Here is a 72,089-nt window from a genome sequence, read left to right on the forward strand (position 1 = left end):
AGGGCACATTGTTGTAATAAGTGTGCATGTGTGTGTGAATATCTTCTAACCCCATGTCTTTCTCCCTTTTATTTACCAGCTTTCGATGGTTAGTTTAGGGCATGCTTCAATTAGCATACTTATGCTTTACATGCGTGCATCATTCATTTTGTCTTGCATGCACCGGGCTCAGCGCATCATTCAAACTGCATTGTATTTCAATACACTTACTTGAATTCGTGTTTCAAAGCATGTTATCAAGTGTTGCATTCATATGCCATTCTAGATAGCCGAGCCTATTTTAGTTGCATTTTTGCATGCGTTGCATTAGGCACCTTAACATAGCTAGGATCATGCATGATTACTAACTAGTTTCGGTTTTGGCTCAGAGTACACTGTGAGTGTTTATGCTTTAGCATCCTTGCATATGCATAAGTGTTGCCATGATAGCATGCTTGCCATGAGGCTATTTGCTTAAGTGTTTAACTGCATGAATGCCTGTGGATGAAGGCTTCATTGCTTGAATTGGAACAATTCATCAAAATGTGCATTTTAAGTCCACTTGAAGTGGCAAATCCGTGCTTTAGCCTACTTGCGAGTAGCACTTTCAAATCACTTTCAAAAAAAACAATCAGGAGATGTTTTGTTCCAATTTAGGAGAATTAGTCTATACTTGTATGTTGTGCGCATCACATAGTAAGCTAGCTAATAAACCGGAATAAGAACGCATGTGTTTTCAAAAACAACATATCATGTTAGTAGAGGTCGATCTTTGATCGGGCGAGCGGGGGTGCTCATTTCAGGACCTTTCCCTCTCGTACCCAAGTTCCCAAGTTGAGGAAACTTTGGTGATGACGAACACGTGGCCTTAGGCACAAGTCAGGGTTTCCTAAATTTCCCAAAAACAAAACATTTAGGTGACAACTTTGAAATCTGGCAAAGCAGTCCATGTTTGGCGCTTTTTGATTAAAATCGATTTTCCAAAACGATTTGCCGGATTTAGACTCTTTGGTGATTTATCAGTCTTACATTGCACTTTGTGAGATTAGATTCAGAAACGTGATAGGAGTCCGAACTGTAGTAGCTAAGAACTACAATTTGCGCCCTCGCGCGCAGAGCGAGTTCGAGCGATCTACAGTATAGGAGCGACGTATGATTAATGTATGTATGACGTCACATGTGTGTGTGTTTATGAAGTTTTAATTTATCTGTCCTATATATGTCTGCACAACTTATTGGACGATATATGTTTTATCTATCTGCTTTCGCTAGCCCCTTAATTCTATGTTATTCTATACAGAGGCCTTTAGTAATCAAAGGATCATTGGCCGATTATGAATTTACGACGCTAAACCTATCAGGGCGGGTTTGGGTTGTGACACTTTCTCTCCAAACTCACTTTTTCTCACTTAGATCTTCAGATCTACTCACCTAGAGGTCCCACCTCTTCTTGGTCATTTGAAATAGATTGTATATTATGTCAAAGGCCTTCCTTTGATCCAAGAGGTTCGTGGTTTCTACAACTTTGAGTTTTTTGAGTTCTCTCTTCGACTCTTCTAGCTTGTGGTAGGGATTCTTCTCACCTCCTTATGAGTTTCAACTTAGTTATATGTTATTTCCAAAACAATATTGTGATTTGGGGATTTGAACAAAAAAATCTAGGGTTTTGGTTTTGAAGTCAAAAGAGGGGTTTTGTTAAATGGAATGATGGAAAAAGTTGTGGAGATGTGATGATGATTGTTATGTGTAAAAAATAGTGGACTTCTTCACTTAGAAGTGATTTTGAAACAAAATGAGATTTTGTTCCAAAACTATAAGTTTCGACTAGTGTTGGAAAACATTGAAAGAAGATGTTGGTTTTTTTGTAAAATTTTGGGAAAGAATATGGATATTAATGGGAATGGTGGAGTTGGATATGTATTATCACTCACATTTTTAAATTTGGAAAGTCTATCTTATGGAATTTATTTATCTGTTTAGAGATATCTGTTTGGGCTATCGGTGGAGGATAGTTATGATTGTTGTAGACATTGCATGAGAACTAACAAAATTGAAACCTTTTTCTAATTCATTTGCTTTGGCATTGTTGCAAATTATCACATTGAAAATGTATATTGTTTTGAGAAAAAATGTGAATACTTGGTGAATCTGGGTAGAAGATGTGGTTACAAATGTTAAGTTGGCTTGTGTGTCCTTGGTGAAAGACCAGAAAACCGTGCGAATAGGTGTCGAGCCTTCCGGTTAATATCAGTAAAAATGACAAAAGAGTAGTGATTGTATAGCATACTAGCAGACATGTACCTAGAGATTCACAGTATTGTTTCTAGTGAAAAGAGAATGGATGTTATGAATTATTTTATAACCTAACATTACATGGTTTTGAAAGCAATGTAAGACATTTTGGCACGATCGTGGCATATTCATTCATCCTATAACTTTGTTGAGATTCATATATTGTGTTGAATTATTTCTACTAGGTTTTGGCTCATCCTATGTGGGAAAAACATTTCAGGTACTAATGATATGCCTTCGGCAAGACAATAGCTTGGAAGGACTTCAAGTAAGAGCTTCATTTTGTTCATTTGTGTATTTATTTTTATACAAGCCTAGGGCTTTATTTGTATTGAGTTTAAACTCACTTTTGTTGTAACCAAGCATTGTCTTGGAAAAGCCATAAGCCTGTAGGGCATTTCTTAATTGCTTAACTTACTTTCATAATCGTTAATAATGTAACACATGCTATAGATTCAAGGTTAGGGCTTATGAATGTATAACTGCATGTGCTATCCTTTGTAAAATGAGATCATATGGAATGGAAGAGATCATATAATCAGAATGATATGCTTAATTATGAGTGTTCATGGATGGTTTTATTGTAATTATTTCGGGGCGTTATAACTCGGTATTAGAGGGTACCAGGTTTGAATACTTTGGGTACGTAGGAAGTGATTTTTACCACAATGGGTTTATCTCACTTGATAGAGATAGTTGTGTGTGTGGTATGCTATGTGATAAGATGTTTATGTGGCTAAATGGGTATAAAATTTAATTTCTAAGATGTTGATTGGGTCTACGAGTTTCTAGAAGTCCTGTTAGAAGAGCACTTGATCATTGCTATTTCTAATTGGAACTCTGGCAGTGTCGTGGGATGATCATTATCTAGAAAGAAAGTTCGTATGTGTTTATGTGCTTCTGTGCTTATGTAGAACGCATTAAATGTTGTCCATCGCATTGGGATGCAAGTGAGTTAGCTTCGGTACATTTGTAAATGTGCTAATCTCTGGTGTTACCTTTATTAAGATGTCAGGATGAAGATGTGATGGTGGTAGGCGTGGCGGGCCTAGACAACATGAGGCACCATTACTGAATGAGATTCCGATGCAGGAGGAAGGGGTTAGTCAGGCCAATGTGGCCAAACCAATGGATCATCAGGCCATGGGCGCTTTGGCATGTGAAATGACCAGAGCCTTGCGGGAATCTATGGACATTCTCAGAGTTAAGAATCAAGTGCAGGCCCAAGTTGCTAAGGTAGGGCCGTCATTCTTGAAGAGGGAGTTCTTCTGGTCGAATCCGGATGGGTTTTTGGGTGATCCGAAGGAGCCATTGAAGGCGGATGAGTGGTTAGAGCAGATGGTGAAGACGTTTGAGATGCTTGGCATCGAAGATGATGGGCTGAGAGTGACCTTGGCATCTTTCCAACTGAAGGGAGATGCAGGTCAATGGTGGAAGTATGCTCATGGACATATTCGAGTGACTTGGGAGGCCTTTGTCAATGCCTTCTAAGACAAGTTCTTGCCTTCCACTGTAAGGGAGAAGTTGAGGGATCAGTTTCTGAAGCTTAAGCAGCTCAGTTTACCTATAGCCGAGTTTGAGGCAACTTTCACTAGCCTCTCTAGATTTGCACTGGAGCTTGTGGTGACGAAAGAACACCATCACATTGAGTTCGAGAAGAGGTTGAGGACTAGGCTTTTTTTCAAAGTAGCTGGGTCAATGATTAGGGACTACGGAAGCCTTGTGGAGGTGGTGGCTCACCTGGAGACCATGGTTCATGTGGAGGAGATGCGGATGAGGGGCTCTAGGAGGAGTTAGGAGGTTCAGGGAGAGACTCGGAACAGTAAGAGGCAGAGGGGTTCCACTCCACAACAGTCCAAGGTAGCTTAGTCTAGATCCACTTTTCCTGTACTGAGCTCTAGGTTAGGAAAGGTGCATAGAGAGGGATTACCTGTTTCAAGTGTGGCCAACTGGGCCACAAGTCTATAGTTTGCCTGAAGAATGGAGAAGGGCAACCGTCTGCACTGTCGACGACTCGTTTTTAGAGCCAGAGTCAAGGAAGAGGGTAGCTGCCTACCTGTTATCAGTGTGGGCAGTTGGGGCACGTGATGAGGTTTTGCCTTCAGTCTGGTGGTAGATTTAGTGCGTTTGGCTAGAGGCAGGCACAGAGCTATCAGCCTGCATAGTCAGCTTAGGCCTCAAGGGCCAATCAGGGAGCCTCTTCAGCTCATTTTGTGCATCAGACTTATGCTCTGAGGGGTGAGCAGGTTGAGCAGAGACCTACAGGGCGTGTGTATGTTGTTACCAAATTTGGTACCAGCGCCTTCGGTAGTGAGAGGTAATTTCTTGTTGTGTAATTCTACTACCAATGTGTTGATTGATATAGGTGCATCCCATTCTTTTATTTCATCTGCATTTGCATCGGCATTGAGATTAGAATTGGCTTGGTTAGCATCTCTACTCAGTGTAGAGTCACCTATTGGGGGTGAGATTGTGTTGGAACAGGGATGTCGGGGTTGTGAGATAGAAGTTTCCAGTCGTCGACTTCCTTTTACATTTGTATTGATTGATATGTCAAGTTTTGATGTTATATTAGGTATGGACTAGTTGTCATCTTATCGGGCTGTTATAGACTGTTACCATCAATGGATTACTGTATATACCTCGAGTTGTGACTATTTTTATTTCTTGGGGGATCGAGTTGATAAAGCCTTGTTGCCCGTATGTGGTCCACGTGGTCGGGGTGAGCTTAGTCTCCTACTTGCTACATTCATGGGTGTTGAGAGTGATACGGTCCTAGTTGAGTTGCCGAGGGTAGTTTGTTTACCCAGACGTTTTTCCTGAGGATCTCTCTAGTTTACACCTCACCGTGAGATTGAGTTCTCTATTGACTTAGTGCCTGGCACATCACCGATTTCTATGGCACTGTATAGGTTTGCACCAGCTGAGTTGAGTGAGTTGAAGATTCAACTCCAGAAATTGTTAGACAAGGGTTTTATCTGCCCTAGTACAGCACCTTGGGGAGCACCGACTCTCTTTGCCAAACAGAAGGATGGCACATTGCGACTTTGTATTGATTACCGGAAATTGAACTGGCTAACCATTATGAACAAGTACTCATTGCCTCGTATAAATGATTTGTTTGACTAGTTGAAGGGGTCTAGTTGCTTCTCCAAGATAGACTTGAGATCGGGTTATCACCAGTTGAGGGTAAGGGAGAAGGACATCCAGAAAATAGCATTTCGTACACGGTATGGCCATTATGAGTTCCTAGTGATGCCTTTTGGGTTAACCAATGCACTGGCCTTGTTTATGGATTTGATAAATAGAATCTTCATCAAGTTGTTAGACCGTTTTGTGGTCATTTTCATTGATGACATCTTGATTTACTCGCCCTCTAAGGAGGAACACTTGTAAGCTGTGCTTGAGTTGCTTAGAGCCCACAAGTTGTATGCTAAGTTCGGCAAGTGTGAATTATGGTTGAAAGAAGTTAAGTTCATAGGCCATGCGGTATCCGGGGAAGGGGTGACTGTAGATTCCTCTAAGATCAAGGCAGTGTATGACTGGGAAAAACCTAAGAATGCCTTTGAAATCTGTAGTTTCTTAGGGTTGGTCGGGTACTACCGCTGTTTTGTGAAAGATTTCTCTAGATTAGCCTCACCTTTGACTAGATTGATGAGGAAGGGAATCAAGTTCATATGGAGTGAGATTTTTGAGAAATCGTTTCAAGAGTTTAAAGTTAGACTTACCACTGTTCCAATGTTGATTATTCCGATGAGGGGATTGGGCTATTCTGTGTATTACGACGCATCTCAAGAAGGTTTGGATTGTGACTTGATGCAAGAAGAGAAGGTTGTAGCTTATGGCTCACATCAGTTGAAAACACATGAGAGAAACTATCCTAGACATGACCTAGAGCTAATAGTGATGATCTTTGCTTTGAAGATTTAGAGACATTACTTGTATGGTGAGAAGTTTGAGGTATTATCCGATCATAAGAGTTTGTAGTACTTATTTTCACAAAAAGATCTAAACTTGAGGCAGAGGAGGTGGATGGAGTTTACGAAGGACTATGATTTTGAGTTGTATTATCATCTGGAGAAAGCCAACATAATGGCTGATGCCTTAACTAGGAAATCCATTAGTAGTGTAGCGAGTATTGTCATCCGGAAATGGGAGATGTTGGGTGCTATTGGCAAGTTTGACTTGGATTTTGACGAGTTCGTTGAGTTGGCAGCTTTGTTTTCGGTGGTTGCACAACCTACATTTGTGAGTCGGGTTATAGAAGCACAGAGGGGTGATATTGAGGTAGAGACCCTCCAGTGGAAGATAACTAGTGGGGAGGTAGAGAAGGGCTTGAATGTGTATTCTGACACAAGTGTTAGATACCTTGACCGTCTTTTCGTGTCGGAGTCTTGTCGAGAGGAGGTACTCCGAGAGTTTTACCACTCGCGCCTTGCGGTACATTTGGGCGGCTGTAGACACCTTATTTTTAACCGCCCGTAAGACTTGAGCGCTTTATTCCGAACACTCGATGATGAAGGTTATATTGTGTAAGTGGTTTGAATTCTCAATAAACGAATCTGCATTCAAGCTCCAAACAATCCCAACCTTTCATACCCAAAATATTTTTACCTCAAGAACCCATTTTTGCACACTGTGTCAACCTAAAACTAAGAGGCAGGGGAGCCACATTAGGGCCCGGCCGTGCCTCATTTGGGGTCGACTGTGGCCATTGGGATCCGCCTGTGCCTATTCTGGGCGAGAATCCGCCAGTTGTCCATTTTTGAAGATATTTATGACCTATTTGCCTCAAATTCTATAAATACGAGCTCAGACCTTTGTTTTGAGGGTTAGAAAATTTTCAAAGAGTTAAAAAGACATTTGAGAGCTCCTTCTTCTCTTACAAGTCACCTTTATGCTTTCATATCATCTTTGAACTATATATACATACCATATACACCATTAGAGCTTGGACTTGGAGCTTTGGTTGAGACTTTGGCACCATAATTCACACTTGAGAGTGCTTTGGGATAAAGTTTGGTTCACAACAAGAGCATCCTCTCTTCAAGAGGTATAAGCTTGCCACATTCTTCCTTGCTTTCATTTCAATCTTTGTCTATCTTTTTCTTGTGTTTTCATACTGTTTGGATCAATTCCAAGTGCAGAAATTTGGGGTTACAGAGCTACCAAAGGTGGAGGGGCTAATTACCCTTTCTTGAACCTTATCCCATAGTTCATACCCTTCGTTTTCCCACTCTTTTCTTTGATTTAAACACTGATTTTCAGAGTTTTAAAAGGCTGAAAAAATGTGACCTAGAAGTCCCAAAAGTGGAGGGGTGGGGCTTACTTACTAGCTTTGTGTCCTCTTATTTTTGTTTTGTTTTTGTTTTTGTTTTGTTTTGTTTTGTTTTGTTTTTTTGTTTTTTGTTTTGTTTTTCTTTTTCTTTTTTTTTTTTTTTGTACTCTTTTAAAGATGATTTTAGGTATTGTTTTTTGAGTTTTAGGGGCTGTTTAAATCATTTACTTAGTTTGTGCTTTGAATATCATGCTTATAGTGTTGTAGTCCTTATGGATTTGGCTGTTTAGGCCTAGACACCAATCCATTTGAGTTGATAGTCTTGTTTACTTAGTTTTCAAGTAAATAATCTTACTTTTGCAATAATCAACTTCGCATAATCATCTCTGTAACCTCCCTCATTTCTTTGCTTTTTTCGATTAAGAGTTGTATCCGACACTAGATTACCGTTCAAAGCATAAGAAAGAGATCTCTCATGTGCTGGATGGTTTAATCTCTTCGAAGATTCATTACCAAGGCATTCAATCTCTCTTATGTTGAGAACAATCTCTCCTTCGATACCTCACTTAATCACCGATGCATTACTTCTAAGGGACTAGTTTTATAACTTAGACCCTTGGAAATCACAAAGAAAGGTTTCATTATAACTTATTACCGAGTTTGGATCTAGGGTCATTATTTCCCTTTTTGGGTTTGACTCCAAATCCATTATCGCTCGTAAATAGGTTTGATTCCACCTTTCTAGTTTCCCCCAAAGAAAAGGACTTGAAAAGTTCATTTCTCAAGTTAAGCTTTGCTTGCTCATCTTTATTGTTTTTGGTCTTAGTGGACGTAAACATCACTTTTGGACAAAATGGAATAAAAGATAAGAAATAGAGAGGTAAGATAAAATTCGGCTTAAAATCAATTAAAACCGGCATAAAGGAAACAAATAAAATTGGTTGGATTTGCAGACGTTATACCGAATCCATCATTTCTATAGTCATCACGTACTAATTCGTGATGTTTGATGATTCTTAAAGCATGTCTACTTCCCTTCTTGAATTAACTTCATGATACAAAGAAGGTGTTGTTTGTCTTTCATTGCATTCATTAAACTTTTGTCCTATCGCGTCCAAAATCATCACGCAATCAACTTGTGACCATTGATGGTTTGGGAACTGAACCCGCACTTCTCTTGAGTATCTCCATGATGGAGAAGGACAGAAAGGTCAAACATTGCTTAGAAGCACTCTATCTGTACTGTTTTCACCTCAGTGCACAACACAATTTTTCTACCAAAAATTAGGGCAAGGCCGGATCTGTTTGGGCCCGGCCACGCTTCATTTAGGCCCGACCGACCTCCAATGTGTGGTACACATGGCATTTTTAAGAAGTACAGAGCAGTGGCTGAGGGTGAACACATGTCAATTTCCCAACAAGGTAGACAGAGCAATTTCTGAGGAACATTGTCATTGGCGCGTGCATGATCATTGGTTATTTTTAAATTGATTGTTGTAATCTCATCATTGTAATAGATTAGGTAGTTATTCATTCGAATTTGTAATAATTAGAGACATTCGAACATTCGTTGGACCCTCTTGTACGATGGCAAACTTGTAATATTGTGTGTGTCTTCCAACCCCCATTCTTTCTCCCTTTTATTTACTTGCTTACGATGATTGCATATAGCATCATATTTTGGTTTCATATCATTGTCGTGCCTTGTATCCATTTTTGCATGCATTGGGTTCGGTTCATCACCCTAATTTTATTGTCACCATTTCTTACTTACTTGAATACGTGCGCTAAACACATGCTTTAAGTTGAGCCATGTGTCATATTAAGAAACTGAACCTAATAGTCACATTTTGTATGCGTTGCATTAGTCACTTGCATATTAGAGCATGCATTTTTCTAATTGTTTTATTTTCTTTGGCTTGCCTCGGAGTACTAGGTGAGCATTTCTTGCTTTAGCATATTGCATGTGTGTTTTTGTTGCCATATCAAGCATGTTACCATGAGGCTAAGTGCTTATTTGATGTATCTCTTGAATGCTTGTGGATGAAGGCTAATTGCTTAAATTGGGATGATTTGATTAATGTACGTATGAGCTCACTTTTTGAAGTGGTACATATTCAAAGCACTTTTCAAAACAAACATGAAATCAAAGCATTTCAAAGTGAGTGAAATAGTCTATACTTGTGTGCTTCACATAGTAAATTAGCATTAATAATCAGAACATGAGCATATACTGTCTATAAAAATCGCATCATAAATAGTAGAGGCCGACCTTTGATCGGGTGAGTGGGGTGCTCAATTCATGACATTCCCCTCTCATACATAAGTTCCCAAGCTGAGACTCTTTGGTTATGACGGACAAGTGGCCTTTGGCACGAGTCACGGGTGTCCTAAATTTTCTAAAAATATTTTGGTGGGGACTTTGTAATCTGGCAATGTAATCCATTTTTGGCATCTCCGACGATAAATGGATTTTCTAAAAGATTTGTTGAATTGGACTCATTTGTATTTATCTATTTCACATTGCACTCGTGAAACCAGATTCAGAACCATGAGACTCCGAACTGTAGGGCTATGGTATCCGATGAGACTAAACCGCTCCAAGGAGCACGAAAAGTAAGCTACAGAGGCACAAAGATGTATCACGACCTTAGTTACCAGTTTTGGTGGAGGGGTATGAAAAAGGATGTAGCCGTGTTTGTATCGAGGTGCCTTACTTGTCAATAAGTGAATCCTGAGCATCAAAGACCAGTGGGTTTGTTGCAACCCTTGTCTATAGCTGAGTGGAAGTGGGAGCATGTCACGATGGATTTTGTTGTGGGTCTTCCAAGGATGCAATGGGGTAATGATGCCATTTAGGTGGTAGTTGATCGATTAAGTAAGTTAGCACACTTTGTACCTATGGGCACGAGTAACTCGATAGATTATCTTGCCGACCTTTACATTAGGGACATAGTTCCACTTCACGGGGTCCCTGTGACTATTGTTTGGATAGAGATCCGCATTTTACGGCTCAGTTGTAGCAAAGCCTACAAAATGCCTTGGGCACTAAGTTGACTTTTAGAAACACTTATCATCCTCAGACTGACGGACAGTCAGAGCGTACCATCTAAATCCTTGAGAATATACTTCGGGGTTGTGTTCTTGACTTTAAGGGGTCATGGGAGAGGCACTTGCCTTTAGTGGAGTTTGCCTATAATAACAGCTTTTAGTCAAGTATTGCCATGGCACCATTTGAGGTCTTGTATGGCCGACCGTGTAGATCTCCTGTGTGTTGGGCAGAGGTGGGTGATGCATCTATGATAGGTTCTGAATTAGTTTGGGAAACGATGGAGAAGGTTACGCTTATTCGTAAGAGGATGGTTATGGCTTAGAATCGTCAGAAGAGCTACACTGACCATAGGAGGAGACCATTATTCTTTGAGGTAAAAGATCACGTCATTTTGAAGATATCACCTAGACGGGGTTTGATGAGGTTTGGAAAGAGCGAAAAGTTGTCCCCTAAGTTTATTGGGCGTTTTAAGATCTTAGAACGTATTGAAGAGGTAGCTTATTATTTGACCTTGCCACTATAGCTTTCCGGGGTTCATGGCGTGTTTCATATATGTATGGTCCAGAAGTATGAGCCAGATCCATTGCACGTATTGGATTGGATCGAGCTAGAGATAGATGATGATGCCTCGTATGAAGAGCGACTGGTTAGAGTCTTAGATACTCACTACAATATAAAAGAGTCTTAGAGACCAAACGTTTTGGTCTCTAAAAGTAAAAATTTTGTTACAAAAGACATTTAGGGACTAATTTCTATCGTCGTGAGGACAGTCGCTAAAAGGTCGTCCTGAAAAGTCAAAAACAATGCATTTAGCAACAAAATTTTGAAAATGTCACTAATAAATAGACTTTTGGGGACAAAATAATTTGGTCTTAAAATGGTTTATGTTTTGAGACAAAAAATTTGGTCCCAAAAGGATAATATCTCATCACTAATGTCCAATTTTTGTTGTTAAAAATATAATAATGACACTTTTTGTAACAAAATTATTTGCTTCCTAAAAAATAATTTTGTCCCTAAATTTTGGTCTCTAAAACCTTAATTTTTTGAAGTGACTCGAGACCAAGTCATGTGTGGCAAGACAATTCCTTTGGTAAAGGTGTTGTGGAGACATCACAGGGTTGAGAAAGTAACTAGGGAACGTGAGGCGAAAGTTCGTGAGAAGTATTTGAACCTATTTGTTGATGTTCGAACATATATAAAAAATCTTGTCACATTAATGTAATATAAACATTGTATACGTTTTGAAAATGTGAATTATATATTTAGTAATGGGCACATGTTTATCTCAGTGATGAGAATGAATAACCGGTGGATGGGTCATGGTGATGAAATTGAATTGTTATTATTTTTGTAATTGTCTTAAATTCAATATTATTATTAATTTAAAATTTCGGGGATGAAATTCCTTAAGAGGGGAGGCCATAGTGATCCGGGCTTAGACCTGACCCATTTAATGCTTTTGAATCCAAGAAACCATGTCCATAGCTATTGTTCATTCTCTTTTCTTGTTTGGTTTTGGCTTCAAGAGTTAACACCATCCTTAGTGGTGTCGACACTATTTCTCTTTCCTTGTTTTGTTCTGCTCCCAAGGTCGACACCTATCTTGGTGGTGTCGACACCTCCTGATTGCTATGTTCTTGGAATTCGCTACTGAAATATAGGGTCGACACCATTGCTTTCAAGGGTCGACCCTTGTCTGCTGCCAAACAAAAGTGTCTCAGTTTTTCTTCTTGAGGGTTGACACCATTGTCGCAAGGGTCGACCCCTATGAGTCAGTTTCAACATTTTGTTTGGCTTAGGCCCTACTTTTAGGGATTTTTGACTTGTTATTTTCATTTGACTTTGGAGCAATTATTCTATTAGTAGCTAGTCACTATAAATTGACCCAAAAAAACTTTTTTATCTCTCATTACTTCTCTTTTTCTCTCTCACTTGTGACTTTCCTCTCTTTCTCTCTAAACTCATTTTTTCTGACTTAGATCTTCAGATCTACTCACCTAGAGATACCACCTCATCTTGGTCCTTTGAAATAGATTGTAGATCGTGTCAAGGGCCTTCTTTTGATCCAAGAGGTTTGTGGTTTCAACAACTTTGAGTTTTCTAAGTTGTTCTCTTCCACTCTTTTGGGTTGTGGTACGGATTCTTCGCACCTTCTTATGAGTTTCAACTTAGTTATATGTTATTTCCAAAACAATATTGTGATTCGGGGATTCGAACAAAAAAATCTAGGGTTTTGGTTTTGAAATCAAAAGAAGGGTTTTGTTAAATGGAATGATGGGAAAGGTTGTGGGGATGTGATGATGATTGTTATGTGTGGAAATAGTGGACTTCTTCACTCGGAAGTGATTTTGAAAGAAAATGAGATTTTGTTCCAAAACTATAAGTTTTGACTAGTGTTGGAAAACATTGAAAGGGGATGTTGGTTTTTTTGTAAAATTTTGGGAAAGAATATGAGTATTAATGGGAATGGTGGAGCTGGATATGTACTATCACTCACATTTTGAAATTTGGAAAGTCTATTTTATGGAATTTATTTACCTGTTTAGATATATCTGTTTGGGCTATCGGTGTAGGATATCTATGATTGTGGTAGACATTGCATGAGAACTAAGAGAATTGAAACTGTTTTCTCATCATTTTGCATTAAGCATTGTTGCATATTATCACATTGAAAATGTATATTGTTTTGAGAAAAAGAAGAATACTTGGTGAATCTGAGTAGAGGGTGTGGTTACAAATGTTAACTTGGCCTGTGTGTCCTTGGTGAAAGACTAGAAAACCGCACGGATAGGTGTTGAGCCTTTCGATTAATACCAGTAAAAATGTCAAAGAGTAGTGCTTGTATAGCATGCTAGCAGACACGTGCCTAGAGATTCACAGTGTTGTATTCACAATATTGTTTATAGTGAAAATAGAAAGGATGTTATGAATTGTTTTATAACCTGACATTACATGGCTTTGAAAGAAATGTAAAACATTTTGGCACGAGTATGGAATAAGCATTCATCCTATAACTTTGTTGAGATTCATATATTGTGTTGAATTATTTCTACTGGGTTTTGGCTCTCCCTATGTGGGAAAAACATTTCAGGTACTAATGATATGCCTTCACCAAGACAATAGCTTAAGAGGATTTGAAGCAAGAGCTTCATTTTGTTCATTTGTGTATTTATTTTTGTACAGGTTTAGGACTTTATTTGTATTGAGTTTAAACACACTTTTGTTGTAACCAAACATTGTCTTGGAAAGCTGTCAGCCTACAGGGCATTTCTTAATTGTTTAACTTATTTTCATAATCTTTAACAATGTAACACATTCTATAGAATAGATTCAAGATTAGGGCTTATGAATATATATTTGCATGTTTTATCTTTTGTAAAATAAGATCATATGGAATGGAAGAGGCTATATATTCAGAATGATATGCTTAATTATGAGTGTTTGTGGATGGTTTTATTGTAATTGTTTCTGGTTGTTACACGTAAAGTATTTTTTATACATATAATTCTATTAACTTTTATTTATGGGTAATTTAGATTAATTAGAATTCTTTTAAATATTAGATTTTAAAAATAACTGTATAAGGATATTTTACATGGCACTTTTTAAGAAAAGAAAAAAGAGAGATGAGCCACATAGGACAGATTTTTTTTAAGGATAAACACTTACTTATATGTGTTTATATATATCATGATAATTTACGTGATATAGTGATACACACGTGAATATTATTTAATTTCTTAATATTCTTTTTATATAACAGTTAGGAATAAGAGTTGTGGGGTTTTATTTATTTATAATTTTAAATTTATGTGATGATACATTATCTGTTTTGTTTTTATATTTTTTTTATAACAGTTGGGAATAAGAGTTGTGAGAGTTATAAGTTTTATTTTTTATTTTTTAAGAGTTGTAGGAGTTGTGAGTTTATATATATATATATATATATATATTTAAATTCACGTGGGAATAACGTTGTCAGAGTTGTGGGTTTTTTGTTTAATTTTATTTAAATTTACGTGATACTAATAGACATGTGATACGAAGATATTATTTGATTTTTTTAATTATCTTTTTAGATAACAATTGGGAGAGGAAGTGAGAAGACGTGAATATTGAAAAGGGAGATGAAAAGAGGTGCCACATTTATTTATTTTTCAAAATTATGAGAATTTAGAAATAAATATTTGGAGGCTTTTGACATAACAACTATAATTGCTTACATAGATACCAGCATATCATTCATGCCATGCACGGGACAAAATAATTTGTTATTTAATAAAAATATGATAATTATATTTAATTTTTTTTATATTATGTAAAATAAAAGTTAAATGGAAGCTACCCAATCGAGATTTTCTTAATTATTTAAAAAAAAAAAAAAAAAGAAGTTAGTATGAGATATTGATCATAAAGATTTTCACTAAAAATTTCATTTTACTTATGTAAATGGAAATATAAGATTCACTTTATGTAAGTGAAACAGTTCACTTTTTCTTTCTTTTCTAAATGTAAGATTATAAAATAAAAGTTAAATGAAAGCTAACTAATGGGGATTTTCTTAATTGTTTAAAAGTTAACAATTGTTTAATAGAAAATTTATTTCGAATCAAGCAATCTTAGCCGTTTAACCTTTAATTAGGTCAATTTTTAATTTATTTCGAATCAAACGAATTTAACCAATATATTTTGATAAAACCCCACTAAAATCGCAGTTAAACTAGCGAATCAATCAAACTGAAAACGGTTCATCGTATCGGCTAAGTCAAAGGACCAATCAACTTATAAAAAAATTAATTAATTAAAACTTTTAAATTTTATTTTAATTTTAAAATTTAAACTGTCTTGAACTGAAACATACACAACACTACAATATTAAATGTGAGTATAAGGTTTATATAGTGAAACAACTCATTTTTCCCACCTTTTCCTAATGTGGGATTGTAAAATAAAAGTTAACAGTTGTTTGGATGAGAAGTTCATTTCTTATCAAGCAATCTCAGTCGTTCAATTTTTAATAAGGTCAATCTTAGTTTATTTCAAATCAAACAAATCTAAGCAATATATTTTGATAAAATAACTAAAATCGTGGTTAAACCAGTGAATCAATCAAACCAAAAACAATTCAGCCTAATCGGCTAAGTGAAAAGACCAACCAATTTAAAACAAAATTAATTAATTAAAACTTTTAAACTTTATTTTAAAATTTAAATCATCTTGAACTGAAACATGTACAATACTATAATATTAAATGAGAGTATAAAATTCACTTTATATAAGTGAAATAACTCACTTTTTATTTCTTTTCTCGATGTAGGATTGTAATTATTTTAAAATTAAATATTATAAGAGTTTCAAAATCTCATACAAAATTATTTTTTAAATCAAAATTATGAGAGATTGTAAAATAAAAGTTAAATGAAAGTTAGCTAATGGGAATTTTCTTAATTGTTTAAAATTAAGAAAATCAAAAAAATGAGTATGAGATATCGATTATAGGGCTTTTCACTAAAAATCTATTTTTGTTTATATAAATGAGGGCATAAGATTTACTTTATGTAAGTGAAACAATTCACTTTTTCTTTCTTTTTTCGATGTTGGATTGTTAAATAAAAGGTAACTGAAAGCTAGTCTACGGGAATTAGAGAAACATAGTTTAGGCTGGTGAACTTATCATACTCGATCATTTTGTAAACTCATATGCATATTTAAAAAAAAAAATTAACTTCATTCTAAAATCATGTTCATATGATTTCAATGTATTTATCTTTAATAAAAATATATGATCTATTTATAAAATTATATATATTATTTATTTTTAAAAATTAAATATAATAAAATTACGTGATTATAAATGATAGTCACGCTCAAAATAAATCAAACTTTAATTTATTTAGAATGTTGCTAATGAAAACTGAAAATAAATCAATATCAATTAACTGACCTCTTCTCCTCTCCGACATGTGCCTTGTTACATTGTCATCCATGTGGTCATAATCGTGAAATTAATTTGCGTTATTTCATTTGGAGCAAAATATTGTTTAAAAAATATAATTAATTGTAATCATACAAGCAAGATGGACCCAATGGAAAAGATGGGTGACGGCTTCCAAATTTTGAAACCATTTTATTATTATAATAATAACATTAATTATTAAAATAAAAATAAAAAAAACCTTTAAATTATATAAGTTGGCCTCCTATTAGAGAGACTTATTTTCACCGTATAGTTTGGTGAACCATCAAACTAAACTATGATAAAAGCTTTCAATCTAAAAAATCCCAACCTAAACAATTCACTTTTTCTTTCTTTTTTCGATGTAAGATTTTCAAATAAAAGTTAACGAATGGAGATTTTCTTAATTGTTTAAAATTAAGAAAATTTGTATGAGATATTAAAACTCTCACAAGACTCCTCACTAAACATGGTGGGAATATAAGATTCTCTCTTTATATGAGTAAAACAAATTATTTTTTTCCTTCTTTTCCTGATATGAAATTATCAAATAAAAATAATTATTTAAAGTTAAAAAAATTAAAAAAAATTAGAATGAGGGTTTGGAGCTCCTGAAAAGCTTCTCACTAAAAAATCTTTTTTTCTTATATATATATATATATATATAGATATATAATATAAATAGATAGATATATGGATATAGATAATCGGTAAATGAATGGGCTAAACTGAGATAAAACTCCTATTCTCAAGTCCGGTTCGAAGATTAAACGAGCTCAAGCAAGTGGGAAATCAAAAAAGATTAAAAAAAAATAATTACAAATAATCATATCAAAAGTTACACGGCCCACCTTTTGATAAATACTTTCCCCATTTCCCACCGTCTTATAATTCCTTTTCAATTTAGTCCACAATAACATAACATGATGTGCACCTACTATTTAAATTATACACTAGAATATGACTTGTACAAAATATCCTGATTTACCCTGATTTATTTATGTATAGATATCTTTTTCCCAATTTGTATAGAGTTGGCACCTCCTGCTCACCAAACCTTGCTATTGGAGGCCTCTTTCTCTCTCTCTCTCTCTCTCTCTCTCTCTCTCTCTAACCAGGAAGGGGAGTTTAATTTCATCAATTAACGTTTTGACAGGTTTCTCTTACTATCTATTCAGCATGGTGTCTTGCTAAGATTTGCATGTATATCTATGTATGTCTGTATGAGCTTACAAATGTCTCTGTCTCATGTGCAGTGGTTATGGATTATAATTGTGTGGTGGTGGTTGTTTTGTATGTTTTTTTTTTTTTCCTGTTCTTTAATCCATTGCTGGAGTGCTTGTGCTGGTGATGATTCAGTGTGCATTTATTATTCATAGAGTCGATTAATCTTATGTTATTACTTGATTTGTTTTATGTGAAAGTATCATTAGTTTGATGAATTAACTTGAAGCGTATACTTTGTTGCTTGATGTTTATCTCTTATGAACTTCTGAGGGTTTGCAAAAATAATCTCATATATATATATGTATAAGATAGAATCTTCATTTTTGGTTTTTCTGGTTTTTAATTATCATCTTAGATTGGGTGTTTTTGCTCCTGTTAGTATCTCGGAAAATTGTTGTTAGTGCTGGCTGGCTTATGGTGATTGCATATCATTTGCTATTTTTCATGGGTCTCAGATGTGTATTTCTTAACCATGATGTAGTTTGTTCGTATCACAGAATATTTTATTGGGAAATTTACGGATTAGTGTTGATTTTTGAAAATTATTACAGATTTATGGAATTTTTTTTAACTTTAATTGTTAATGTGTATAAAGTTTAATATTTATTTGTAATTTTTTTTTTAAAAAAAAAAAAATCTACACGGAAGTGAAATTCCCCTATTTTATTTCATTATTATAATTTTTTAGTAAAAATGAGCTGTTAGCATTGTACTGTTCTTACATTAATAATTTTTGTTGTTGTTGATAATGTATATACATATAAATTGCTGCATCCTAGTGCCATGATTTCATAGTTTTTTTTTTTTTTTTTTTTGGATATTTTATCCCACCGTCCTGCTGGGTCTCAATTAAAGTCATAGCAAAGTTTTGTACGAGCTAATCCCCAAAAATTATGTACACTCAGAAAGTTTTAAATTTAAAACTTTGTATGAGCTAATCCCCAAAAATTATGAACACTTAGAAAGTATTGAATTTAAAACTTTGGAGGGAGCACACCATCAAATTCCAAATCTTGACCACTAGACCAATATCTTTAAGTTTCATAGTTTCTCTTCTTGTTATGGCTATTGTTGTGGTTCCACAAAAATTTGCATACATCTTTTTCTTTTTCTTTTTTTCTTGTCATATCTTATGATGTTAAGGGGTTAATAAATTAGATTATAATGAAATGTTCGCAGTCACTCCATTGACTCAAACCCTGAATTTTTCATCTTCTTACTGTCCCAAGGGACAATTACATGGACCACTAGGCCAATTGCCTTATCCATACATCTTGAATACATTATATTTGTTAGGATAAAATTCATTTTACTCCCTTTCCATCAAAACTAACAGAAAATGTAATGCACTCCAATTTTGAGAGTGGATCTTTTTTTTTTCTTTTTTTCTTTTTTTTTTCTTTTTTTGATTAAATTAAAGTGAATTATCTTTATGACACCACCGCAACCCTCTCTGTCCCCTCTCTAGCCACTAGACTGTTCTTTGTGTCACACCCCAAAAATTATAAACCATTATATAGTCAATTTTTATTAAATATTCACCGGTTTCAATCAAATAAATCCATTTCTTATAAAATAATGCTTTAAGAAGAATATTATCTCTCATTTAGTAAATCTCATTCTTATTTAATTATTTTAAACTATTACATCTTACGCTCACAATATAGGTTATAGTTCACAAAATTAAAGAAATCAACAATAAAGATGTCCTAATGGCGTACAAGTTTCAAGAGAAACTCCTTGGTTACGCAAAATGGTGGACATTCAGTCCCAACACACATTAGCTCTTGAGTTTCAACAAATGACATCCAATGAGCCCACGTGCCCCATTCAAAATCTTCACTGCCCTGTCACTTGGGTGGAGTCACACCATCAATTCCTGAAATGTTGTTAATTGGTGTGAGCTAATACCCAATAGGAAATACTATTAACAATACATATAAATAATCGAGATGCATATGATCATGCCATGCACTTGTTAGGATTAAATCTATATTTTCTCTTTTAAAACCAAAATGTTGAATGCATGATTTCCATTCAAAGTCTCATCTACAACCATGGGTTGGTAAATATGCTATGACGCCCCAGGTAAGAACCGCAAAACCATACATACATATATAGATTTATATAAAGAAAACATTCCCATATTTGCCGACTCTAAAAATGGCGGAGTGATGGGCACCCAAAACCTTTCCCTCTCCACTTTAGCCAACTCTTGAAACAGCGGGCTTATGGACACCAAAAATCAAGTTTTTCCACATTTCCTAACTCTATAAACTGCAAAACTATGGACATCCAAAATCAAGTTTTTCCACATTCGTCGACTCTATAAACGGCAAACTCATGGGCACCCAAAAACCTTTCCTACATTCGTCTGGCGATATGCACAAGACAGGGCAATTGGGCACCGTGACTCATCTCGCAAGTACCAAATACAATACACAGCCCATTACCAAAACCCGACTCAACTACCTGGACTCATATGTTATTTACCCACTTCCAATACTTTCCAATCATCCACAAAATTTTAGGATCACAAGAGATATTATGATGCACATGATCCATGAGTTTTCAAATAAATTTTTCCTAAGGTTTGTTCAATCCACGACAACATTAATAATATCAACAACTAAAAGATTTCTCTAATTTCACAATCTCCACAATCTCATCATTTATCAATCTCAATACATATACCCAAAGAGCTTCAAAAATCTCATATCTCAACACCGTTTCCATAATCCTTCACCCAATTTCAAGATTTAAGAGTCAATTTGGCCAAAACCATTATTAGATAAAATTTGAAAACTAGGGTTTTTGTAAAAATTGGGGCTTTCCCCTCCCTTATACATAAAGGGTCAATATTTACCATTTCTAACAACAATCAATAAGGATATGCATAATTTTTTTCAAAACATGGAGGAAAACCCCTTTTATTCATCAAACCACTTTATATCACAAAATCATCTCATACATTACTATAACTAAGAGAATATCACATATATATCTCAAATTATAAATATATCAAGTTAAAAGGGCCACTACCTCAAGAATAAAGACAAGAAGATGCAAATCCAAAGAGAAACCTCGAAGAAATCTCAATCCAATTGGTCAAAATGTTGATCTTCTCTTGTTCTTCACTTTTAATACAAGATCTATGGTGGATTCTTTGTGAAAAATAAATGAAATCAAAGTTTGGAGGTCTAGGGTTTCGAGTATGGAGGAGAGGGAGAGAAGAGAGGAAGAAAGAATGAAAAGTTTGGGTCAAAAACTCACTTTAAAGTGCCTGATTTCGAATAGACCGCTCAAGTAGTAAAAACTTGGCTCGAGTGGTGAAAAAAACTCCCAAAATCTCTAAAATTGACGTAGACTACTTGAGCGGTCAAAAGTTCACTTGAGCGGACTTGCTTCCAACATAGGTACCCAGATTTTGAAACAGGCACAACTCCCTCGTTCGAACTCCATTTTGGGTCATTCTTGTGTCTAATCAATGCCCCGGAAACAAGCTTTCTAATGGTTCTCACCTCACATCCAGATTCAAAGTGTGGAAAGAGAAAAGGAAAAAGAGTGAAGATTGCTCATAGGACAATTATGAAAATCAATGTTTTTGGTTTAATCCTACTTTCCCATTATGATACCACCTCAATCAATGTTCTAAAATGAATCAAAGAGGCTCCAAGTACAATAATAAGAGTGTCTAGAGAAATCCCACTAGTCCCAGGAATACAGACTATTATACTCCCTCCACCATAGGAAATTTCGTCCTCGAAATTAGACACTTTAAGAATTAAAGTTTAGATACAAATCGAAATGAAATAGATATTGGGATTTAACACTCCCTCTAAATAATCACAATATGAAAAATAAACACCTTCCATGAAAGAAGATAAAACAACCTAATGATATAAGGGGTAGAATAACTCCCGATAGAGTTACAATCTTTATTCCAAAATTTAGTTTGAAACCTAAAATAAACTTTCATATTTCAGTCCCAGAATGGTATTTTGACAACACCCCAAATGATGTGAACAACAATTTGAAAGTGGTGTATCTCTTTCAACTCATTCACAAGAATTACCTCTACAAGCCACAGGAGCCCATCGATCCTATGAAACAAAAGTCAAACAAAATGTGTCACTCTACAGTTGTGTCTCAAACAGACTCAACCTCCAGGGAATAACTCTTGGTTATCTAACGACCTAAAATCTTTGAAAGACAAACTCTCACATCACATTTACACCCCAAGAAACAATTACCGGTCGCTTGGCAACCAAATTTTCAAGCGATTTCCTTACACTACTACGTAAGTTATCGACCCCCTTTCTTGAGAAGAAAAGATTCTAATAAGAGTTCAATTTTCCAATCATGGCCTTCGAAAAAACACAACCCAACAAAACCAAGGTACCACGAACTACGTTCTTACAACATAGTTAGTATTCCATGCCGATACATTTACTCAATTTCGTTTTTGAAATACTTAAGAACCAAAGCACCCAAAAATAATATTTCTTGACTTTTGAAATTAAAAGAGATTACTCTTGATAGAAAACTTTATATGTATTAAAAAAAATAAAAAATAAAATGTTTTAGACGCGTAAGACTCTATATGCCCTCTTCGTGACTATTTCTCCTTTACTCACTAGCTTATCCACAATGATAAATTCTCAATTTCGGTGAAAATAAGGTCATACTCAATAGGAAAACACCGTTCTCAACTCACTTCTCAAATATATTTCAATCAGTGACTCCCAAACGTCACCCAACCAATGATCCCATCACCATGGTGATGCCACAATCCATTTACAATTATTCAATCAACAACCACATATAACGGGCACCATAAGGTCAACTAAAACAACAAATGGCCTAAACGTTACAAACTTGGGAAGTCGCATCCCATTCACGACCACCACTACAATCCACCAATTGCTCATTATTTATTTTATGTTTGCATTACAAATTTTCACAATTAATCCCATTTTGGGGATCACACACAAACAACTAAAACAAGTATCAAATATTTAGTACAACTTGTCACTCGTAGAAAAACTATTAATTACCTCAACCCATCAAATTTAATCATATAAATTATCTTAACCATGCATCCACTACCTCAACTACTAGCTCAACTAGAACACAAAATATTAGCATGATTTTAGTCGGGGTTGAATCAAAGAACAATCACAATCTTAATGTCATCTCAAGCTTCCATTGAAAACCACAAGCCACAAAATTTCAAAAATTACAACTAGGGATCACGCACCAAGTACTTACCCACAAGTATTTATTTTTTATTTTTTCAACTAAAGTTTCTACAAAATAAAACTGAGAGCATAAAATATTTCCTTTTACCACAGAAAATAAATACGTCAAAATCCAAACTATTATCATTCACCAAAAGTCAAAATGCACAAGAGTGACCTCAATAACCCTACTGTATTAACACATAGTAACCCAAAATCTTTTCACATTCATGGTGCAACAAAAATTCGTACTTGGATTCAAAATCAATCACTAAGAAAGAATTTCCTTCTTGAAAATTATGATTATTCACAATCACTAGTGACTATCATAACATAAAATGACAAATATCAATCAAGAACCAAATTAACCTCTATTGCCAACCATAAAACAATGACAGTCCTAAACACACACAAATCGGATCATGTTGTCCTAAAAACAAAAGGACTATTTGACCGTTCATATCATCGTACCACTGTAATAAATTTAAACTCATAATTGACTCAGGCTCATAATCAAACTCAAGGTGAAACTCTCACAACTAGGAAGATTAATCTATCATGGCTCCAACTACTAGTTTAACTAAACACGATTAGCCATCGATGTATAGAAAAGTTTACTTATCTAATTTTCGTATTATTCAACCATTGTACAGCTCCGTCTAACACCACATCAACGTCGAAGAGGATAACCGTAGATTAGCTGTACCTTCTCATTGCATAACTAATGATTTCAACCCAAACTTTCATCTGCCAAAGAGCTCACGTGTTCTGAAACAAACTTCCATCAATGCAATAGCAAACACTCACTATGTAAGTCCATCTTTCAAGGAAAGAAAACTTATCAAGGTGACATCTAGAACAACACTAATGGCAACACTATAGTCCCATTATATAGAAAAAGGTTTCAGATTTTTTTTTTTTATTGTTATTATTTTTATTTTTATTTATTTTTCTAAGTATCAGGATTAATATTAGTCACTCATCAGCTCACACCTTCGTCCTCTCACTCTACAATGTTTGTGGTTCAAGATCCTTACTACACAAAATTCTTCACCTTAACGGTAAGACAAATTTGGGATAAGATCACTAGATAATTGACATTACTATTGACAAACATAGTGAAAAAGTCAATCTCAGCTTTAACCATATATCTTGTATCACCACAATTCACACCCTTTCCATTCATAACTCTTACTTCATAACAATAATGGAACATGAAGGGCACACCTATTTGTCTCAGAGCATCTGCAACAGACCCCCTAAATCTTTCTCTTACCTATTTTAGGGGTTGGAGCTCCCTTTATACCACCCCATCAGCTCCCTTATAAGCCACCCTAAACTAATATTTGCTACAGTGACTCCCTATTTGTAGGGAGTCACTGCAGCTTTCTCATATCTGAGAGTGGTCGCCTACTCGAATGTCCCAAATGAGTAATCTGGGCAAAACTTGTTTTGCCAATCGTCCACCTGGATGTCCGAGAGGTTGACCGGCCAATCGGCCGCCCCTTAGTCACTGCTCTACTTTGTCTACTCTGTCCATTCTCAAACCTTGAATTTCTTCTTCTTCTTCTTCTTCTCTCTCTCTCTCTCTCTCTCTATATATATATATATATATATATTTGTATATGTATGACAACTGCAGAAGTGGAAGGTAAAGATCTTAAGTTGGATTGGAACTTGAATTTTGGCAATTCAATGTGAAAACAACAGGTACGATTTCAGATCTCAAATTATTATAAAAACTCGAGTTTTCTTTAATGATTTTCTTACAGAGTTTTGAATTTGAGTTTCTAATCATCTATTAGAATTACTAGATTTTGCTTTCATATGCTCTACCAAAATATATTTCTTTGAATGATTCGCGAATTTTAGCTGCTTCCTTTGAATTTGGAGCTCTGAATTAGTAGATTTTTATGTTATCATTCCGTAGTTGTGCATTCAATACTTTGAAGCCAACATTTACAATTCTCTCTGCCCCGTTTGATTGATTATACTGTGTCCTGTTTCGTTCCTATCTTTTCCATTTTCATTAATGTAATATAATCTAGTCAAAGATTACAAAAACTTGTTCTAATCCGTTCATTCAAGAGGACCGAGATGGGTGAACACCATCCCCAGTTAATCCAAGAAGAAGATGAAAAAGTGAAAGAATAGGGAAAGAATATTTTAATAATATTTTAGGGAAAGAATACGAAAGGAATAGAGAGTTTGATGGGGAAAGCAAATGAAAAAGTGATTCCTAAAATAGGGAATGAATTTTTTAATAACATTTTAGGGTAAAATTTAAGGAGACTGCTGAAGATGCTCTCAGCAAGTCAAATGCAACCTCTTATGAAAATTCTCCTATCCTAACGACATCAATTATTTCAGAATGCCTATCGTAAGTCTTTGTTTATTCATAACAACTCCACGCTTGACTCGTGGTATCGATGCTTATGAAGCCAATCCTTAAGACACCCATCACATTGCCTCTTCCTTATGCTACTCCGCCAACCAAGTTAAATATAACTAACTTCACCTAGTTTGAGAAAGTTTTAAAACAACTTCATATATTCTGATATTAACATTCCAAAGTGCTTACCCTTAGGTCACTCTGATTGTCCTTAATCCCTAATCAATGTGCATTACCATAAGGTTTATTCCTTACCTCACTCTACTTCCAAGAGCTCCCTTATAGCCTATTTTCAAATTTTCAATGCGAGTCTATGATATAATTTCAACTCTTCATAGCCAGAAATCATTCACCATCCAATAAAATCTTTACTATCATAAGGTCACAATTGCTTCTCATGAACTTACAAAATTGATAAATTAGGGTTCCATGCCAATCTCATAATTGTGTTCTCCTACGATCCCAAAACGATGTATCTTACCAATAAAACTGGTGCCAAAGATTCAAGTCTCAAAAGTTTGCCCCTCATTTGGGGTCACTCGCGTCCTTACATCCTATAAGAAAATAGAGATAAGGTTTAACCCACACTTAAATACTCCACACGAGATCTCACATGCCATACATGAGTTACACATATGCCTATACATGTATCTACTTCCATAAAAGACAAACCACATAAGCACATAGTTACATAGAGCACATACGGATTACTTTCCGAAGATATCAACTCGTCATATGGTGCTCAAAGACTTCCAAGTGGAAAAAGCATCGATCAGATGCCTTTCCAAAAGGATTTCCATGAATGCAATAGGCTTAAGTTCCTAGGAGCTTAACCCCATAGCCACATAGTCACATAAAGACATAATGCATACAAGGTAAACTAATGTCCCTTTCCAGCATGACAAACCCATTATGGAAAAATCCATATCCCACGAGCTCAAATTATTCAAACCTGGTTAACTCTGATATCAATTTGTAACTCCTTAAAAATTACAAACCTTTATATAGTCAATTTTTATTAAATATTCACTGGTTTCCATCAAATAAATCGACTTCTCGCAAAATAATGCTTTAAGCATATTATTATCTCTCATTTAGTAAATCTCGTCCTCATTGAATTATATTAAACTATTACATCTTATGCTCACAATACAGGTTATAGTTCACAAAATTAAAGAAATCAAAAGTAAAGATGCCCTAATGGCATACACGTTTCAAGAGAAACCCCTTGGTTACACAAAAGGATAGACATTTAGTCCCAACACACATTAGCTCTTCAGCTTCAACAAATGACTTACAATGAGCCCATGTGCCCTATTCAAAATCTTCACCGCCTTGTCACTTGGGTGGAGTCACACCATCAACTCTTGAAATGTTGTTAATTGGGGTGAGCTAATGCCTAGTATGAAATACTATTAACAAGACATATAAATAATCGACAAGCATTTAATCATTCCATGCACTTGTTAGGATTAAATCCATATTTTTTCTTTTAAAACCAAAATGTTCAATGCATGATTTCCATTCAAGGTCTCATCTACAACCATGGAGTGATTTCCATTCAAAGTCTCATCTACAACCATGGAGTGATAAATACACTATGACGCCCCAAGTAAGAATTGCAAAACCATACATACATATATAGACTTATATACAGAAAATATTTCCACATTTGCCAACTTTAAAAATTGTGGGGTGATGGGCACCCAAAACCTTTCCCTCTCCGCTTTCGTTGACTCCTAAAATGGCGGGCTTGTGGACACCCAAAATCAAGTTTTTCCACATTCGCTAACTCTATAAATGGCAAGCTCATGGACATCCAAAAACGTTTCCCACATTTGTCTGGTGATATGCACAAGACAGGGCAATTTGGCACCTTGACTCCCCACACGGGTACCAAATACAACACACAACCCATTACCAAAACCCAACTCAACAACTCGGGCTCATATACTATTTACCTCATCTTCCAATACTTTCCTATCATCCACAAAATTTTAAAATCACAAAAGAAATTATGATGCACATAATGCATGAGTTTTCAAATAAATTTTTCCTAAGGTTTGTTCAATCCACAACAACATTAATAATATCAACAATCAAAAGATTTCTCCAATTTCATAATTTTCACAATCTCAACATTTATCAGTCTCAATACATATACCCAAAGAGCTTCAAATATCTCATATCTCAACACCATTTCCACAATCTTTCACCCAATTTCAAGATTTAAGAGCTAATTTAGCCAAACCTGTTATTAGATCAAATTTGAAAACTAGGGTTTTTTGAAAAATTGGGGCTTTTCCCTCCTCTACACAATCAATATTCACCATTTCTATCAATAATCAAGAAGGATATGCATAAATTTTTCCAAAACATGGAGGAAAACCCATATTTATTCATCATACTGACTTTATATCACAAAATCATTTCATACATTACTATAACTAAAAAAATATCACATATATATATATACATATATCTCAAATACCAAGTTAAAAATGCCCCTACTAAAAATGAAGACAATAAGATGCAAACCCAAAAACCTCGAAGAAATCCCAATCAGTCAAAATGTTGATCTTGTCTTGTTCTTCACCTTTAATACAAGATATATGGTAGATTCTTGGTGAAAAATAGATGAAATCAAGATTTGGAGGTCTAGGATTTCGTGTATGGAGGAGAGGAAGAGAAGAGAGGAAGAAAGAATGAAAAGTTTGGACCAAAAACTCACTTTAAAATGCCTGATTTTGAACAAACCGCTCAAGTGGTCAAAACTTGGCTTGAGCGATGAAAGAAAGCTCCCAGAATCTCTGAAATTCGTGCAGACCGCTCAAGCGGTCAAAAGTTCGCTCGAGCAGACTTGCTTCCAACATAGGTATCCAAATTTCAAACAGGCATAACTCCCTCGTCCGGACTCCGTTTTGGGTCGTTCTTATGTCTAAATCGATGCCCTAGAAACAAGCTTTCCAATGGCTTTAACCTCACATCCAAATTCAAAGTGTGGAAAGAGAAAAAGGAAAAAGAGTGAAGTCTACTTATAGGACAATTACCAAAATTAATGTTTTTGGTTCAATCCTACTTTCCCATTATGATACCACCTCAATCAATGTTATAAAATGAAGCAAAGAGGGTCCAAGTACAATGATAAGAGTGTCAAGAGTAATCCCACTAGTCCAAGAAATATGAAGTGTTACACTTTGACTCTCTCCCTCTCTCTCTCTCTCTCTCTCTCTCTCTCTCTTTTATAATATATGTATATGGATGTATATATAACTCGGTATTCTTCTCTATGTATCAACTAGTCTGGAAGACCATATCGTCCACTAGTAGGCCCAATTAAAGCCACGACAAAGTCCCATATGGACTGACCCCAGCAAATTATTTATACCTAGGAGATTTTGAACCTAAAACCATTGAGGAAGCATACCCATAGACCTCAGGCCTGACCATCAGGTCAACTTGTTGGGGTTGTATATGTATGTATGTATCTAATTGTGTTTTTGAATTAGAATCCTATAAACCAAAGTAAATTATCAGGTTTTTATGATTTAATTGAATTAATTTTGATTAAGTAGATAGAAATTATGTGTGTAATAAAGGAGAGAAAAAAAAGAAAGATGAAGGGTTAATAAAGAGGAACAAAAAAAGCTAAGGACTAGAAGGGTATTAAGGTTTTTTAAAATCTAGGAAAATTTATTCATAAATCCCATATGGAGGTATGTTGATCCATTTACTCCTAAAACTGTGTTTGGTTAGGGGATTTGAGGAGAAATTTGGAAAGGAAAAGGAAAAATGTATGGGAAACTAGGCAAAATATAGGTATATTTTATTTACATTTCACATATCTTTTCCATTTCCCTTTTCGAATCCCTTCTCAAATCCCCCAACCAAACACAACATAAGAGTTTTTTTTTTTTTTTTAATTTTATGAACCAATTAGTCATTTTTGTTTTGGAAAGTTATATTTATTTGATCTGATGCATTTGAGTTTAAGTGAAAGCCCTTTTATGATTCATTTTTCTAATTTTTTTTTATTCCTTTTTGAGATGGGAATAGAAAGGTAAGGTGTGGAAGATTCTTTTTTGGAGGGATTGGTAGTTGAAGTGTTGGTTATCAAGCGTGGAAATCTACATTTCTATTAGTGTGGTTTTCTGGTGTTACATTGGAGTGTTACATTAGAGTGTTTCATTTGGAAAAAGTACACTAAGGAGTTTTTGTGTCCTACATTGATTGAAGTATTACATTTGCAAAAAAAAATACTAAGAATTTTTTTTAGAATGTTATGTCGTTACATTTGAGAAAAGCACACTAAGGAGTTTTTTTTTTTTTTTTTTTTGGAAATATTACGTTGTTACATTTGAGAAAAGTACACTAGGGAGTTTTTGTATATTACATTGATTGAAGTATTACATTTGGAAAAAGTATACTATGGAGTTTTTTTTAGAATGTTACGTTGTTTCACTTGAGAAAAATACACTATTGAATTTTTAAGTGTGTTATTGGAGTGTTACATTTGAGAAAAATATGTTTGGAAAAAGTACGTTTGGAAAAAGTACATTAAGGAATTTTTGTGTATTATATTGATTGGAGTGGAAAAAGTACACTAGGGAGTTTTTTGGATTGAGAAAAGTATACTAAGGAGTTTTCTAGTATGTTACATTGGAGTGTTACATTTTTTGAGTGTTACATTGAAGTATTACGTTTGAAAAATACACTAGAGAGTTTTTTTTGAAGTATAACATTTAGTAATTTCAACATTATGAAAAACCCCACATTTGTCCTCAACACATAACACGCACACGTTTATGCTTGACCATTTATGTAATTCATATTTAAATGGAACCTTTGGGTTCATAAGAAAAAATGGAGGACCAAACAGTTTATACGATCACTATTTGAGATTTATTAGTGTTTCACCCTAAAATGTATTGTTAACAAAGTTAGATGTTGCAATTTAGTCCAAAACACAAGGGAAGCTCTCTGCCTATATTTGAACTATAAATGAATAAAATATTTCAGCCTTAAGCCAAAAGGGAGTAAAGTTAATTTTGCTATATTTGTTATAGGGCATTGGTACCATTCCAAGGGTCAAGTATGCATATATAATTTTTTTTTTTATCCTCAAACTTTGAGGTGATTCCAAGTAATGGTTGTCATTGTCATAACGATAACTACTATGATTGTGGTTGAAGTTTTGGTTGTAGTTACAATAATTAGGGGTGGTTCTCGATCGGGTCGGGTGGCTTTCCATCCATTATTTGTCTAAATTTAGGTGGATTGGAATAAATCAATCTAGACCCGCCCGTTTAGTTAACAGATGTGGATTGACAGGTGGATGCGGATTGATTTGGCAGTTTGGGGTTTTTTTTTTTTTTTTTTTAAACTATTTTAGAGTACATTTTTTTTTACTATTTTGGACCTTATTTGAGTCTAAATTTTTTATTTATAATTAAAATAACGGCCAAACTTTCATATTTCATTAGTAGCTAATATTATTACTAAATAAATTATTCTTTTTCTAACATACAAATCATAAAATAAAAAAAATAGCATCATTTTCTTAAAGGGGGTTAGCAGATTGGGTTGGGTTGGGTCAGGTGGCCTTTTCCATCCACCATCCATCCAAACATAGTGTGGGATTCTCTTCCCTGACAGTTTCATGTCTCATGCACACTGAAGTAACCAAGGTGCAATGTGAGATATGAATAAATGGTCTAGACTTAACATATCTGACGAAAATCCACTAATCATACAAAAGTGCTAAAGATATATCAAACATGAAACATAGAGTTGCCACCTAATTTTTTGGAAAAACTAGGAAACTTGACTCATGCTAAAGGTCACTTCCCGTCACAACAAAAGAACCTGATTCGAGAGTCTAGGTATAAGGGGAGAAGGTCACGAATTGAGCACCCCCACTTACCTGATCAAAGACCGACCTCTACTAGTTCTTGATATGAGAATTTTTACACAATATGATCATAAAACCAATTATTAGTCTTATCTTTACTATGTGGACCAAACAAATATAGACCAAATCACATATTTTAGAATGCTCGAATCTCTCGCAATTTGAAAAGGGTTTAAAAGTAGAAATCTCATGAAAACTAGATGACTAACGTGCAAAGAGATCGAAATCATTCCAACCTGGATAATGAGACCTCCATACAATGAGCAATCATAGAGGTATGACACATAAGCACATAGCCTCATGATAGTATGCTAGACATAGAAAGAAACAAATACACATTGGATGCAAAACAAATGAGGAAGGCTCACCAAGTATTCCTCTGTACCATGACATGAGTGTAAGGGGTTAGAAATCAATGCACGATCTTAGATGTGAGACTAAATGATATGCAAAGAAAATGAGAAGAAAAACTCATCGGGTACTCTATCCAAGTGCAACCAAAGACAACTAATTAGAAATATGCATGATCTTAGATGTAATAATCGATAAAATGTAATCATACTCATGAAACGAATCCTATGAGCTCGAATATTGCTAGTGGGGATGGCATATGGATCATCAAAGAGAGCACACCACATAAAGACATCTACCATTACATAATAATCTGGGCTTAGATGCATGACTCTAATCTAAACATGTGAATGCCATGATAATAAAATAAAATCTAAGTAAAGTAGATAAAGCTATACTAAGAGATAAAATGAAAGAGAGAGAAGGAGGGTAAGAGTAGGGAGAAAAGAAACCCATTCCAACGCACACGACAAACATAATAACTATCATAACAAAAACAAGTACTCCAACGAGGATGAAGAAGTCCTACCCATCCTATACATGGAAACAAGTATAGGCTACCCGAACGAATCCATGAAAAAAAGTTTTGAGAAAGTTACTACAAGAAATAACACATTTGCCGACCAAAAAATTGTTCGCTAAAAGCCCATTTTTAGTCGGTAAAAGTTATCCGTGACCAATTTTTTTGGTCGCCACTTTGGTCACCAATTGAGGGTCAGCAAAAGTAATTCGCAACCAAAATTTTTGTTGGTCGGGAAAAGTTGGATTTGCCAACTAAATTTTTGGTCGCTAAATATATCATTATTGCGACTAATCCATTTTGTCAGTAAAACACTTTGGCCGCGAAAAGTGATAATTTTCCGACCAAATATCTTAGTCGCCAATTGTCACATTCCACAACCAAACAAATTAGTCGCCAAAAATTGAGGAATCACAGACTAACAATTTAGTCGCCAAAAGGTAAGGAATTGCCGACCAATGATTTTAGTCACAAAAGTGTAGAATTTTGCCGACCAATTTTTTAGTCGCCAAATCTCTTTATTTAATTTTTTTTTTTTTTTTGAGAACATTCAATTTTTGTTTATAAACATTCAATCCAATATCGAACAAAATTCATTCATCCCAACCACAATTAAGGAACAATAACACACCCAAGTAATGTAATTAAAATATAGCATAACACACAGCCAAAGAATTTAACTAAGAAGAAAACTTGAGAATTTAACATGTATACAAGAGCAATAGTATGTACAATCTGTGATGGCTTACACAACCTATCAATCATTATATTCATGGTCAAAACATTTGGAAACAAGCCAGCTCCTTTCATGGCTTCCTGAATCACCAAAGCTTCCTCCACTTTCCCCGCCTTACAAAGCATGCCTATGAGAATATTATAGGTTGAAAGATTAGGGGTTGCATCGTTCTTCATCTCCTTAAATATCCTTAAAGCCTCATCTACCCTACCATTCTTCGCAAGACATGTAAGAATACTATTATATGCAATCACACTAGGAATGCTTCCCTTTGGTTTTTGTCTCTCAAGTAAATTGTAAGCTTCGTCGAACTTTCCAGCCGAGCCATAAGCCATGATCATGGTGTTATAAGCATATGCACATGGAACTTTCCTGTTAAGTTCCAACTGCTCAAATAGCTCCACAACTTCATTCAACCTATTAGCTTTCCAAAGAACCCCTATCATGCTTGTATAGGTCACATCATCGGGCATAAGGCCATTCGCTTTCATCTCATGAAAGAATTTCCAAGCCACATCCACCTTACCCGCTTTCCCAAAGCAATCAATACAAACATTATAGAGGACAATATCTGCATCAAAGTAGTTGCTTTTTATCTCATCTAACAACGAAAGAGCAGCATCAACCTGACCCTCTTTGGCAAACACACGAATGAGCGTCGTGAACAATTGCACATTCACTTCATAGCCTAGCTCTTGCATCTGATGAAATAGAGTAAGCATGAGGTCAGGTTCAAGAACTGCAGACAAAGCACCAATCAGAGTTGTATAAGCCGAAAATACAAGGCGAAATTTGAATTTTCTCATGGATTCTATGAAACCAAACGCTTCTCACAGCTTATGAGACTTGACACAGCTGACAACTAAATCAAAACAAGTGCTGTTAGATGGGCCAAACCCAGAAAGACTCATTTCCTCCAAAATCTGATCAAGACAATCGAACTTTTTGCTCCTACCCGTTACCATGAGAAGCGAATTATAAGCTTCTGGACAATGTGCTTTGTTGGTTTTTGTTTCAACAAATCGAAAATAGCTCATTACTAGATCAAAATCCTTGAGCCTCTTTAAGACTCCAATGACTAACTCTGTTTGAGGCATTTCATCAAACAGATGTAGTGCATTTTCCAGAGAAGGTCCCCATGAACAACCCTCCAAAATCTAACACACACTATCAATTCCTTGTCTAACCCATTTCAGTTTTCGCAAACTTTCTTGACTACCCACCTCTATAGAAGAGATGGGTCTCGAATTTTGATCAAAGGGTCTGTTGTTGGAGGAAGATGAGAACTTGTTGCCATGTGAGAAAAGAGAGAATTTGTGACAATAATGAAAGATTGTACCAGTGGCACCAAATAAATGGCGATTAGAAACTGAATTCACTCAAATTTGGTTATGAGAAATCACTGAAGTATGAATTACAGTCGAATTGTGAGTTGAAAATTGAAAAGAAAGAAAAGCAAGAACCCAATTTACCTTGGTTTTGTAAGAGAGCTTTCATGCTTATGGAGTAGACAACGAAACTAAGGATGGTACAGATGAATCTAGGACAAACAATTGCATTTCAATCAACTGAGATATAGAATCAAACAATTGTAAGGCCGAAAAATGTAAGGGGGTAGGAGGTATCACCTTCTCTGAAACTACTCTTGAATCTGTGAGGTACGTTGCAGAGGTACCTCATCTGACCTGTCCCAGTCGTCTTCCTTTGGATCGCCTTCACACTCTAGTGATCTGAAAATATGCCCACATCAGATCAATACAACCAACCAGTATATATATATAGAGAGAGAGAGAGAGAAAGAGATAGAAAGGGCTTACATGTCCTCTTACAGGCAGCAGGGAAAGCACAAGCAGGGCATCGGCTCTTCTGGAAATGAAAGTTACGGCGGCCACACCTCACATAGAGGATGTGGGTCTTGTTCCTTCTCTTACCAAAACTCCATGTTCCCTTCCCCTGTTTCCATTCATCCACTTCTATAAGCCCCAACACATATATTTGTATGTAGAGAGAGAGAGAGAGAGAGAGAGAGAGGTTACCATTATTGCACAGCTACAAGAAACCCTAGACCTGTGAGAGCTGTTTTGGAGAAGATGATAAATATATATGGTGAACGAGGTGAATGTGTGTGAGTTGAGAGGTTTAGGGTTGACTAAGTTGAATCTTGCTGAGTGTCCAGACGGGCTTCAGCCTAGTTTCACTGAAAATGAGGTGGAGGGAAATGGGGAAATGAAGCGAGAGGGACAAAGATAAAGAGAAGAAGAGAAATAAAGAGAGGAAGAGAAAACCTCAATGTTGAAGCGAAGCAATGCGAGTGGCAGTGGCAATGTAATGATGCGCGACAGTGGAAAATCGAGAGTGAACAACGATGGAAGACCGACGGTGACTGAACGGCGAATCAACGATGGTGAGTCTGTGAGAGAGAGAGAGCAAGAGACTGAACTTGTTTGGGTGTATGTACATATTGATAGAAAATATGAAAAAAATAAAATAAATCATAACTAATAAATTGGGCGGTAATGTGAGAGTATTCCCACCAAAAAAAAAAATCTGTGTGTTTTGAAATTGTTTAACTTTATTGCCAACTAACTGTTTTTTAGTCACTAAAAATAAGTATTTGCCGATCACATTTTTGGTCGGCAAACATCAAAAGTAAAAAAAAATTCATTAATATTTGGTGACGAAAAGACTAGATTAGTCGTAGAAAAGGTACCTTCCCTGACAAACCTTTTTAGTCGTCAAATCTCAATCAACGGCGACTAAAATATTAGTCGCTAAAAGTATTAATTTGGCAACTTATTTTTTTTTATTGCTGAAAATAAGTTTTTTGCGACCAAAAGATAAAAAAATAATTTTTTATTTTTCACTCGGTGACTAAATTGTTTTAGTAACCAAAACTCAATATACGGCAACTAAAGTATTTTTTAGTCGGGGAAAATAAGTTTTTGGCAACTAAAATTTTGGTCGTCAATTCCACAACCAACTTATTTTTGATCTTCCGCGACCAACTTATTTTTGGTCGCCAAAATGTGACCTTCCATGGCCAAATTTATAGTTGGTCACCAAAAGCATATCACTTTCTGCAACCAACTCATTTTTTGGTCGCCAAAGTATGACCTTTTGCGACCAACTCATATTGGTCGCCAAAAATAATGATTATTCGCGACTAATAAATATTTGGTCGCCAAAAGGTAACTTTTAGCTACCAATTTTTATATTGGTCGCGGAAAGTGGTCGCTAAAAATGCAGATTCTTGAAGTGAGTAGGCCTAACTTATCATCGTAGAGGAAACGTGTCTGGATTTCTACATCATCAATAATCAATAAAGTAATAAAATAAAGAAGGCTCCAACGAGGATAGAGAGATTCTCATCCTCAAACACATGAAAAGAGGTATAAACTACCCAGATTCCTAAAATGAGAGGGGAGATTTGGTCTACTCTTGTGAAGGTAACCCTACTTGGGTTTCTATATCAACAAAAATCAATCAAAACGACAGAAAAGAGAAGGCTCCGATGAGGATACAGAGATTCTCGCCTCAAACACATGGAAAGAGGTATAAGCTACTCGAATTCATGAAATAGGAACGAGAGAGGAAACCATGCATGGGCTTCTATATCAAAAAAAATCAATCAAGATAATAGAAAAGGGGAAACTCTAATGAGAAGACAAAGGTTCTCCTCCTCCTACTCATGAAAATGAATATAAACTATCCAAATTCATGTAAAAAAATGTTCGGGAGAGGAGATCCGGGCTCTTCTCATAGAGGAAATCGTGCATAGGCTTCTAACCCATAATAAATCAAGAAAAAGCAAGTCAGACTTGGCTAAAGTCATTATACAGGCCCCTACTAGTTACAGAAAGAGGTAGAAGAAGAGAGAACCCAACTATACTATTAACAACAACCTAACAATGATCTCAAGATTACTCTAATAAGAAAGAAAAAGAGAATGGAAGTAGCGATTACCTCTAAGCTAGTAGAGATAGGGCCCAAGTTGATCACAAGTTCTAATCCAAACTTCCCTCAAGCTAATAATGATTTCTAAGTCCAAGTGTCCAATCAAAAGGAAGAAGATGACACTCCAAATGTAAAGAATATGTCTGAATCTCAATGTCCAAGGCTCACTAACTCTTACCAAGATTAACTAATTACTAAACAATTAATTAGATTTTATTAACTGAGTAAATTGCCTCATTAATTAACTAATCAAATCAAAGAGTGGAATTGGGAACCCTTTTCTCTCCAAGAAGAGAGGGGTTTTTATAGGCTTGGGGTGCTTGGAATATGGAATTCATCCTCAAGGATGGGGATAGCATATTCCAAGATACTAGGGGAAACTTCATGAGAAATCAGTTTGGCCAACGTCAAAAGGTTTTCGCCGGACAACACTTGTCTAGCCAACCGATAGTGATCCATTATATTTTCTCAAAAGGTATCTGTCAGAGAAAATAGGGTTCAAATGTGTTTATCCATATAGAAATTGTGCCGGCGTGCTCACCCTGACCAAAGTTATCCGGTTGACCAAGCGATGTTCGACCAATTTTCTCATAAGGTTTCTCCTATATTCTCAATCATTCTGGCTTCCTAAACTCTCTTTTCTAAAAAATGGATCGACACTTTTTGGAAAACATAATGCTAAGAATGACTGAAATGATTGAGAAGGTACTGCATGCCTACATTTTGGTAAAACTAAGACCAAGTTTGGCTATCCTAAATAAGTACACACTTTTTATCTTTTTATGTTTTTTCCATCACATCATCTCTCTACTTTTCTGCACATTTTCGTAAAAAGACAAAAAATTGCACTTATTTAGGTCATCCCAAACAACCCCTAAGTTTTGAAGGTCTAGAAAACTCTTTGGGAAAAATAGGTGTAGAAAGGTTTGTCTCATCCCTGACTTTGTGCTTGAAACAACCTTTGCTTTCACGAAATGCCCAAATTTTAGGGCCGGTCAAAAATTGGGATGTCCACACATAGATGAATTTAAAAAATCTTTATCCGCATTCGTCTGTCTATACTATCAAAACTTTTTAAAAGCGGATGAATTGGGTTGGGACATCGGTTTTGATGGATCGATTAGGTCCGTGAACACCCCTAGCAATAACAATAACAAAGGTAATGAGGTTACGGGTACAACAAGTATAGCATAACAATTATAACAACAGAGTTTATAACTTAATTTTATTTATTTATTTGGTACAATTTTAAGAAAATTTATTGATTTGTATGTTTTTATTTCATCGTCATATTTGTTAAGATATTAAAATGTTCTTTTGAAAAGTTTAGTTTATTATTTATTTTATTTTTCAATAATTAATGGTTTCATGCGTCATAAATTGAAAATGTACCATTTTATTTTTATTATTAAAACTTATAGACTTACGATATTATGATTTCAAATTTCAAGGTTATACATTTTAAATACATAATAAATAATAAATAATGTAAAATAGTAAAATGAAAAACAAAATCAATAGTTTATTTTAGAGTTATGATATTCATATTCCACATGTAGCCTTTGACACTACTCCATTGTAAGTAGGGCGGCAAACAAACCGAGTTGTTTATGAATAATTCGAGATCAGCTCGTTTACAAAATGTACAACCTCAAACTCGATTTTTAAACTCATTTATTAATCAAGTCAAGCTCGAGTAGTCCTAAACTTAGCTCAATAAAACTTGTGAATATAAAAATAAATAAATATTTATTTATTTTTAATAATATATCAAATAAATTTTTGATAATTTATTTTATTTTTCTGTTTATATTTGGTGTTTGTGTACATTTCCATATTTGATTGATGAAATTTGTTATTAATATAAGCATTATTTATATTTTACTTGTAATTTTGTATTTGTTATTTTAATAAGTAAATTAATTTAAGTTTTCTATTTTTTCAAGTTTGAGTTTGAACTCAACTCGTTTATGTAATCAAGCCAACTCGAGCTTGATTATTTGAGCTCGGTTCAAGCTCGAGCTTAACTAATTCTTAATAAATAAGATTGAACACTCATAAGTTCGACTCGACTCATTTGCGGTCTTGGGAGAAAGAAAAAAGAAAAAGAATAATAATAAATAAATGAGTATGAACGTAAAAGTGGTGGGTAAATACCATTACTCTTGTTTTATTAAATAATTTTTTTTAAAAAAAAAAAAAAATATCCTAGGGTCGTATGATTCATATATTTAAGTTATACAAGTAATTCAATACATGACATATAACTGACAAGTTGCAATGATATATAAAAAACATGTGTAATTTTTAATGTTGAGTAAAAAAATAATAATAAATAAATAAAAGTTAAAAGAGGGATGTGTTAAATACAACAACAATAACGGTGTAGTATAACAACCCATTATGAGTGTTAAGTGACAATAACTGCCGAGTGTATATAAAATTCAATGCTATACTATATCGACCGTTACGGATAGCAATGACTACCCATACCATATAAAGACCCATTTTAATGCATGAAAGCGTCGATTTGTGTTTACTTCTTCAATTCTGCATTTAGCTATCATGCGTTTCTATTCATGTCTAGCTATAAAACTTTGCTTTCTTCATTGATTGATAAATTTAGATGTTTAGCGATTGTATCTGCTTAGTTATTTCATGGTGTGGGGCAGTACAACAGCCACTGTTGTGCAGCAAAATGAGCCTATTTTGGGAGCTCATTTTAACAACTTGAACCGTTCACATTTTAAAATATATCAAGTAGAATATACTTGTAAAAAATCAAATTAATCGAATATCGTTAACCCTTTCATCTATTCATATTTGTATTCAATTTAATATTTTAAATCATAATTATTATTTATTTTTATAGATACAAATGTGAGTGGATGAATGGTAAACGATATCCGATTAACTTGATTTTTTGCAGGCATGTTCTACTTGATGTATTCTAAAATGTGAACGGTTCGAATTATCAAAATAAGCCACGAAATAGACCTATTTTGCCGCATAGCAACCACCTCAAATCCGTTATTTCAACCTGCCAAGAACACGAAAAACAAAAATAAATATACATCTTTGTTAAGAATTAAAACAAGAATGAATGTTGGTAATGATCTTGTATCCAAATTTAAATTTGGTACTCTTGGCTCAAAGGAAACAAAATTAATTTTGAGTGTATTTTTTTTTTTTTTATCGGAAGAGATATTTCATTTAATAAAGCCAAAACGGCAATTACAAGAGTCCATTTAACCCAAAACTTACACCAAACAAAGAGAAAATAATGTAAGAAGCACCAAGGAAGAAAACTATGAAAATATTCAGACGTACATATCGTACTCATGCTCATACTGCAATGCAGAGTCGATCATAAAAGTTCGACAATAGAGCATGTCCGAAATAAATCATAGATCCCAACCACAATGAGGGTAAGCTAAACAAAGATGCACAGACGGACTCCAAGAACCAAACAAACCCAAAAACAACACAAACCGAAGGAAAGAAAACAAAAGAAACAAACAAAAGTAAAACCAAACAAGATAGACCCACAACCCAGCAAATCCGACAGTAGTGTCGGCAAATCCGGCGATGGAGAAGACTGGCGAGGAAGAGGCGGCGGAGAAGAGTCAGTAAAGGTGGTGGCTAAGGCGAATCCGGCATCGGCAAAGGAGGGAGGAAGAGAAGGCGATGGCTATGGACAGGACGGCGATGGAGAAGACGAATCCAACTGGCGAGGAAGAGAAGGCTGTGGCTATGGAGAAGACGGCGGTGCAGAGGCGGTGAAGGCGCGGATCTGAGAAGGCCACTCCCGGAGTGAATGGATGGGGGAAAACACCTCACAAAGGAGGGAGATGATGGAAAGCAAAGCTTCCAAGTTATGAGAAAGGAAAAAAGGAAAGGAAAGAGCAAAAGAGGGGGTAGGGGAAGGGGAGAGGAGGCCGGAGGCTGCCGGAAACCCCTCCCCCACCACCACCAGCCACCAACTCGGGAAGCCCTAGGGAGAGAAAAGTTTAGAGAGAGAATGTTCTTTTGATTTTGAGTATATGTTCTTTTGATTTTACCAATGTCTAAGTTGAGTACAAAACTTTCTCCGAATCCTGCTTTATAGCACATTCTACATCCTTTTTGAACCATCTCATGGTAAACTTCATTTAGATGTTGCATTAGCACAAGTTTTAAGTATACGTCCTTACCTTAAAAACATGTTACATTAACTTTATTTGGATATATGATTTTTTATTATAATTTAAAATGATTTTGTCAGTTGCACGTAATAGGACTTTGAGCCTTCAACTTCGTGCGAAGTTATCTTTAGTTAGTGATCTTGGTGGCAAATCCCTGTAAAAAGTTCTTTCACTATGTGCATTGAATTTGTGAATCGGACTATTATATATCAACTCATTATTATATTTATAAATAAATAAATTGTATCAACCAGGTCGATGGTAAGATATTATTTGTTTTCATTAATTCATTAATAATTTCCTCTAAACATGAGAACCTATCATAAATACTTGTGTAAATGTTAATACAAACCGTAATAAAATACTGATAATTTATAGCATTTATCATTATTTAAATGATTAACCGAAAGTCATGTGCAACATTGTTGTATTGGTTACTGTTGTTCATTTATGTTTGCTGAGGATATTTGTTGGATTTTTCTTTTGCACTCAACAGATTTTTTGTTTTAGGATAGCAGGAAAAGATCAAAAGAGGAGCATATGGGGTCAGTTATCCCGAATTCGGAAATTTTTAGCATTTCAGGACCAGTATACCTGACAACTACTCTTGATTGGTAAGACCATCTTTCACATACTTTGGTTGTGCAACTCTTCCAAATCCCTTATGGGAAATCCTCCTATCAAGGACTGACCCACATTCTAGTCCATTTATTTTATTTTATTTTATTTTATTAATTATGCTACATTAGGTTTACTGAAATAAAATTGAAATAGAATGAGATATGATTATTCATTTGCTTACATATAGAATAAAATATGTCTGTTATTGCTGTCCTAAAATTTTTATTCTTCGAGTTCTTAAACCTACCTACGTCATCAAGCATTTTTTAGAGGCATTTCAATGTCAAATTCTTGTAGGGCAAACCCACACCACCGAAGATCTGTTGCTGCTAGTTTCGTTAAGGCAGTGTACACGCTACAACGTGATTGCCTAATGAAACGTAAAGGGCCCCAATCTCTTGCTGCTTCCTGGTTCGAATCCTTTCATTATAAGTTAATTGGTAAGTTGGTTGATGATCGCTCCATCTTTAGTGCCATTTTTGAGAACAAATATCCACCTTCCTACTATAATCATTTAGTCCAAAAACCTCCAAGATATGTTGTAGCCTTTCGTGGTACACTTATCGTAGGAGACATCTGGTTAGAGGATCTCAAGTTGAATAGGCAGGTGTCTCTGAATATTCTTCAACAGAGCACTCGCTTTCAGATTGCAATGCAAGAAGTGCAAGAAATGGTTGATAGAGTTGGAAATGAAAACATCTGGTTAGTTGGACACTCTTTGGGTTCAGCCATAGCACTACTTGTTGGAAAGAACATGGTCAAGCAACATGGGATACAATTTGCAAATAGTGTAGAAACTTATTTGTTTAATCCGCCATTCCCATTTGCCCCAATAGAGCTAATTGAAAATGAAAACCTAAAGCATGGGATACGAATCATAAACAGTCTCGTTACAGCCGGAATTGCTTTTTTAGTGAATGGTCCTCAAAACAATGACTCATTTGATGCATTATCCAGCTGGAACCCTCATCTATTTGTAAATGAATCCGACTTTATTTGCTCAGGGTACATTGGGTATTTTGAACACAGGCTGAAGATGATGGAGCTTGATGCTGGAGAAATTGAAAGGCTTGCAACACAATATTCAATAAGGAGATTATTATTAGATGAGTTGGGATGTGGTTCAGAACCGTTACATCTCCTTCCTTCAGCATATCTGACTATTAATAGGAGTCCCTCAGACACTATTTTGAGAGCACATGGAATCCAGCAATGGTGGAAACCAAATATTCAATGTCAGTCTGAGCTACATCAGTTCAGGCAATTAACTGATTTTTCTTCTGGGCAAATGTTTTGTTGAGCACATCAATTGCATAACTTGGTACATGCTTCAATGATGGCTTAATTCTTTTTTTGGTCCTTCATTTTATTCTTTGCTTTCTTCCTCTTGTAGGGTGCTTTGGTGGCAAGTGTTTGTCGGTTGGCTTTCCTTTGTTTTATTCATTTCACATTTTGGTTCAAACAAGAGCATTTTCACATTTTGGTTTGTTCTGTTCTTTCCACATTTTCGTGCATTACACATTTTGGGAAACATAATGTATTTCAATATGTTTGTAGTAAATATAATGTTTGTAGTGAATATTTCCCAAGCAAAATGAGTTAAAAAATGTTTTGATAAAAAAAAATATAATATTATCACAAAATAAGTAATTTTATTTTTTAATCACTAATTATTATTATAACTATACTAAAAATTACATAACGTCTACTAAAAACTTAAAAGTATTATCCACGTTAAAATAGATTATTTATATATGTAGCCCGACTTGATATCGAATTGAGAGTGCGGTTAGGATTCCACATAGCCCACCACACAGGCCACATCGACGATCCAAACCGTTTAATGTATGGAACTCGTTGAGTACTTTATCCCTGTAAAATATCACACTGTGATTTGATTAAGTGGCTATCGATATCCGTGGGATCTGTAGTAGGCAACTCATATGGAGAAGCTGTAAGCTTATCGTGTTCCTAAAGAAAAGATTGAAACGGAACACCAAAAATGGAAGGAGGGTGGACATCAGTGATGAGGAGAAGAATGCCAAGCTATCATCGGTTTCAACAAAAAGGACCAGGGTTGATTACGATATTTGTGGACAACCTACCAGAATCTATGGTGCCAAACAGCCTTTTCATTATGTTTAGCAGATATGGTGTGGTGAAGGATATATTTATCCCGAACAAAAAAAGGAAAGCTACTAGGTCAAGATTTGGTTTTGTTAGATATGATTGTCAAATAGCAACAAAGGTAGCAGTTCAAAAAGCAGATTGAATATGATATGATGATAAGGTCTGAAGGTGAGGATAACTGAGTTTGGAAACGAAGTTTAGTATCAAAAAAAAAGGAAGAGGCTAGAAAAGGCAAGACTATCCAGACGGACCAAAGGAAGTACGAGAAGCCTACAACCAGGTGCATTGGTCAGAGATTCTATGTTGATGCGGTACAAGGTATAAGAAAGGATAATCAGATGATAACTATAAGAGCACAAGAAGTCAGAAATGGATGGCTCTATGAAAGTTTAGTGGTAAAGCTCAAATCATTCTTTTCTCTCAATGCTTTAAAAGAAGAGTGCAACAAAAGAGGGTTAAAGAAGGTGAGCATTAGAGATGGTGGAGGCAGAGTAGCATTATTATCTTTTTAAGTCAGTGGAACATTTGAAGGAATGGAATAGTAGACTAAAGGAATGGATATATGAGTGGTGTGTATCAGTGGAAGAATGGGAGAAAGGAAAAGTTATTGAATATGAAAGGTGTGTGTGGCTGGCATGTTATGGCATTCCTGTTAACCTATGGAATAATGGAACCTTCAAGGAGATTGGAACAATTTGGGGAGAAGTTATCCAACATGATGAAGATACTAGTAATGCGACGCCATTTCAATGCGGTAAAGTAAGAATTATTACTAGTAGCAGAGAGTTTATTAATCAAGTGATCTTGTTAGAGTGTAATGGGAAGCATTATCTAGTTAGGGTGACTGAAGAACTATTCCCACCAGTATGGTCAACATCTGGATCGTGCAGTTATCAGCATAAAGAGGGCCTATTCTCCATCTCCGGCAATGGGGATGACATGAACTCAGGTGTCAAAAATGGCAAGGTGGAGGTAGGGAAGAAAGAAGATAGTAGGGATGATGTGGCACTTTCTAATGATGTGACTAGCATTGTCAAAGACACAGTGGAGGCTAGATTACACGTAATGGAAGATAGGGACAAGAGTGTGGTAGAATCCACAGTGAGGAAATCAGATAATGGCTTGGGAAACTCAATAGTTGGGGGCTTTGGTAATGATAGTGCTTTGAAGAGTGTGGATAAGTTTTCAAAAAAGGTGGTTGAGCATCTCCAATGTATTGATGACAGTATACACATGGCTGGGTTTATGAAGAGTTTGAGTGGGCTAGAGCCTGCTAGGCCCAACTTTAATTTAGAAGTAGTGCTTCATAGACCCCAAGCTGAAGCTTGTGTTGTTAGGCCAGTTGGGCTTTCACTATCAAACTTGAGTGATTGTGTAGCCCAATCACCGTTCAATATAGATGAAGCCTAAGTAGTTAAGGAAGATGAGGAGGGTAGAACAGTCATGGTTAATAGGGAAAGTGCCTCTAATAGCAAGGGATTATACGGACACAGGAGAAGTGGAGTTGCAAAAAGGTGTGGCATGCCACTTCAAAAAAGGTAGAATACTCCCCAAAAGCTTCAATAGATGGGCCATTTTCAAAACAATTGTTGTTGCAATCTCAAACTCACTATCGCTTACTAGTGAATCAAGTAGAAGAAAGGGAATACTGATCAAGGAGGCTAAAGCAACAGTCCAACTGGGGAAATCACTTGGTATAAATTTTGATGGCAAGGAGGATGATGTGATAGAGAAGATAGTTCAGCTGGAAGACAGGGACTTGGAGAGGATTTATGCTAGTGGAAGGGCAGTTGAAGTCTGAACCACCAATGGAGGAGTATAGGTGTTTTGTTGTTTCCTTTATGAAGATAATGTCATGGAATGTTCGTGGTCTAAGAAGACCAGAGAAAAGGTGTAAAATTAAGTACCTGATAAAAGAAAGAGGCATGGATGTGGTGTTATTTCAAGAATCAAAGCAAAGCAGCATGAAGGAAGTGTTTATTAAATCAATTTGGCCCTTTGATAAAATGAAGTATATGGGAGCAGATGTTAAGGTAGTGTTGAGGGTTTATTATGTATTTGGGACCTTGATAGATTTAATTTAGTTGATTGTTATGGCTCCAAACGTTTTATCCTTCTATCAAGTATTGTTGGATTATCTTTCGATTGCTTTGTGGTAAATGTTTATGCTCCAAATGATGTTAGTAAGAAAGGGCAGTTGTAGGAATCATTAAGGAGATCGAAATTTTCCTACCGCAATCCATGGTGCATGAGTGGAGATTTTAATGAAATTAGATTTCTTAGTGAAATAAAGGGTTGCTCAAGAAGGGAGAGAGGTATGAATGATTTTAATGATATAATAGATCATTTGAGTCTAGTTGATTTGCCAATGAGGAGTAAAAGTTTTACATGGTGCAATGGACAAGATGGGAAAAGATGGAGCAGGATAGATAGATTTCTATTGGAGAGTACATGGCTTAAGAAGTTTTCTTTCAAGCAATGGGGACTTCCTAGAACAATTTATGATCATTGTCCAGTCCTATTAATGGAGGATGAAAGGAATTGGGAACCAAAACTGTTCAAGTTTATTAATGCTTGCCTACTTCATCCTAATTTCAAAACAGTGGTGAAGAGCTCTTGGGATGAAACAGTGGAATCAGAATAGGCTGGGTTCAGATTGATGAGGAAGTTTGCAACACTTAGAGCCAATCTTAGAAGATGGAATTCATAAGTGTTTGGTCATGTGCAAACCCAACTTAAGCAAGTAGATGAGACTTTACATGCACTAGACTTGGTGGCAGAAGAAAGATCTTTGTCAAAATCAGAAGCAAGCAGAATAAGAGAAGTTAGAGGGCATGTATGGAATCTGAGCAGGAGGAAAGAGAGTTTATGGCATCAAAAATCTAGATTGGTGTAGGCTCAGTGTGGGGATAAGAATACAAGGTTCTTTCACATGATGGCAAGCTCACGACAAAAGAGAAATTTACATGATTCAGTTGTGGGAGATGAGGCCAGGTTGGTAGAGCCAGCTAGAGTGAAGCAATCTGTTCATAGGCACTTTGAGAGATTGTTTTCTAAAGATTGATTTTCTAGGCCTAAACTTCTTGGCCCATTTGCAACCATAAATTATGTTGTGCAGGTTGAATGCTTAGAAGCAGAGTTTTCAGAGCATGAGATATGGGCTGCCTTACAAGATTGTGATGGAAATAAGGCTCCTGGACTAGATGGGTTCAATTTGACTTGCATTCAGAAATGCTGGAAAGTAATGAAGAGAGAAATATTGCAATTCATGCATGAGTTTTATTTAAATAAGAAGCTAGTTTCAGGTCTAAATATCTCTTTTATCACCTTCATACCTAAAAAGAAGAATCCCTGTGAGCTAAGTGATTATAGGCCAATCAGCTTAGTCAATTCAGTGTCTAAAATTTTAGCTAAAGTGTTGTCTAAAAGACTGAAGAGGGTTCTGCCAACAATCATTAGTGAAGTCCAAACAGCTTTTTTTAGAGAAGATTCATTCTTGATGGTGTTTTGATTGCTAATGAAGTGGTGCACTGGTGGAAAGTTGAAAAGTTGATAGGTATTATTCTCAAGTTGGACTTTGAAAAGGCATATAATTCAGTTAATTGGGAGTTCATTTTCTCAATGATGAAGAATTTTGGTTTTAGGGACAAATGGGTGAGTTGGATTAAAACATGCCTCTGATCAGTTAATGTTTCTGTCCTAGTCAATGGTTCTCCAATACAGAATTCACACCTTAGAGAAGGCTTAGGCAGGGTGATCCTTTATCACCACTTCTGTTCAACATAGTTGCTGAAAGTCTAAATCTGTTGATTGAAAGAGCAAAAGAAATGGGGTTTATAAAATGTGCATGTATGGAGCCTAATCAGTTAAATTCTCTCATCTGCAATTTGCAGATGACACCATTATATTCTATAAGGCAATAAGGGGGAAAATGGTGAACATTAAGAGAATTTTAAGATGCTTTAAGGTGATATCCGGATTAAAGATAAATTTTCATAAAAGTGTGATGTGTTAGGTTGGTGTGAGTGATCTAGAGGTTAACCATTTTGCCTCAATTCTTAATTGCCACAGCCAAAAGCTCTCCATCAGTTGGGGCTAACCCCAATAGGAAAAGTACTTGACAACCAATTATTGAGAAAGTGAAAAAGAAGTTAGTTGCATGGAAGAGGAAATTCCTCTCTTTTGCTGGTCGATTAACATTGATAAGGTCAGTTCTCTCAAGTTTGCCATCCTATTTTCTTTCAATTTTTAAAATACCTGTGGGTGTGGCTAAGCAGATTGAGAATATTCAAGCAGCATTTTTGTGGGATAACTTTCAAGACGAAAGTTCATATGGTGAAATGGGCGGACATTGCAGCAGACAGATCTCAAGGGGATCTGGGGGTAAGAAAGTTGAGAAAAGTCAATGACTGCCTCTTACTTAAATGGTGGTGGAGGTTTGGAGTAGAGGACAAAACTCTATGGAAACAAATTTTGAGGTGCAAATATGGTGAGGCTAGGGAAAATTAGGTACCTACTATACCTGATTCTAGATCAGTGTCCAGATTGTGGGCAAATGTTCTTCAGCTTTGTGCACTTAGACCAAATTTGGTTGATTATTATTTATCAAACCTTAAGTTAGTTGTAGGTAACGGGGAAAGAATCCAATTCTGGGAGGATAAATAGTTAAACAATTTCTGTTTGAAGGAGGAATTTCCTAAGTTATATAGCTTATCAGAGAAGAAGGGTAGCACCATTATGCAGGTGTATCAAAGGAGAGGATCATTACATGATTGGAATTTTCTTTTTAGAAGACCTCTGTTAGCTTGGGAAGAGGAGGAGCTTGTAAGGCTGCAAGATGTACTTAGGGGTGCTTCTATACTCACTGTAGAATCTGAGGATTCATGCTTATGGCTGGCCAATCCATCAGGTACATACTCAATAGCTACAGCATGGAAGTGGTGGGTGTCTTTTGAAAGGTCCTGTTGTTGAAGCTGCTGATGTGCTGTGGAAGAATATTGCCGCACCCAAGGTGAAATTCTATGGATGGTTAACTTGGAAAGATAGACTTAAAACTTCAACTTTTTTGAAGAGGATTTGTGTGTTGAATCTGGAAGCTAGTTCGATGCGTTTGTTATGCAAAGTAGAGGAGTAGTCAGTAAACCACGTTTTACTGTTCCATCCTCTAGAATGGAAAGTGTAGACTGATATGTTGAAATGGCGGGATTTGGTTTGGGTGTTGTCGGGATCAGTTGAGGTGTTATTGCTTTGGTGGGCAGGTTTCCAGCTCAAAAAGGTGGTTCAAACAATGTGGAGGTTGTTTCCTTAGCTGTTATGTGGTCTATGTGGAAAGCTAGGAATGAGTGCCTTTTTAATGGAAGATTGTTGATGGGAACGAATTATCTGAATTGGTGAAAATGAGGGTAGCACTATGGAGTATGCAAAGTATTAGAGGTTTGCAGTATTCAGTGGAGAATATTGTTAACAATCTTGATAGGATCAAAGTCTGATTATGGTGGTAATGGTTGGTGTGCTGGTGCTTTTGGTTATTGGATCAGTGGGTGTGTGTGGTGTTTGTTTTTTGGGTTGGTTTCTCATCAACCAAGGGTTCACTAGCATATGATTGTGCTAGATTTGCGGTACCAACCTAGTTGGGATCACTTATTTTAGTTATAATGCTTGTAGCCTTCCCCTTGCTTTATTGTTGATTGTATGATTTGTATCTCCTTTTCATCAATAAAGTTTCTCTTTATTTATCCCCAAAAAAAAATGTAGCTCGACCTGTATGTTTGTTCTTTGTCACCCTTCCAATGGTCGAATCTTAAATTCGTCCCTACCCTTGAATCATATTGGGTAGCACTTTTCATATATTCTCGAATCTCTTTTTCAGTAATGTGTGCATAGAAAAGTGTAAAAAAAATTAAAAATAATAAAAATAATAAAAAAGAAGAAGAAGAAGTTGACACATTAATTTTGTGTAATCTTTGTTTAATCTTTTTAGTAAGGATCATTCGAGAATACACATTCTTAAAAGGATCACAAATATCATAACTAAATTATTTTTAGTCATAACTAAAAAAAACAGTAAGTCATAATCAAACACCACATAAAATATAACTAAAGAACCTTTTAATCATAATTAAAATAATAATCATAATTGATCATAACGAATATCATAATAAGTCATAACTAATACTATAATGCTCTCTCCTTTATTTGAAAGACCAAACCACACATGTACATGATTCCATTATAATTACTCTCTTATTAATATATGATTATCATCAGATCAATATTAATGATGCAATGGTTAGAATGTCTTTGTTGTAAAACACAATAATATTTCATTTTGTGGCCTTTGTTGCAATATAATTTCGTTCAGAACATGGTCCACAAATGGCTGGATATGATATGAGCCACCAGAGCTTCTGTGTACATACAAACCCGTTTGCAACTTCTGTTACTCGATTCTTACAAACTTTTCTGGAGGAGTGATATAACATATAGTAATAAAATTTTAGCATACGAAATGGAATTAGTAAATTAATTCGACAAGTGTCACATCATTTTCTAAATAACATTTATAAGTTTTATTTGCTTGTTGGTTTAGCACTACCCATATCATATGATAATAACAAGAGTACAAATATATAGACATAAATAATGTACAAAATTTTCATATAGAAAAATGTGACTTTTTATTTTATTGTCAATTAAAACACACTTCGTTATTATGACTTAAAATTTTAATAATGAAGTTTTGTTCAGTTGCCGCCTTAATAGGTTGTAACAAGATTCCTAATGAAAAGAGGGTAGAATAAGTACTTCTATAATTTTTTGCCTAGAATCAATTTATGTGAAGGTTAAATTGGTGAAGTATGGGTCCATATATGAAATAAATTTAAACCTTAAGTTGTATTTTTCAATAAAATTCCAAGTAAAAATTCTGGATTGCAGTCTCTCTGGGTAGAATGGAAGGATTCATCAGCAAGTCTCATACTCTCATGGTTTTTCTTCGGAAAATGATGAAACATGAGCTAGATATTTGCTTGTCTTGTGTACCATTCTTCATCCTTTTGCAGTGTTTATTTAATTTCGAAATTGCCTTTGATACATCATTATTGAATGAAAAAATTAAAAAAAAAAATTTAATTGGTGACTAATATGTACTCCACCAAACTGGTGGGGGGTTCTTTAACGTGTATCTCATCCACTTCCAATTGATTGCATGAAAAACTAAAAAGCATTATCCACATTAAAATAGATTATTTATACAAAAATGTTAGAGGTCCCAAAAATTTTACCAAAAATTTTACCAAATGTCTCACGGACTCACATGGGACCCACATTGTATGGGTCCCACACCCATGTAAGACATTTGATAAAATTTTTATTAAAATATTTGAGCTCTCTAACATTACTCTTATCTTTATATATATGTAGCATGACCTGTTACAGTATGTTTGTTCTTTGTAACTCTCCCAATGGTCTAATCTTAAATCCATCCCTACCCTTCAATCATATTATTGGGTTGCACTTTTCATAAATTCTTGAATCTCTTTTTCAGTAATTTGTGCATAGAAAAACGTAAAAACATAAATAAAGGAAAAAGAAGATGACACATCGATTTTGTGTAATATTCTTTTTAGTAAGGACCATTCTAGAATACATATTCTTAAAGGATTACAAATATCATAATTAAATCATAAGATTATAATTAAAAAGATAATAATGAGTTATAATCAAAAATTAAATAAAATATAATTAAAGTGTTTTTTTATCATAATTAAAATAATAATCATAATTAATCATACGAATATTACAATAAATCATTATTAATGCTATAATGAGTTATAACCAAATTATAACTAATATCATTAACCAAATTATAACTTGGAAGAATTTCCCTTTTGGCACAGAGAGGGAGCTCTTTTAATATTTGTCCCTGCTTGCTTCCATTTAGACATCTACTTTTCCACAGAGAGAGAGAGAGAGAGAGAGCAAGGAAAGGATAACACAATCCCAATGCCTTCTTTACCACAAAGTTGGGAGGTGGAACAGTGCTTTATCATCTACTCACATGGGTCACTCGGTCTCTCCGTCTCTCTCTCTGTCTCTCTCACCTTTATTTGAAACACCAAACCACACATGTATGACTCCCTTATAATTACTCTCTTATCAATATATGATTGTCATCAGATCAAAATTAATGATGCAGTGGTTAGAATGTCTACGTTACACTTTACTTGATTTGAGTTTTTTAAAAATAATTTTCAAAAATTTTTATTTTATTAATTTTTCTATTTTTTTTATTTTTACTGAATTTTTTTAATATTTTAAGTAATTTTTTTAATTTTTAGATACACCTAATATAAAAACACTTAAAAAGTATAATTTTCGTAAATTTTTTTTTAAAAAAATTCACTAAATACCAAAAATATTAAAAAAATACAAAATTTTAGTATTTTTTCATATTTTTGTGTATTTATTAATTTTCTGAAATATTTTTTCCAAATATTTTACTTTTTAGATCATTTAAGTAAATTGCATCTAAAAAAGTTTTAAAAAAATGTTTAAAATTTTAAAAATATTCACTGAAAGTAAAAAGACACGAAAAATACAAAAACTCAATTCTCAAAAAATTAAATTTAGAAAACTGAAATCAAACCCATTGTGTTAACATATACTATAATATGTATATAAATATGTATATAATATAATATGTATATAATATAGTATGATTAGTATATAATATGTATATAATATAATATGTAATCATGTATATTCCTTGTCGCTGCTTTCGGCCGCCCGAAAGCAGCCCGCCCTTCTTTCGGCCCTCTTTTCTTTATTTTATTAGAGTAATTCATAATGATGTCTTGTAATTACGCTCCTATAAAATGGAGCTTCTCATTTGGTTTCAATATAGAGTTTCAACAACAGAGTGATTACTCTCTCAACTCTCTCTCAACTTATTTTACATGGTATCAGAGCACAGGTGTCTTTCCTAGCCTCTATTATTTTTTCCTCTCTTGGCAGCTTGATCTCTCATCTGCAGATTGTTGCCCCTCTCGTCCTTCTCTCAAATTCAATTTGGACACCACCGAAGCCTTCCTCTCCTCACTACGGATCCACGGCCACCGGAATCGTCCTCGTTCGCCGTCGCACGCGCCTTCACGCGCCATTTTTGTCGCCGGCCAGTCGCCTGCTTCCGCCTTCAGCCTCCCACGCGCTCAACGCGTCCCCAGTCGCCTGAGCCACCTCTTTCCGCGCCCACGCGCTCCGCGTCCGCCAGCCCCGCCAGCCGTCCGCGTGAGCCATCTGACCCGCGTCCCTCGCGCTGGCTCGCCCCCCCTGCACCAGCTTTTCTCCTCGGCTCCGCATCTCGGCTCCAGCCGGTCCGGCTTCAACCGGTTCAGCCCCTTTCCCAAGCCGGTTCACCCCCATTTTTGGACCTTTTTGACCGGTTCAGACCGGTTTCTGACTATTTTTGCCCTTCTGCACTCACTGGTGCCCTTGGAATTTTCAGATTCTTCCTTGATTGTGCTGTTTTTCTCTCATGGATCGCTTGGACTTCTCTAATCACCCTATTTCTGTTATTCTTGACGGGACTAATTATGTCCTTTGGGCACAAGCTATGTCTGGCTTCCTCAAAGGAAAGAAACTTTGGCGCATCATCACTGGGGATGTGTGCAAACCCATTCAAGGGCCCACGGATTCTGCTGCCCCAGACTCCGCTACTAAATATGTCGACCGCCTGGAAGATTGGGATAGTAAAAACTATCAGATCATCACTTGGTTTCGCAATACTTCTATTACCTCTATCAGCCTTCAGTTTGGTCGGTTCCAACTTGACTCTGTTTCCTCTCCTGCCAAAGACATCTGGGAGTTTTTACAAGAACGCTATCAGACTACTGGCCTTGCTCACCAATATCAGCTTCTGAGTCATCTTCACCGTATGCGCCAAGAAACAACTCAGAACATTAATGATTTCCTCTCCCAAATGTATTCTGTTTGGGATCAGCTCGCTCTTTCTGAACCTCCCTGGGATTGTACTAAGGATGCTGCCTTGTTTACTACTTACCGTGACCAACAACGCTTGGTTCAGTTTCTCATGGCTCTCACTCCCCGATTTGAGCCAGTACGCGCATCTCTCCTTCATCGCACTCCTTTACCCACTCTTGAGCAAGCAATTTCTGAACTCCTGTCAGAGGAAACCAGATTTGGTACTCTCCATTCACACCCTGTGGACTCTGTTCTTGCCACTCCCCAGCTTCGAAGTTCTCCATCTCCACCTTCACCACAAAAGTCTCATGCCTGCAATTACTGTCACAACCGCCATCTTCCGTCCACTCATCTTCTGGTAAATTGTCCAGTTCGTCTTTGTCGATTTTGCAACAAGACTGGCCCTGGTCATCTCCAGCAAGATTGCTTCCGCAATCCCGCCCGTGCCTCTCGCACTGGTTCTTCCACCGGGAATTTTTCTCGCAGTCACTCTCACCGTTCTGGGACTCCGTTTAAACCAATGCCTGCTCAACGCACTGCTGCTGCTGCCTCAGAGGATTTACCTTCCTCTGTTCCTATAGACCCTTCCACTCCAGTCTTCTCTCAAACCGATGTCGACGCCATGTTTCACCACTTTTGGCAGAATTCCGGTACTCCTCCATCTACTGCTTTATCTGCCACCGCAGGTAACTCTTCTTGGTACTTTGACTCCGCTTGTTGTAATCACATGACCTTTGACCCTACTATTTTTACTCCTCTCTCTTCTACTCCTCATGTTCCTTCTATCCATACTGCTGATGGGTCTCTTCTGTCTGTAAGTCATGTTGGTTCTGTTTCAACCTCTCACTTGTCTTTATCTCATGTCTATCTTATGCCTGCTCTTACTTTAAATCTTATCTCCATTAGTCAATTATGTGAGCATGGTCTAACTGTTACCTTTTCCCGTTCTGGTTGTTTGGTGCAGGACCCTCGGACGGGGCAAACTCTTGGGATAGGCCGTAAGCATGGACGTCTCTACGAACTCATCCATCTTCATGTTCCAGATTCCTCTCAGATCACAGCTCCTACCACTGCTACCACTGCTCCTCCTTTATCTCCTTTTCAGCTTTGGCATTGTCGTTTAGGCCATCTTTCTGTTGGTCGTTTAAAATCTTTAATTTCCAGTGGTCATTTAGGTCATGTAAGTTCTGATGTTTTAGATTGTGTGTCCTGTCAACTTGCCAAACAACCTGCCTTGTCGTTTAATAAAAGTGACTCTGTTTCTCTTGCCCCATTTGATCTCATTCACTCTGATATTTGGGGACCCTCTCCTACTCCTACTATGGGAGGCGCACGTTATTTTGTTGTTTTTATAGATGATTTTTCCCGTTTTACATGGTTATTTCTTATGAAAAATCGCTCTGAGCTCAAACAACTTTATTACAATTTTGCTGCCATGGTTCAAACACAATTTTCTAAAAATATTAAGCTTTTTCGCTCCGATAATGCCATGGAATATAAAGATTTTGACTTTCTTTCTTTTCTTCAGCGTCATGGTACTCAACCTCATCGTTCCTGTCCCGGTACGTCTCAACAAAATGGACGTGCTGAACGGAAACATCGCCATATCCTTGACACTACTCGCGCCCTCCTTCTATCTTCCTCCTGTCCGGAACATTTTTGGGGAGAGGCAGCTCTCACTGCTGCTTACACTATCAATTGTATCCCTACACCTGTCATTCATAATCACACTCCTTACGAGCGTCTGCATGGCACCCGTCCCCCTTACACCACCCTTAGGGTTTTTGGATCTGCCTGTTTTGTTCTTCTCCAACCTCATGAACGTACCAAACTTGAACCACGCTCTCGCCTCTGTTGCTTCTTAGGATATGGTATTGAACACAAGGGGTATCGTTGTTGGGATCCTCTCTCCCAGCGACTCCGTATCTCTCGTCATGTCGTCTTTTGGGAACACAAAATGTTTTCCTCTCTCTCTCTCTTCCGTTTGTCCGTTCCCTCATCCACTTTGTTTTTTACTGACCCTTCCACGGATCTGTTCTCTGATGAGTCTACCCCACCACCCTTACCAGCCTCTCTCGAGTTCTCTGATGCGCTTACTCCATCGCCCCTCCCGGCTTCTCTTGAGCCTGCCTTGCCTACTAGTCTGTCCCATGCACCTGCTACCTCTGATGGTCCTGCTCTTGTTCCCTCGGGATCCTCCCCTCCTGGTGAGTCTCTCTCTTTGGCTCCTCCTGCCTCTACTCGACCACACCGGGTAACTCAACCTTCTACTCGTCTTCGTGACTTTATTGTTGGTTCTACTGCTTTTTCTACTTATGAACCGACCTCCTATCGTGAGGCTCGCTCTAATCCTCTTTGGCAGCAAGCTATGACTGATGAATTGCAGGCTTTAGACAAAACTCACACTTGGGACATTGTTGATCTTCCTCCTGGCAAGACTGCCATTGGTTGCAAATGGGTTTACAAAATCAAAACTTGTTCTGATGGATCTATTGAGCGCTACAAAGCCCGCCTTGTTGCCAAAGGCTTCAATCAAGAATATGGTATTGACTATGAGGAGACCTTTGCTCCTGTTGCTCGTCTCACCTCTGTTCGCAGCCTGATTGCGGTTGCTACCACTCGACACTGGGATCTTTATCAAATGGATGTGAAAAATGCTTTCCTTAATGGTGTTCTTCTTGAGGAGGTCTACATGCAACCTCCTCCTGGGTCTACTTATCCCCCTCATAAAGTCTGCAAACTTCAGCGTGCTTTATATGGTCTCAAACAAGCTCCGCGCGCTTGGTTTGCCAAGTTCAGCTCTACTATTCATGACTGTGGTTTCACCTCCAGTTCTTATGATACTGCTCTTTTTATCCGGACCACTGCTCAAGGGACCACCTTGCTTCTTCTTTATGTGGATGACATGATTATCACCGGTGACGATCTTGATGGTATTCTCTGCCTTAAAAAGTTTCTTAGCCATCATTTCGAGATGAAAGACCTTGGTCCTCTCAGCTATTTCTTGGGTCTTGAAATCTTCCATGATTCCACGGGGTCTTTTCTCTCTCAGGCTAAGTATACCTCTGATCTTCTCACCCGTGCTGGTCTTACGGATTGCAAGACTGCCTCCACTCCGCTGGAACCTCAGAGTCGTCTTACACCTCTTGATGGCACTCTTCTCTCTGATGCTACCCTATATCGTCAGCTGGTTGGCAGTCTTGTCTATCTCACTGTTACTCGTCCTGATATTGCCTATGCCGTTCATATTGTCAGCCAGTTTATGTCAGCTCCTCGTACCTCTCATTATGCTGCATTAGTTCGTATCCTTCGTTATCTCAAAGGTACCTTGTTTCATGGACTTCATTATTCCGCCCGCTCCTCTCTCCAGCTTCGTGCTTTTTCCGATGCTGATTGGGCTGGGGATCCTACTGACCGGCGCTCTACTACCGGGTTCTGCTTTTTCTTGGGTGATTCTCTTATTTCTTGGCGCAGCAAGAAACAATCTCTTACTGCTCGCTCCAGTACCGAGGCCGAATATCGTGCTCTTGCTGATACTACTCAGGAGCTTCTCTGGCTTCGTTGGCTTCTTGCTGACATGGGTGTTTCCCCCACTGGCGCTACTGCCCTTTTTTGTGACAATCACAGTGCTCTTCAAATTGCTCACAATGATGTTTTTCATGATCGCACCAAGCACATTGAGATTGACTGTCATTTTATTCGTCAACACGTCACTCGTGGTACTGTTCATCTCCATCCCATCTCCTCTGCTGATCAACCTGCTGATCTCTTCACCAAAGCTCATTCTCCTGGCCGCTTCGTTGAACTTGTCTCCAAACTCAAGTTGGTTGCTGTTTGTCCTCCTTGAGTTTGCGGGGGGCTGTTAACATATACTATAATATGTATATAAATATGTATATAATATAATATGTATATAATATAGTATGATTAGTATATAATATGTATATAATATAATATGTAATCATGTATATTCCTTGTCGCTGCTTTCGGCCGCCCGAAAGCAGCCCGCCCTTCTTTCGGCCCTCTTTTCTTTATTTTATTAGAGTAATTCATAATGATGTCTTGTAATTACGCTCCTATAAAATGGAGCTTCTCATTTGGTTTCAATATAGAGTTTCAACAACAGAGTGATTACTCTCTCAACTCTCTCTCAACTTATTTTACACATTGAATATTTCATTTTGTGGCTTTTGTTGCTAAATAATTTCATTCAGAATATGTTCCACAAATGGCTGGATATGATATGAGCCACCGTAGCTTCTGTATACATACAAACCCATTTGCAACTCCCGTTACTTGGTTCTTACAACCAGCTCATGAAGAGTGATATTACATATAGTAATAAAATTTTAGCATACGAAATGAAATTAGTAAATTAATTTGACAAGTGTCACATCATTTTCTAAATAACATTTATAAGTTTTATTTGTTTGTTGGTTTAGCACTACTCACACTACGCCAAAACAGGGCATTAACGGCCGATTTTTTAACGGCGGTAACGAAAACCGTCGTTAAAGATACTATTAACGGCGGTAACCGCCGTTAAAAAAACGCCGTTAATGCCCACTTTTAACGGCGGTAACAAAACCGCCGCTAATGCTCAATCATTACCGCCGTTAATGACGGCGGTCTTCGCCGACGAAACTCCGACGAGCTCCGGCGAAACCATCTACAATAAAGTAAAAGTAATATTTAAATATTTATTTAGGGAACATATTTTATGAAGAGTGGCTATGGTAGAGTGGTTAGTGTGAGTGGATGAGAGGTTGAGGGTTCAAGACTTGGGGAGTGTAAGAAGAAAGAATTGTTTTTTGAAAAATTTGAACCTATTTACGGCGGTAAAAAACCGTCGTTTTTGGTCCTATGTTACCCGCCGTTTTTGGTCGACTTTTAACGACGATAATTTATCATTTTACGACGGTTGTACTTTTTTCGACACGCGCATAAAGGCTTTAACGGCGGTAAAAAACCGCCGCTAAAGCCCAATTTTGGCGTAGTGTCATATCATATGGTAATAGCAAGAGTACAGATATATAGACGTAAATTATGTACAAAATTTTCATACAGAAAGATGTGACTTTTTATTTTATTTTTCAATTAAAACACATTTTTCAATTAAAAATTTGAACCTATTTACGGCGGTAAAAAACCGCCGTTTTTGGTCTTATGTTACCCGCCGTTTTTGGTCGACTTTTAACGACGATAATTTATCTTTTTACGACAGTTGTACTTTTTCCGACACGTGCATAAACGGCGGTAACAAAACCGCCGTTAATACCGCCGTTAAAGGCTTTAACGGCGGTTTTACAGCCTTTAACGGCGGTAAAAAACCGCCGCTAAAGCTCAATTTTAGCGTAGAGTCATATCATATGGTAATAACAAGAGTACAGATATATAGACGTAAATTATGTACAAAAGTTTCATACAGAAAGATGTGACTTTTTATTTTATTTTTCAATTAAAACACATTTTGTTATTATGACATATAATTTTAATATTACCATTGTCATTTCAAAAATTCTGCTTTTGAGTCAATTTTTTAATAATAAAGTTTTGTTCAGTTGCCGCTTTAATAGATTGTAATAGGATTCCTAATGAAAAGATGGTATAATGAGTACTTCTGTTAACCCAATTTTTTTTTGCCTAGAATCAATTTATGTGAAGGTTAAATTGGGGAAGCATGGTCCATATATGAAATAAATTTAAACCAAAGTTGTATTTTTTAATAAACTTCCAAGTAAAAATTCTGGATTACAGTCCCTCTGGGTAGAATGGAAGGATTCATCAGCAAGTCTCATACTCTCATGGTTTTTCTTGGGAAAATGGTGGAACATAAGCTAGATATGTGCTTGTCTTGTGTACCATTCTTCATCCTTCTGCAGTGTTTGTTTAATTTCAAAATTGCCTTTTATACATCATTATATGAATAAAAAAGATTTAAAAAAAAAAATTAATTGGTGACTAATGTGTACTTCACCCAACTGGTGGAGGGTTCTTGACCTCAAGATATACAGTTAGCAAGTGTAGAAAAAAAAAAAATGGTTAAATCTGTATAATTAATACTCCATGCCTGATGTCAAGGTTGGAGGATAGTATGTCCAATCAACATGTTTAATATATTGGTACAAAATCCTTTTTTATTTTTTTATTTTTTTATGACGAGATGTCTATGTCATTTCGGAACAAGTGCTCCCTCCATATGGATCGGATAAATTTTGGACAGAATTTATAGATGTGACTCCAAAGAATTGATATTACCTAGTGAGAATTGATATTACCTAGTGAGAGTTGAACATGAGACTTTGAGGAAGCATGCCCCCAAAGCCCAATGTTCACCCACTAGGCCAACCCCTTGGGATTATATTGGTAAGAAATCATACCAAAAATGTTTTTGACATCAAAAAAGCTAGGTTCCAGACGTACAGTGCCAGAATTTACTCAGAATGGATATGTGTAGCGGAGATTTGATGAAATGTGAGATCCATGAGTGAAATGATTTTGAACAATTGATTCTTCTTTTTGAATAAATTCTGGATAGATAATTTTGAATTTATAATGTTGCTGCTTTGATATAAGTTCCAATACTTATTGTCTTATTATATTAAAAAACTATTTAAATTTAATTTGTGTCTAATTAGTTAAAAGTTTGTTTGAGATTTAACTCATTAGATAAATAAGATAGAACACATGTCAAAACTTCCTAAATTTTCAAGTAGATCGGCTTAAAGCCTGTTAAATTTTCAAAAATTAAGCTTAAATATATTACCACTCAATTTATCTCGGTTTGTTTGCAACCAATTTGTATGATCAATCATATCTTTCTCAAAATTTTAGAATTATTTAAAGCACATATAAAACTTCACCAAATCTAAGGTTATAACCAACCGGGCAGCCTTTATTAGCTACTAATCAAAAATGATACATGTTTGCCCATATTTGGCAAATTCTTTGCATTATTTTTAGGTTTATGAAAATGAATTTGTTTATACACTTTTAAAATATGTAAATAAAACATAGTGGTAATTTTAAAAAATAAAAAAATTCAGAATTTGATTTTTGAAACAAAATAAATTTTTAATTTTGTCAATTTAAATCGTAATTTTTTTTATTGCTTTTCAATCTAAATATTTGCCTATTTTTGTTGATTAAAACTGACAAAAAAAATAGTATTTTAGTCATTAAACTCAATGTAAATATACATAAAATGTCTAAATACCTATTTTCATTGAGCTTAATGACTAAAATATCTATTTTCTGTCAATTTTATTTTTAAAAAATAGGCAAATGATTCATATTAAAAACAAATAAAAATTTCAAAATTTAAATTGACAAAATTAAAAATTTAGAATTTATTTTGTTATAAAGACCGAACTCTATTTTCCCCCCCTAAAATATAACATTGATTGGTTTGAAACGAGGAATAATTTCACTACAATGTATATTTAGAAAAATATTTTTAAAATTTTGATAAATTTTATAAATATTAAAAAATAAAATTATAAATTTTATTATTAATTTATAATTTTTTTTTTTGTTTTTGTCGAAGTCACTAACATGCTATTTCCCCTCAAAACAATAGACCGTCTTAGGGGTGAGCATGGTTCGGATTGGACCGGATTGGGGTAAAACCAGGACCATTCCGTTATCTACGGTTCCTGAAAAATTAGAACCAATCCAATCCGTTTAAATCATGGAACCAATCCGAACCAATCCATTTAAATACGGATTGGATCGGTTTAGGACCACGGATTCACATAATTAAATAACAAAAATATATATATAATACTTTAATTTCATAAAAATATAAACATAGCGCTATATTAGTTCCACAATAGCAACATCTATTTCTATAATAGCGACATATTGTGCTAGAATTTAAACAACCATAAGAAAACTGGTTTCACCATAAGTATTTAGACCATTACAAATTAAAACTAAAAACTAACAAACAAAAGTAATAAAAGAAGATATTATACGGTTTTAGGTTTGAGTTTAGATTTTATATAAAATAAGAGAAGATACTATGGGGGAGGATGTATAATAAAAATATATACTATTTGTATACGGTCCGGATCGGTTCCAATCCGGAACCGTGAGGTTCAATCCGGAACCAATCCGTGTACTACGGATTTTTAATTTTTCAATCCGAAACCGAACCACGGATTCAAAAAACCAATCCAAACCTATCGGATTGGACTGGACTGGATCGGATTACGAATTTCACGGATTTCTTACTCAGCCCTAGACCGTCTATCATAAAGTAGAGAGACCCTACTCAAAAGAGTGGAGATTCGAATGGAATGCACACTGGGTGAAGTGTCCCACATTTACTTTCCTAAAGAACCAATTAAAGTGAAGTGTAATGTTCATGAGAATTTGCACTCCACTCAAAGTTATGCATCCTATTTCAATTTAAAGTGTATGATAAAATTGGACTCGAGGATTATTTGAGATTTTTGTTTTTTTATATCTTTCTCATAAATTATTTCTGCATATTACGCACCATGTTGGTGTTGGGTTAAGTTTTGAAAATATGTTATCTTTTTAAAAAATAAATAAATAAAAATTAGTTTGACAAAAATAAACTCTAAAACAAATTTCCAAATTTTTAGCAATATTTTTTGGTTGAAAAAATAAAAAGAATCATATGAAAATAATCAATACTTTCAAAAAAATTTAACCAAATTAATTTTTGGAGAAATTACAAAAAAAAATATATATAAAAAAAAAACTCCGAGTTTGATCCTTGTAACAAAATAAATCTAGACTTTTTAGTTTTATTAATTTAAATCTTAAACTTTAGATTTGTTTTCAATTCAAACTATCAATAATTTTAGATTTGTTTTCAATCTAAACTATCAATTTATCTCCGTTAAGTAAACTGATAAAAAAAGTAGTTTAATCTTTAAACTCAATATAAATGTGCATAAAATGTCTCAAATATAATTTTTGGTTGATTGTAATGAGTAAAATACATTTTTTTTTATCAATTTTTCTTAATGAACATAAACCAATAATTTATATTGAAAACAAATAAAAAATTTCATAGTTTAAATTGACAAAATTAAATTTTTTTTATTGTTGAGTTTAATGATTAAAATATAATTTTTTTCATAAATTTTTCTTGGTGGAAATAGAATAATGATTTAAATTAAAAATAAATTTAAATTTAAAATTTAAATTATAAAATTAAAAACGGTTAGCTGAGTTAAAAAAAAAAAAAAAAAAAAAAAAAAAAAAAAAAAAAAAAGGTATACTGGAGAAGATTCATTCATTGGATTGGAAATATCACTCAGAAGGATTTTGGACTTTAGTTTAGAGAATCAACATAGCTATTCAGTGCCCACTTTAGAAATTGATGACGATGTGCTTACTCCAAAAACTTTTTAGTTTCATAAATTTTATGAGGAAAAAACAATTAAATTAATTAAAATTTAAAATTTTCCAACTTTAAGTAAAACAAATTTTTAATAAAATATTACTATCTTAACAAAACAAAAAAATTATATAAACTGTTATAATTATATTCAATGAGGTGTGATTTTTTGAAATCATTGTATGATAATGTGGGGATATATTTTCTGAGTATTAACACGTGGCAAGGTGACGCCGACGTGTCAGCCGAGGTACCACGTGTCTTGGTCGTGACGCCGAGGTGAACTCGGCAAGGCCGAGGTTATCTCCGAAGATATCGGAATCCGAGATAAGTGGATAAGGGACAAGAGTCTTAGAATGAAAAGGAAACTCAACCTAGATAAGGGACAAGAGTCCTAGAATAAGAGAAGACTTCAGTTTGTATTAAAATAAGACTCTTAGAGAGTTTATCCTAATCTTACTGGGAGTCCAAGATTAGCAGTAATCCTAAGTTAGGGCCAGGCTCCTATTGGGACTAGGATTGTATTGGCTATAAAAGAGAGGCACCCCCATGGGTCTAAGGTATGCTTTTAATACTCAAGCTTGTGAGTTTAGCACTTGATTTATCTTTGAGAGATATACTGACTTGATCGTCGGAGTGCCCCCGGGTGGTCGAAACCACCGCGGGATTTTTATATTTCTGTTGCAGGTCAGTCAGGTGCCATCTATTCTGCCGGTGCTCTCCAGTTGGTTACTAAGCGGGCAGTGTGGTCAGAAAATCACTCACACAATTTGGCGTCGTCTGTAGGAAAGAAAGAAAAATAGATGGCCAATGACGAACAGAAGGATCAAATTAGAGACAACGCTCCTGCTGGGAGTCGGAGACCTATCGATCTCGACGTTGAAGGGGACAATAGCAACACAGAAACTCGTGACCAGAGTCACGGAGTGAAAGAAGCCGGCCAGGAAGGTGACGCACCAAAGACAACAGATCGAAACAACGAAGACGACCTCCAAGTATGGAAGGATAGATACCTGCGGAGGAACGAAGACCCTTCCAGAAGGGATGCAAAGACAGGGGGCATGAGCGCTCCCAAGGAGATAACATTCAAGTATAAAAGAACTCATTCTGAGTGAGCAGATCCCGGATTCTAGATCCTGGATCCCGGATCCGAGAAGACATGATCTCAGCCTAGACAAGTAGGCCCGAGAAGACGAGAGCTCAACCTAAGTGAGCAAATCCAAGATTCCAGAAGATAAGATCTCGATACCTGAGTCCGAGAAAAGAAGAGCACAATGAACAGATCTCAGATCCCAGAAGATAAAAAGGAAACACACAAGATCAGACTAAAGTTGGCCGGAATTAAGAAGTATGCTAGGGCCGAGGAAGACATGCCGAGAACAAAGGCGTCGGAACAAGAAAAGAGAAACGGCTCGCCGATGCGAGGCCGAAAATCAAACTCAGGTTGAAGCCAAGTAAGATCAATAGAGAAACCAAGGCCGACAACCTCGGCTTGAATTCAGCCTCGGCGACAAGGTCGAAGCTACATGTATGATGAGAACCCACGTGGATTTTAAGTTCACACTGGGGACGTAGAGAAGAAGAATGCGTTTACCACTTGTTGAAATTTGTAACAATTTACAAGTTGGTTAAACCAATATGATGTTTACCACTTGTTGAATTTTATGGACAATTTACAAGTTGGTTAAACGAAGATGATGTTTAACCGAAGTTAAGCCGAGATGATGCTTAACCGAAGTTAAGCCGAAGATGATGTTTAACCAAAATTAAACCGAGATGATGCTTAATCAAAGTTAAGCCGAAGATGATGTTTAACCGAAGTTAAACTGAGATAATGCTTAACCGAAGTTAAGCCGAGATGATGTTGAAACTTGAGAAGAGTTTACAATATTGAAGACTATGGTTAAATACTTGTTGAAATTTGTAGCAATTTACAAGTTGAAGTTAAGCTGAAATGGTTCCTTATCTTCACTTGTTGAAATTTGTAGCAATTTACAAGTTGAAGTTAAGCCGAGATGGTTCCTTATCTTCACTTGTTGAAATTTATAGCAATTTACAAGTTGAAGTTAAGCTGAGATGGTTCCTTATCTTCACTTGTTGAAATTTGTAGCAATTTACAAGTTGAAGTTAAGCCGAGATGGTTCCTTATCTTCATTTGTTGAAATTTGTAGCAATTTACAAGTTGAAGTTAAGCTGAGATGGTTCCTTATCTTCACTTGTTGAAATTTGTAGCAATTTACAAGTTGAAGTTAAGCTGAGATTATTCCTTATCTTCACTTGTTGAAATTTGTAGCAATTTACAAGTTGAAATTAAGCCAAGATTACTATTTCTCTTCGCTTGTTTAAATTCGTAGCAATTTACGAGTTGAAGCAAAGCCGAGGTTATTGCTAAACACTTGTAGCAATCTACAGGTTGGTTAAACCAAAGAAGATGCTTAACACTTGTTGAAATTTGTAGCAATTTACAAGATAACGTTAAGCCGACATATGATCATCTATTGAAATTTGCAGCAATTTACAGGTTGAGGAAAAAGCTAAGTATGTTGTTTAAACACTTGTTGAAATTCGTAGCAATTTACAAATAGATTATTGTTTAACACTTGTTATGTTAATCCTTGTTGATCCCTGTTACAGTATATGTTAATCCTTGTTGAAATTTGTAGCAATTTACAAGTAAGCTAGACCGAAATCACCATTTAAACACTTGTTGAAACTTGAGAAAAAGTTTGCAAAGTTAACATTAAGTAGTATATGTTTCACACTTGTTAGAATTTATGAAAAGTTTACAGGTCAGTATCTTGCCGAAACAAAAGTTTTGTAGCTATTATACCCGAGGTATGTAACCCCGAGAAGATTACACAAATGAGGCAAAGTATGAAAGGCATGCAAAATATTCTAAGTATAGAATCATGCAAGAGCAGTTAGAAGAAGATCAAGACAGAATTCATGGTGATTGACACGCCCTCACCATACAATATCATCTTGGGAAGGCCATGGCTGCATACAATAGGGACAGTTCCCTCAACGTTGCATCAACTACTGCGGTTCCCAACAGAACATGGAATTGAAGAAGTCAGAGGGGATCAACTGCAGGCGGAGAATTGCTCCATGGCAACAATGAAATCCACCTGCAGCATTCGAGAACTAGAGAAGGTAGTGATTGAAAACGAGGACATAGAGGTACTAGATGATGTCGGCAAGGAGCCAGTCGAGAGGTATGAAGAGGCACTGAAAATCCTCGTCCAGGAGGGGAATAAAGAACGCTTCTTTCTTCTCGGCTTAGGCTTAGCCGAAGAAGAAGAAAGGGAATTGGAAGCTTTTTTGAGAGCAAACATTGAGGTATTTTCTTGGACACCTTATGAAATACCTGGCATTGACCCCGAGATCATGTGCCACAAATTGAACGTCGACAGGTTAGCCAAACCTGTAATCCAATGAGCAAGAGGGCCAACGTTGATACATGTCGAAGCAGTAGAGGAAGAAGTAGACAGACTTTTGGAGCCCACGGCCATCCGAGAAGTCAATTACCCGACATGGCTATCAAATACAGTGGAAGAAGGAATGATTATCAAGGAGCTCGGAATGTTAACATTGGCCAAGAACAGACTTTTTTCAGAAGCAAAAAAAGGTTACATATGCAAAGAAAACAAAAGTACAAAGATGAAGACCCTAAGAACTAAGGACTAGGGTAAGAACGTCGGACTAATCTACTTCAACGGTTGACGGTGGTTCAGCATTAGCAGTCAGCTGGAAGAGCTTCTCTACCATGATCTCGGCAACAATTTCAAGAAGGGACGTAAGACTATGCAGGAAACAGAAACAAAGGCAAGAATCTGAAAATACAACAAGAAAAACAAGAAAAGAAAAATCAGAGTCAAGAAGATGACAAAGTTGAAGAATAAAGCCAAGTGCACAAGCACTAAGCATTCAAACAATTCAAGACTTGAAGACAGATGAAAATAAAAGGCAATAGATGGCAAATAAACAGATTTAAGGTAGTTCAAAAGAGTTATGAAAGATTGAGCTTAATAGCAAGTAAAGAGTTTATGAACCTACAAAGTGAAATGAACGCCGATATGAAAATCGCCGGAGTCAAATAGATGACTGGGAATCGGGAACTCACCAGAGAGTGTGAATGGAGCAGTTGCAAAGCTCTTGGAGTTTACGAATTAATGGAACTGGAACCTCGGTTAGGAGGTGCGATTTCAAGCAGCTTGGAAAGCATGAAACTTGATTCTTGACACCAGTGGACAGCAAAGTCCAGGGAACTTTGAGGTCGGCGCGATTGATCTCGGATAAAGGGGCACAGATGAATGAACAGTTTAGGTTCCATCACCTCAGAATGCCGAGGTAATAGAACCTAGGGGCAGTTGTGAGGATATATTTTCTGAGTACCAACACGTGGCAAGGTGACGCCGACGTGTCAGCCGAGGTGCCATGTGTCTTGGTCGTGACGCCGAGGTGATCTCGGCAAGGCCGAGGTTATCTCCGAAGATATCGGAATCCGAGATAAGTGGATAAGGGACAAGAGTCCTAGAATGAAAAGGAAACTCAACCTAGATAAGGGATAAGAGTTCTAGAATAAGAGAAGACTTCAGTTTGTATTAAGATAAGACTCTTAGAGAGTTTATCCTAATCTTACTAGGAGTCCAAGATTAGCAGTAATCCTAAGTCCATTAGGGCCAGGCTCCTATTGGGACTAGGATTGTATTGGCTATAAAAGAGAGGCACCCTCATGGGTCTAAGGCATGCTTTTAATACTCAAGCTTGTGAGTTTAGCACTTGATTTATCTTTGAGAGATATACTGACTTGATCTTCGGAGTGCCCCCGGGTGGTCGAAACCACCGCGGGATTCTTATATTTCTGTTGCAGGTCAGTCAGGTGCCGTCTATTTTGCCGGTGCTCTGCAGCTGGTTACTAAGCGGGCAGTGTGGTCAGAAAATCACTCACACAAATAACATCATTGTTAATTATTGAACCATTGAGCCATTGGGTTCTCATTCTTGTGAGTGAGTTGTTATTTGGGTAAATTATAAATAAGTTTTAATAGATAAATTTAATTCTTATCAAGTTCTATTAAAAATAATTTTTATTAAAATTGTTTTAAAAATATTTTTTGTATAAAAAATTGATAATTAGTGATTTTTTTTGTTACTATTTTTATAAATTGTTACTGAAACTTATAATTAGTGACGTTTTTCTGTGACAAATTTTTAAACTGTCACTGAAAGTTAAAAATTAGTGACTTTTTTGTGATGATTTTTTTAAACCGTCGCTAAAATTTATAATTAGTGATATTTTTTATGACAAAAATTTTAAAATAAAGTTGAAAATTAACAATTAGTGACATTTTTTAATAGTGTTTGATAAAAAACGCTACTAATTATTATAAGACTTATTGGATAATAAATTCATATATTAAGAGCTACATATAAATCCGACCTGTTATTTTTAATTTGTTGGGGTCAATTTTTCATTAATCAAAATTTTCCCATAATTTTTTATTTTTTTTAAATACTTTTGCAAGCTGATGGGGTATGGTACCCCATTAGTTGCTACCTACCGTCGCCCTGTAACTATTACAGAATAAAAGGAAAAAGGAAAAAAAAATGTTTTAATTATGATTAGGAAAGATGATTCTCTCATAGACTCATTTTAAAACGAATAATGGAAGTGGTTAATTTACTAAAAAAATTGTTGATGTTTTTACACGGATGTTGAATTTTGACCTCATAATCAAATTGGATCTTTTCGTTGAGATTCTGAGAATTAAGTCATAGAGCACGTGTAGAAATACGGAAACCCAACATCTACGCACAGAAAAACAACAAGACCGGTGGCTCATCCATCCAGAAACACTCCAACGATCAAGTTAGTCAACTTATCTTACAAGATATCGGTACAAATAAATAACTTTCAAGTAAAAATATATCTTAAACCAACGAGGATGCTTTCTTTATAGATCAAGGCCTTACTTCCCCTAGAAGTCTAACTTCATCTAGAAGTCTAACTTCATGGAACTCTATCTTTTATAAGGATATCACTTATCGAAGACTCTTCCTATTCAAATTAGGATCAACTCTTACAAAAGTCCAATCTTATCCAAACAAGTAGTCTAATATTAACTAAGACCCTTGTCCTCTATTCGAATATCTCGGGCATCATATCTCGGCAACCTGGATCATCCACGTGGCACCACAACTAACAACCTAGGCCACGTGGATAACTCCACAATTGTCCCATAGGTTTTATTACCTCGATTATATTGAGGTGATGGAGTCTACATCGTCCAGCCTTCCAACATGTCGGCTAAACAACATGCTAGAAAACACCCTCCCGAACGAGATAAGGACTCATTGACCTCCAAGAAATAAGAAATCACATGTCCTCAATTAGTACAAAACAAGAACCAAGAACCAAGAACCAAGAACTAAGATGCCTCTTCTCGTCGGGAATCAACTCACTTGCTGAGATCACACTATTAGCCGAGATCATGACTCGCTAGTTCAAGAACTTCAAGATTTGAAGGTTGTCATCTCAAAGCCATCAAACCAACCTCATGAACTTCAAGAGGAGAATGAGGGATTTGAAGGCTCTTTTCGTCTCCTTACCTTCTCATTCTGACTCTCTCTCTCTTCCAGACTCTCTTCTTACTCTGCAAATCTTCATTGTTGTTCTTTAAAGCCCACTGCTGCAACCACTCCGTTCATCATTTCCAATGACCAAGACGCAATTCTACTCGATTAAAAGTTTTGTCTCATTCCGACGAACTTGAATCTGGTCCTCGTTCGCTCCCATTCAACTTGTAAGTCTCCTAAATCCCCTACTTTTATTCCATTTTCTTGAGTTCTTGCCTCTGTTCTTTATTGATCTTCAAGTTTTTTTTTCCCCTTCAAATTCTTGCATATCAAACTTTGTTTTTGCACATTCTCACTTATATTTGAGTTTTTGTGCACTAAATCACCTTGGGAAGACCAAAACTTAGCAATTCCCAAACTCCACTAGGATTCCCACAATTTCTCCATCAAAACCCTAAGCAAAAAAACCATCAAGAACCTAAATCATAAGTGCCTTTAGATGGAGAGTAGACTGTTCTAGCAAGCTAGGACACTTTTGCCAAGAATTCAGTATTCTGGCTAACGTTCACATATGTCTGACCGATGAAAATGAATCCCCAAAGCCCACAGAAAACAGCATTCCCTTTTTCGTCATTTCTATAATTGAAAGTGGGATCAAATTTCCCCTTCATATTTCTTTTCATGATGTCATAAACTTTTACAACCTGAATCCAATGCAACTAGTAGTTAACACCTTTAGGGTCATAATGGGTGTTGCCGAGCTGAATTGCCGACATGGTACACATATCACCCTTAGGGATCTCCAATATTGCTATACCATGTGTGGCCTCAAAACCAAAAGAGGTAAAACTTATTATCTGAAGTTGAGGTCTAATGAATTCAAGCTTGTGGGTGACCTCCCAGACTCAAACAAAGGTGCTAGAGATGACGTTCTAATTGTTTTGAGCAATTGAGAATTCCCTCCTGGTGACAACACATGTTCCGTATGCCTAGGAAGGTTAGAGAAAAAGGTGAGAGTGAGCCCATACTTAGAAAATCATTCAGTCATTCATTACTATATTTCCTCTTTATGCTTAGGTCTAACAATTATTTTTCTATTGCAGATCCCCCTCAACTGAGCAAATTACAATGCATGTAACAAATCAGAAAAGACGAGATCAATCAGCTCCTTGCTTTGCCAATCAAACAGCACCATGCCCCATTATTACCAAACTTCATCCCTACTTACAATTTTCCTATACTAGACTTGACGTCTCAAAGCTGAACTCGCCATTTTGCTACCACTCATGTATCTACTTCAAACTCTTCTTCTCAAGAAGACCAAGCTTTAACCTTTGAACTAGACGAGTAACCCAACACATTAGCAACTGCTCTTACCATTATTCCTCTATCACAAAGGCAACGCAAGTGTCGAAACAACAATAACCTTGTTGCCAGGACTAGAATCAAGCAACTCCAAGGTCCCTAGCTTCAACTTAAATAGTTCACCAATCGCCTTTCTAGTAGTATACTGAGGTGGTTTTACTATAGTTACCACAGCCAATGAAATGTCTCACCGACCTTAGGTTGCAGATGATCTACTTAGCGGTATCCCTGACATCATTACTATGCAATCCATTTCTTCTCCCCCTCCAAAATCCAAATAGCCAAAATCCAAATCCAAGGAAAAGTAAACATCAATGCTAGCCTCCAAAGCCAAGGACCCCAATGACAACATGCACACTTGCCAGAAGGCTGCTGCATAATGTCCCACTTCTGGATTTGTCGAGGTTCAAAGCAGCAAGCACCTCAAGTTTGTTAGACCCGAAGGATTAAGAAATCTCACTCTCAATGACACATGGTTTCTCGAAATCCTTGTCGGCAGCCAAACATTGAAAGTCAAGGACAACGCCTCAAAGAACGCCGAAATTACTAGCACTCTCAATACTAGGTTGCTTTTTCCATTCGACATGGATGACATAAGAAACCTTACCCAGTATGAACACTTCTCTAAGATGATGTAGTACTCTATTATGGTAAGATTCCCATATTCTTCAAGCAATTTACACTTAGAATTTTTCCCTTATTATTGATATCCTTCCATTATTTTGCAGTCAATCCATCATCCACATTCCTTCTCATACAAAGCTCAGATAATGAAGAAAGACCTTATCAAATAGACGTTGAATTCGGCTGAGTACCTCCAGTGACTCAATGAATTCAAAAAGAAATGCAAAAAGCAAAGGGTGCTTATCACCACCAACAAAATTAAAGCACTGAGAGCCGAGGAGTCTGCCAAGGCTACAGAAGAAAAGGCCGCTGAAGTCGAGAAAAAACTAGCAATAACC

The 72,089-nt window shown here is 36.0% G+C and overlaps 2 protein-coding genes and 1 pseudogene across 9 annotated transcripts; 2 read left to right on the forward strand and 1 right to left on the reverse strand.

Annotated features, from left to right (window-relative positions):
- Window positions 1-17,454: 17,454 nt before the first annotated feature.
- On the forward strand, window positions 17,455-43,174 carry LOC114288937 (GDSL esterase/lipase At4g10955). 8 transcript variants are annotated; one of them, XM_028232561.2, is made up of 4 exons: window positions 17,470-17,716; window positions 24,670-24,737; window positions 41,586-41,689; window positions 41,994-43,174. In XM_028232561.2, exons 3-4 carry the CDS (start codon window positions 41,616-41,618, stop codon window positions 42,994-42,996), a joined length of 1,077 nt encoding a protein of 358 aa, XP_028088362.2. In that variant the 5' UTR covers window positions 17,470-17,716; window positions 24,670-24,737; window positions 41,586-41,615; the 3' UTR covers window positions 42,997-43,174. The 8 variants fall into 8 exon arrangements, with proteins under 8 accessions (XP_028088366.2, XP_028088362.2, XP_028088361.2 ...); XM_028232562.2 differs by having other exon boundaries at window positions 17,645-17,716; window positions 41,591-41,689; XM_028232564.2 differs by having other exon boundaries at window positions 17,645-17,716; window positions 41,594-41,689.
- On the reverse strand, window positions 19,638-34,434 carry LOC114288939 (uncharacterized; annotated as a pseudogene).
- Window positions 43,175-52,980: 9,806 nt separating the features above from the next.
- On the forward strand, window positions 52,981-55,074 carry LOC145797351 (uncharacterized). The gene is made up of 2 exons (XM_082884269.1): window positions 52,981-54,493; window positions 54,772-55,074. Exons 1-2 carry the CDS (start codon window positions 53,362-53,364, stop codon window positions 54,807-54,809), a joined length of 1,170 nt encoding a protein of 389 aa, XP_082740395.1. The 5' UTR covers window positions 52,981-53,361; the 3' UTR covers window positions 54,810-55,074.
- Window positions 55,075-72,089: the final 17,015 nt, after the last annotated feature.

The sequence above is a fragment of the Camellia sinensis genome, chromosome 1 (assembly GCF_055761805.1).
Source record: "Camellia sinensis isolate YWXY chromosome 1, ASM5576180v1, whole genome shotgun sequence".
In the NCBI taxonomy this organism is placed as follows: domain Eukaryota; kingdom Viridiplantae; phylum Streptophyta; class Magnoliopsida; order Ericales; family Theaceae; genus Camellia; species Camellia sinensis.

Excerpts from the sequence above, each read along its gene's own strand:
- LOC114288937 (XM_028232559.2), top strand. Across the intron at positions 41,690-41,993 it reads CTGACAACTACTCTTGATTG|GGCAAACCCACACCACCGAA; the intron begins GTAAGACCATCT and ends AAATTCTTGTAG.
- LOC145797351 (XM_082884269.1), top strand. The coding sequence starts at position 53,362 with ATGGATCGCTTGGACTTCTCTAATCACCCTATTTCTGTTATTCTTGAC. Across the intron at positions 54,494-54,771 it reads TGCTTTATCTGCCACCGCAG|GACCCTCGGACGGGGCAAAC; the intron begins GTAACTCTTCTT and ends TGTTTGGTGCAG.